General features: G+C 46.2%; 1 protein-coding gene across 2 annotated transcripts; it reads right to left on the minus strand.

Moving 5' to 3' along the window:
- Positions 1 to 4,650: 4,650 nt before the first annotated feature.
- RFLNA (refilin A) lies at positions 4,651 to 31,502 on the minus strand. 2 transcript variants are annotated; one of them, XM_051972647.1, is made up of 4 exons: positions 31,411 to 31,502; positions 29,935 to 30,350; positions 8,862 to 8,971; positions 4,651 to 5,243 (listed from the first exon to the last, which is right to left on the minus strand). In XM_051972647.1, exons 2-4 carry the CDS (start codon positions 30,151 to 30,153, stop codon positions 4,922 to 4,924), a joined length of 651 nt encoding a protein of 216 aa, XP_051828607.1. In that variant the 5' UTR covers positions 30,154 to 30,350; positions 31,411 to 31,502; the 3' UTR covers positions 4,651 to 4,921. The 2 variants fall into 2 exon arrangements, with proteins under 2 accessions (XP_051828607.1, XP_051828606.1); XM_051972646.1 differs by lacking the exon at positions 31,411 to 31,502 and adding an exon at positions 30,703 to 31,177.
- Positions 31,503 to 71,625: the final 40,123 nt, after the last annotated feature.

A 71,625-nucleotide genomic window follows, 5' to 3' on the forward strand; every position in this document is an offset into this window, starting at 1 on the left:
CCCGGGGCGGGGCTGTCGCTTCTACAGCTGAGGAAACCGAGGCAGGAGCGAGGGCGCTCTCGGGTCCCCGCGGGTCAGGGCCGCGCCTGAGGAGCGCGAGAGAGACTCGAGCGGGGCGTTGGGCTAGTCCGGGCAGGAGATGTCCGAGGTCTGGACCAGGAAGTGCTAGAGCGGAGAAGAGGCTGTTTAGGGAGCCGGGGCGGGGGAGGGAGCCTTTGTGTCCCCGCCGGGAGCAGGAGAAATGCTCAGGGCTTGACAAACGTCTCACGTGACCCTCCCCGCGACCCCCAGCGCACAGGCGGAACGCCGGGGTGGTCGGAGGGCCCCGAGCTGGGGCCCCTGCCTGGCTGTCCTGACACTGGCTGCAGGCGCTTGGAAAGCGACGGCCACGGCCGGTCCCTGGCGGGCTGGGGGGGGGGGGGGGGGGGCGGGTAACAGGGCGGTCTGAGGGGGGGATTGGGCGGGGAATGAAGTGGGTTCAGGTTTGAAAATGTCGGATCGAAAAATGTCTTCAGGACGGGAACGAGGCCGACCCCTTCACGTGCACAAAGTGGGGACCCGGACCCTAACCCTCGGCTCCGCCCCCGGTCAGAGATGTCGGGGTTCTTCCTTGGCTCGAGGTCAGAACTGATGACCTCTGGGGTCAGAGGTCAGCAGCACAGGTTACACCCAGAGGACACTGTTGGATCAGGATTATTTTCTATTTTATTTATTTGTTTATTTTAAACAAATGTTAGTCTCCACATTCTGTTTTCCTCTCACCCTGTGATCATATCCCGTGTGGTCAGCGTCAGCTCAGCCTTTGGTGGACACCAGGGACCACGTGAGGGAGGGGCTACAATCTTCAAACTTTGTTAAGAGCATATAGACAAGGTGTCCCTGTGTCCCCCTGCCCTTTTCCTCTGCACTCTCTCCCTCCTTTTCTCTCTCTTTTCTCTCTGTCTCACTGTCTCTGTTTCTGTCTCTTTTCTCTGTGTCTTCGTGTTTCTGGCTCTTTCTCACTGTTTCTCTCTGCCTCTGTCTCTTTTCTCTCACTGTTTCTGTCTCTGTCTCTTTTCTCTCTGTGTCTCTGTCTCTCAGTTTCTGTCTCTTTTTTCTCTGACTGTCGCTCACTGTCTCTCTGTCTCTGTCTCTTTTCTCTCACTGTCTCTGTCTCTTTGTCTCTTTCTCTCACTGTGTCTCTGTCTCTCTCTGTCTCTGTCTCTTTTCTCTCACTGTCTCTGTCTTTGTCTCTTTCTCTCACTCTGTCTCTGTCTCTCTCTCTCTCTGTCTCTTTTCTCTCTCTGTCTCTGTCTCTCTCTCTCTCTCTGTCTCTGTCTCTCTCCGTCTCTGTCTCTTTTCTCTCTGTCTCTGTCTCTTTTCTCTCACTGTCTCTGTCTCTTTGTCTCTTTCTCTCACTGTGTCTCTGTCTCTCTCTGTCTCTGTCTCTTTCTCTCACTGTCTCTGTCTCTGTCTCTTTTCTCTCTCTGTCTCTGTCTCTTTTCTCTCTCTGTCTCTGTCTCTTTTCTCTCACTGTCTCTGTCTCTTTGTCTCTTTCTCTCACTGTGTCTCTGTCTCTCTCTGTCTCTGTCTCTTTTCTCTCACTGTCTCTGTCTCTTTGTCTCTTTCTCTCACTGTGTCTCTGTCTCTCTCCGTCTCTGTCTCTTTTCTCTCACTGTCTCTGTCTCTTTGTCTCTTTCTCTCACTGTCTCTGTCTCTCTCTGTCTCTGTCTCTTTTCTCTCACTGTCTCTGTCTCTTTGTCTCTTCTCTCACTGTGTCTCTGTCTCTCTCTGTCTCTGTCTCTTTGTCTCTTTCTCTCACTGTGTCTCTGTCTCTCTCTGTCTCTGTCTCTTTTCTCTCACTGTCTCTGTCTCTTTGTCTCTCTCACTGTGTCTCTGTCTCTCTCTGTCTCTGACTCTTTTCTCTCACTGTCTCTGTCTCTTTGTCTCTTTCTCTCACTGTGTCTCTGTCTCTCTCTGTCTCTGTCTCTTTCTCTCACTGTCTCTGTCTCTTTGTCTCTTTCTCTCACTGTGTCTCTGTCTCTCTCTGTCTCTGTCTCTTTTCTCTCACTGTTTCTGTCTCTGTCTCTTTTCTCTCACTCTGTCTCTGTCTCTCTCTCTCTCTGTCTCTTTTCTCTCTCTGTCTCTGTCTCTTTTCTCTCACTGTCTCTGTCTCTTTGTCTCTTTCTCTCACTGTGTCTCTGTCTCTCTCTGTCTCTGTCTCTTTTCTCTCACTGTCTCTGTCTCTTGTCTCTTTCTCTCACTGTGTCTCTGTCTCTCTCTGTCTCTGTCTCTTTTCTCTCACTGTCTCTGTCTCTTTGTCTCTTCTCTCACTGTGTCTCTGTCTCTCTCTGTCTCTGTCTCTTTTCTCTCACTGTTTCTGTCTCTGTCTCTTTTCTCTCACTCTGTCTCTGTCTCTCTCTCTCTCTCTGTCTCTTTTCTCTCTCTGTCTCTGTCTCTTTTCTCTCACTGTCTCTGTCTCTTTGTCTCTTTCTCTCACTGTGTCTCTGTCTCTCTCTGTCTCTGACTCTTTTCTCTCACTGTCTCTGTCTCTTTGTCTCTTTCTCTCACTGTGTCTCTGTCTCTCTCTGTCTCTGTCTCTTTCTCTCACTGTCTCTGTCTCTTTGTCTCTTTCTCTCACTGTGTCTCTGTCTCTCTCTGTCTCTTTTCTCTCACTGTTTCTGTCTCTGTCTCTTTCTCTCTGTGTCTCTGTCTCCCTCTCTGTTTGTCTCTCTGTCTCTCTCCCCGCCACACACACAGATATTCACCAGGGGCAGGACTCCTCGCTCACATCCCTTCAGGAAAGGCGCTCGGAGCTTTCTCCGGGCCAGGAGTTCTAAGGGGAGACCATCCGGGGAGCTTGGGCCCTGCTGGCTGCTGCGATGTCTGCGCAGGCCCAGGTCTTCCCCCCCCCCCCACAATGAGTTCCCCCCAAGGCCCCTGAGGTCCCTCCCAGTTCTCAGCTTCTGCTTTACTCCTCCCAGGACGGGCTTCAGCTGGGCCTCCGGGCTCCAGAACGATCCTTAATTTCTGGAAAGGCAGCCTGGCTCAGTGAGGGGGATGCTGGCTTTTGGAACCAGTGATAAATCCTGGGTTCAAATTCTGCCTCATACACTAACTAGCTGCGTGACTTTAGGCAGGCCACGTGTCTGCCTCAGTTTCCTCATCTGTAAAACGAGGCGATTGGCCCATTCCACTCTGGTCGACAGTCCCACTTCTCACAGCAGCTACATTTTTCCCCTTTGGCAAACTCTTGTTCCCTGAAGCCCCAGTGGATGGCCTGGAACCCTTACTGAGAAAACAAGGAATTACACAGTTTTATTACCTCCTTTCAGCTCTTCCCTGCCGACCCTCGACATTGACCTCCTTGTATTTCCTCACGCTGGACGCTCCATCTCCCTATGACTCCGGGCATTGTCTCTGAGACCACGTGTGGGAACTCCCTCCCTCCCTGGGAGTCCCCGCTAAAATCCCACCTTTTGCAGGAAGACTGCCCTAAGCCCCTTTAATTCTCCACCCTTCCTGGCCGTTCCCTGCCCTTTCTCCCTTTCCAGGGTCTTCTCAATTGCTGCTGACCCTCCCTTCCCTTGGCTCCTCCTTCTACAGCCAGTCTGTTTAATTTTGTTTATTTTTTGTGACATTCGAGCCCCCTCTTTCCAAGGTTATTGCCGAGTCCTCAAGCGCTACCCCCAGGGGTCCTTGCCCGGCTCTAACCTCCCCGCCCTCTGAGCAGCGTGGACCACTGCTCCCCCTCCCCCCCAAAGGGCTTCCGTGACATCGGTCTCGCGGCTGTCTTGGCTCTCATCGCCCCTTCCCAGATGCCTTTGCTGATCCGTCTCATGCCAGGGAAAGGCCTTTCCCGAAGCTGCCCCCAGGACGCGCATCCCACAGGTCCCCCCGGGCCCAGTTATCTCTGGGCGGGCGGCCCCAAATCCGCGCCTGTCCTGGGCGCATCCAATGTTTGGTTTGGAAAGTGAGAGTCAGAGCTCGAAGGAGCTTAGAAGGCATTTACTCCAACCTCCTCACCTTACAAAGGAGCAGCTGAGCCCCCAAAGCCACTTGCTTAAGATCACAACATATTCGAGTCCAGGCCCCACAGCAGCTGCCTTTTCTATCAGACCGTGGTCCTCGGACAGTCCATCGCCGGGAGATTGAGTGTAAGTCCCTACATAGTCTGGTCACTTTTTTTTTTGCTTTTTGTTGTTTTCTCTCATGGTTTTTCCCTTTTGTTCTGATTTTCTCTCTCGACATGATCCGTGAAGAAATGTACATAAAAAGTTAACACACATGTATAACCAGGAGAAAATAAAATATTTTTTAAAGACTGTCCGTCACTAGGCCTGCCCACCAACCCCCACACTCGATGAGAATCTCACACGTCCCTCGGTCCACAGTAACATCCCACTGTGTTAGGATCCACTCTAGCTCAGGCCTCAGCTGTGGAGGAGAAAAACACTGGCCTAAAGCAGGGCGGGTGGAGCCTGCTAACCACGTGCTTACCTCTTTTCAGGGAGCACATCTTACCTACCTCAGGGAGGACGGAAACTCCTGCCCCCCTCCCCCCAAATAAGAAATAAATCAGCACACCGCCCTGTCTCCCGTGCTGTTGGACCCCATATCAAAAGAACATCCCTCATGCCCGTGTCTGCCAAACCAAGTGTCTGGACTCCATTTAAAATGCTAATAAAATAGATATATTTATTTTATCTTCCACGAGGAGATCAATACCGCCAAGCACAGCGGGCCGAGGGGAGGGGCGGCTTCTCCGAACGGTCCTGCTTGTCCTCTCCCTGCAAGCCTGCCCCTTCCGGAACTGCCCCCAGCCCCGGGCCCACAGCCGGCCTCCCCTCGGCATCCCTTCCAGGCTCCTGGCCATGCTTCTCTCCAGCCCCCTTTTCTCTACCCCCACTCCCACCCCCCAGGGTTCCGAGCGGGAGCCCAGTTAGAGCTCCTCGGGACAGGGGGGGTCATCGCACAGTTCCAGCTGGACGCTGGACGCGAACCAGCGCTTGGGGCAGCCCAGGCTGTAGTGCAGCGTGGTGCGGTAAGTGTTTCTGGGGTGCTTGGGGAAGATGATGGTGGTGCTCTGGAAGCGCAGGGCCCGCTGGCGGGGCTCGAAGGTCAGCTGCGTCTTGTAGCTGCGCCACGTGCAGCTGGGGCTGGCCACGATGGTCTCGCTGTACGAGGTGACCGTGGGGACGGGGACGTAGAAGATGTCGTCCCGGTAGTGCTTTTTGGAGTCGTATTTGATCTCGGAGTTGCAGCTGAGGAGGACAGAGTAGGAGGATGGAAAAAAGGGGAAAGCATGTGAGATCGGCAAAGAACAGCATCCTGGCCCAGAGGATTTAAGACCCTCTTCCCATTTCCAGCAGGCTCTAGTAATGGCCTATGAAGTGTCTAATGGGCCAAGACTGTTATCTGGGGCCTCCATTAGGAGCTTCCAAGCACCTGAGCTGTTGTGGGGAAAGGGGAGGCAGGGACACTGACAGGAGAGAGCCAGCATTAAATGTTTGCTAGGGAATCTCCTTTCTCTGAGAGGTAACGTCAGAGGCTATCCCAGTTCTGTTTTATTTTTTGGAAGAAAGAGAAAAAAGCTCCGGAGGGAGACCTCTAGCATGTAGGATACAAAAAGCCTCAGCATGCATTGGGTGGGATCTACTTTAGCAGAGGGAGTAATCACAAGGATGAAATCTTAGCTACATTAAAGCATAAAAGGAAAAAACCTTGTTCCCCTCCTAGGTAAGCACAACCTCCATGATTATTTTAGCTCATGGACTTTTATTCTTAGTCCCAAATTCTCTTTTTCTTTCCTTCCTTACCTGGTTTTATTCTATCCTTTTCTCTAAAATGCCCCCCCCAGCCACTGTTATGAAAGATAACTACCTTTTATTATTATTCTCTCTCTCTTTGTCTCTCTCTCTCTCGTGTGTGTGTCTCTCTCTGTCTCTCTCCTCTCTCTCTGTCTCTCTGTTTCTGTCTCTCTGTCTCTCTCCTCTGTCTCTGTGTCTGTGTCTGTTTCTGTCTCTCTCTGTTTCTCTTTCTTTCCCTCCTCTCCTTCCCTCTCTCCCTCCTTCTGTCCCTCCCACCTTCCTTCTCTCTCTCTCTCTCTCTCTCTCTCTTCTCTCTCTCTCTCTCTCTCTCTCTTCCCTTGTGGTCTACAGTAGAAGACACTGGTCTAAGTCCCCATTCTGCCAGACCCCTGCAGTACCCGACAATTACCCTGATACTCCTCAACACTCTCCCTTTGCTTCATTGCCTTCGCTTGATAGCTCCTCTTCATCCCCATGTTCTTTAAGTAAGAACATGTTATGAAGAACTCTGCTAATACTAGTTATTACTCAGAATTAGCAGCATGGGAGTGAGGGCGCTTTGTGGAAGTAGCGTTGTGATGTGAGCTCATGTTTAAGGAGTTTCTTCATTTATCGTTGTGTGATACAGTTGGAAAGAAGAGAGTATTAGTTCATTTCTAACTTCTGAGGAATGATAGTCTGCATTAGGAGAAAAGGTGTAGAGAGGTCAGTGAATAAATACTAAGAGGATGGCCACAAGGTGGCGCTGTAGTGGATAGAGCACTGATCCTGGAGTCAAGAGGACCTGAGTTCAAATTTGACAGTAACTGTGTGACCCTGGCCAAGTCACTTAATCCCAATTGCCTTGCCAAAAAAAAAAAAAAAAAGATAAATAATAAGAGGAAAGGGGTACTGGTCTATAACCACTTAACAATTTTACCTAGAGTGGATTTTGCCCTCTTTCTCCCTCCCCTTTATTTTTTATTTTTTGGTAAAAATTTATTTTATTTTCAATTCATGGAACAAAACAAGCATTTCCATAATATAGTACAATAAAAAGATGTTTGCACATGAAACAGCAAATCTACATTAAAAGTTGCTATTCCCTCTAAATATACAAAGTTATCATGTAAATTTCTTTTTTCCCCTTTTTTTCTTCTCCCCTACCCTAGAGATGGCTATTGTTAGACATAAATACACATATATGTACATGTATCTCTATACAATAGAGATATAGGTAAAATTACTACATACATATTTCTCTTCATCAGTACCTTGGGGCAAGACCATACTCAATGGTAACTCAGTAGATGCTTTCTTAGTATACATAATTAATAAATTACTCAATTAACTGAATTCACAAAGAAACAAGACTTGAATTTGGCACATTGGTATTAAAGAAATGTAGTGGGGTGGGTTCTGGGTTAGAATCCCAGCATCGCCATCATCTGGGGAACCAATGGCAACCAGCGTCTCTATTCTAAGAGTTTTTCTCCTTTTTCTGCAGAATGAGATGAACAATTCTAAATCTAGGATTCTGGAACCTCCAGAACCTGCGTCTGTCTTTCGATATTCAGTACTGACGCTCTAGTTCAAGGCCTCATCACCTTTTGCCTAGGCTAGCAGAATATTCTTCTATTTGGACTCCCTTTTGGCGTTTCTCCTCAAATCCATTCTTCTCAGAACTACCCAGTCACTTTCCTAAGAAATCGTTCTGATCACTTCACTCAGAGCCCATCCATGGCTCCCCATTGCCCGTTGGAAAAAACCAAAACAAAACAAAACAAAACAAAAAAAAAACCCACTAACTTCTTAGCTTGGTCTTCAATGTCTTTTACAACTTTGCTCCAGCCTACCCTTCTAGCAAGATTCCACAATATACCCCTTCACACCCAAACAGAAAACTCCACTTCCTTTGCCCATTCTGCCTTTCTGCATATGGCGCCCATGTCTGAAATGTCTTTTTCCACCCCTCCCCCCAGCATCTCTGCCTGTTGATATTCTTCCAGTCCTTCAAAGCCAGTTTTGCCAGGAAATCCATGCTCCTCCCATCCCTATACAATCCTCTCAATCTCTTATTGCATTACATTTCTCCTCTGCATTTTTAATATTAGTTTAATATTATATTTATATATATTTCATATTTAAGTATTTATAATATTTATATTATATTTATGTACTTATATAGTATAGTTACTATTTCTCTATATTATTTATATATAATATTTTATATTATAATTATAACATACATTTATATAACATATAGTTATATATTATAGTTATTATTTCTCTATATATTTCTCTATACATAATGTTTTATATTATAGCTATAATATGTACTTATATAATTATATATTGTAATTACTATTTATATATTTATATCATAGTTATAATATATACTTATATAATATATAGTTATATATTATAGTTACTATTTCTCAATATTATTTATACATCATATTTTATATTCTAGTTACTTCTGCACCTTCCCATCTCCCAGCTCCTAGGGCTAAGGATTTTTTTTAATGTAGCATAATATGGCATCTCTAGAATATCTTCCTTTCTCTCTTTTCTCCATCCTAATTCAGGCAAACTACCAATCTACATTTTCCTAACTCCAAGCTCAGGCCAAATTATTTTTTGCTCAGATTATGACAATTGTTTTCTAATTGGTTTTTCTGCCGTGAGTCACTCCCTTCTTCTATACATCTTTCACGTTGCTGTCATTTTCCTAAAGCACAGATCTGACCAAATCATGGCCTACCGCCTAATAATTTTCAGCAGCTCCCTAGTACCCATAGAACCAAATATAAGTTCGTTTGACGTTTAAATACCTTTACAAGCTGCTCCAGCCTATTCTTCTAAGCTCACTATATTTTACTCCCCTAATACCTATTACTTATTTTTAAATTGTATATGTACGTGTTGTCTTCACTGATAGAATATCATTTCCTTGAGGGAAGATCTATTTGCATACCCAGGACCCAGTACACAACTGGCATTTAATAGATGCTCAATGATTATTTCTGTCATATCCCATCCCCCCACAAGCCTCTCCCCCGGGCCCAAGGCGCAAGTCGCTGCCACACGTACCGAATTTCCTGCACAGGCTCAGGATTTACTTCAATGCTTTCCCCAAAAAACACCGGGTGCAATCTGGGTCTCATCTCCAGCACAGAAGGATCCTGGAGAAGGTGAGGAGCCTGCAGTGGGGAGAAGGGCAAACTCACAGTTAGTTACACAGGGGGCCCCAGCATCCTTCCAGAGGAGCCGGGAACTCGAGATGAGGCAGGAGCTCAGGAGTCAGAGGGAGGATGGGGGAGAGCCCAGGTGTAGATCTGAAAGATCCAATAGGAACAATTGACTTTTACAGAGCACCTACTGTATGCCAGGGGCTGTGCTAAGTGCTGGGTAAGAACTAACATTTTATATAGTACCTACTGTGTGCCAAGGGCTGTGCTAAATGCTGAGTAAGAGCTAACATTTTATATAGTGCCTACTGTGTGCCAGGGGCTGTGCTAAGTGCTGAGTAAGAACATTTTTATATAGTACCTACTGTGTGCCAGGGGCTGTGCTAAGTGCTGAGTAAGAACTAACATTTTTATATAGTGCCTACTGTGTGCACAAGGGCTGTGCTAAGTGCTGGGCAATAACAATAGGAACAACTGACTTTTACAGAGTACCTCCTGTATGCCAGGGGCTGTGCTAAGTGCTGGATAATCATAGTAACTAACTTTATATATTACCTACTATATGCCCGGTGCTATGCCAAAAGCTGAATAAAAATAATGACTTTCATACAGTACCTACTACGTACCAAGTACTTGCTAAGTGCTGGGCTATAACAATAACTCACATCTTTATACAGTGCCTACTACATGCCAGGCACTGGGCTGGGTAATAACAATTACCAAAATTTTTATATAGCATCCACTGTGTGCCAGGGGCTGTGCTAAGTGCTGGATAATAACAATAGATAACATTTTTAATGTTTATTTGTTTGTTTTTGCTAAGATCAAGTACCTCTATTTAATTTTTTACATTTTTTCTCCAAATTTATTTTATTTAAAAAAACAGAATAAGCAAAAAGAAAACCAGAAAAGAAATACAAAACAAAATGAAACAAAACAAAAGAGAATATCATCAGGTGCCCAGAAGAATATCAGGGAGGATTCAAAATATATAATAAATATCAATTTAAGAAAAAAAAAATATATATATATATATTAGTAGAAGAAATTATATTCCTGAGTGTCTAAATTTTCTTTACTTCCTTGTAAACCATTCTTTACTTTGTTTACTTTATTCTTTTCCCCTTTCATTCTCCCACCCCCAAACATGCTACAGTCAAGAAATGATATATTTATGTATACATATGTAGATATATACAGTCCGACATTCACACACACACACACACACACACACACACACACACACCCCTTTCTCATCCCTGCTGACCCTCTCATTAAATTCTGCTCCATCACTTACCTTGCTATTACTTAACCCCCCACCCACCCACCCAAGAATCCCTCCCTTGTCTTCTTCCCTCGCCCTTTGCTTCCTCATCTGCCCATCCGTGCCCCCTTAGTTCTTTATAGATTTCAGAGGATGCTGTGCCCTTCCTGGTATAGTTGTTGCCTATTGAACCCGTTCCCGATGTGAGTAGGTTTTCAGAACTACAAGCCTTTCTCTCCCCTCTAATATCTCTGTGTCTATTCTTCCTCTGCACCTCATTTGTATAACAGAATGACTTTTAACCTTTACTCTGCCAATCTTTCTTTCAAATTTACCCTATTGTTGATGTAAATCTTAAATATAAAGTATACATTTCCCAGGTTAAAAAAAGCCATAAACAATTTGTCCATATTTAAGCAGCTTGTCCGTGTTGAGTTCCTTAAAATTGCTGTTTGATATTGGTTCGTAGGTTAAATTTCTATTAAGTTCGAGTTTGGTGATAGCAAGTCCTGAACATCTGCAGGTTCGTTGAATGTCCCTTTCTTCTCCTTCAAAATTAGAGATAATTTTGCTGAATATGACATTTTTGCCACGAGCCTAGTTCTTTTTCTTGTCTGCAGATATTTTTCTAAGACCTGCAGTTTTTTTTTATTGTAGCTGCTGCTAAGTCTTGTACAATTCTAATTGTAGCTCCAGCGTATTTGAATTGTTTTTTTCTTGTTTCTTGCAAATTTTTCTCTTTGATCTGGGAATTTCAAAATTTGGCAATAACATTCCCTTGTGTTTTCCACAGAGGATCTCTCTGAGGTGATGATTGGTGGATTTTTTTCTATTTCTGCTTTCCCCTCCTGTTCTATCACTTCAGGACAATTTTCTAAGATTATTTCCTGCATTATTGTGCCAAGGTTCTCTTTCTGGTCACAACTTTCTGACAGTCCAACTGTTCTCATATTTTTTCTTCTTGATCTGTTCTCCAAATCTGTCATTTTTCTTATGAGATGTTTCACATTCTGTTCTATTTTTTTCAGTCTTTATAATGTTTTGTTATTTCTTGGTCTCTCGTAGCTTCACTGGCTTCCCCTGGTGTGATTCTAATTTTCAAAGAGTTTTTTTTTCATCTCTAAGACTCTGTACCTCCTTTTCTAATTGGTTATTTTTTTTCATAATCTTCTTGTTTTTCCTAAATGGTTTTAATTTTTTTCTTTAGTTTTTCTTCAATGTCTCTCATTTGATTTTTGAATTCTTTTTTGAGTTCTTCTATACATTCTCTCTGGCCAGGGAGCCATTTCATGTTATTCTTTGGGGTAGAAGCTTTGTTTATTAAAGTGTCCTATTCTGAAGATGAATCCCAGTCTTCCATGTTCCCATAATATGTTTCAATCATGGGGTTATTTCTTCAGTTCATATTTTTTAATAAGAGGTATTAGTGTAAGCACTTCTAATCCTGGGGTGGGGATGCCTCTGGCTTCCCTTCAGCTCTCCCCAACTGCCTCAGCAAATAAGTGAAAATTAGGGTTCAGTGACTTGCCCAGGGTCACACAGCTAAGAAGTGTTAAGTGTCTGAGGTCAAATTTGAACTCAAGTCCTCATGACTTCAGGGCTGGTGCTCCACTGCGCCCCCTAGGTGCTGCTCCACTATAAATTTTTATAAAGCACCTACTGTGTGCTAAGTGCTGGATGTCACCAGAAAAGCTCTTGTTGGCCTATGCCAGGGCTCCTGCCACAGGGAAGCCAGGCCCTGGTACTTCTGTGCTTGAAGTCCGTTAACCAGCTGGCCAGGGGGGCCCTTCAAGATCTCTTTCTTGGACCTGCCCACAAAGATGAACTAGCCTCTTCACCTGAAGCACAGAACAGACTGAGCTCCCAGATGTTTATCTCACTCCATATTAGAGTTCTAGACCCATCCAGTTCAATCACTTTTTTATAGATGAGGAAACTGAGGCCCAGAGTCAGAATTAGAACTCAGTCCCTGCAACTCCATTTTGTTGTTGTTGTTGTTGTTGTTGTTTTTTCCTGCCTTACGGTGCAGGAAGTCTCTGGGCTATAACTTTGGGCGAGTAAGCCATCTGGCAGACCCCAGAACTCTTCTCCTAGAATTTGTTTGCCCTTTTGGGAGGCCAGGTGATCAATCCAACCCAACACAAAATTATGAAGTCCCTACTATGTGCCATAGCTACAGAGCCAAGAGCAAAACCTGACGCCTTCCTCAAAGACCTTAAAGTCTGCTAGAGCAATACACCCTAGACAGCATTTAGTATATTTTTACTGTGTACTAGTCACTGGGCCAGACCCATACAGGATAACTTGAGGTGGGAGTCAGTAAGTTGTTCAACAGGCATTTATTAAGAGCTTACTTCTACCAAGCACTTGCTAAATTAAAACATGTAGGATAATTTGAGGTGGGAGTCAGTAAGTTGGTCAACAAACATTTGCTATATTTCACGAAGACCTACTGTGTGCTAGGCAAAGGGAGAGCAGGAAAGTAGGAATTGGAGCATTTAGAGCTGACAAGGGCGACCTAAAACACAAGGGTCACTAGAACATGCCAGCCACTATCAAAGTTTGAGGGAGTTGGGGTGGGGAGGTCTGAAAGATGGAGGTGAGGAGGAAATCAGCTCGGGTGGGAGAACCACCCTGGGTGATCCGGGAACCAGGTTGCCAAACTGAGCATCCTGCCCTACCCCCTGAGCCACACTGCCCCTCACGCTCTGGCACAACAGCCCCAAGAGCGCACGGAACACGGGCAGACATGAACCAAAGCTTCGGCAGCTCCGGAAAACACTGATTTCCAAGACTCTTGAGGCAGTGGGGAAGCAAGGAAAAAGAACTGGAGTTAGAAGATGCGAGTTTAATCTTCTCTACCAAGTAACACACCTCTCAGGAGGGCCCTGGGGTGCCGGAGGGACTGTGGGCCTTCCTGCTCTATAGAGGATTCATTTTCTCCCTAAGCTGGAGGCTGAGAATAGAGCTCAGTGGAGCGTCACAAGCCTCCCTTTCTCCAGTTCTTTCTGGGGACCCCCCCTTTTTGTCCCCCCGAAGGCTCACTCACTGATGGACAAGACCCGGCTTGGCGATTCCAGGGAGGAGGAAGAGGGCCGAGTTCTCTGTCCGCTTCCCCTTTGTCTCTGTGTCCCCGACTCCTGAGGCGCTTGCTTGACGTGTACAGGAAATGCCTAATAAAGGCTCGTCCATGGAGCAGAAGCAGGGTTCAAGCGTCTCTGTCATTCACCAGCTTCGGGACCCCGGCAGGGCGGGAAGGTCACACAGGGAGAGCCGGGTCCCGGTCAGCGAGGGTAAGTGAGCCATCGGGCTGGGGACGGCCTCTCTCCCTCCAGGAGTCTGCAGGACTTTTCCCAGTGCCGCTCCATCTCCCCAAATAGAGAGGAGGTTGCCGTGTGGGGGTGAACCTTCAATAGCTCCCTATTGCCCCGCTATCTTCGGCCTGGCTCCCACCAACCTTGCAGTCCTCAGCCACGGCCAGTCAGTCTGCCCAGGACAGAGCATCTCCTGCCCAGGAACCCTTGTGCTGGCCCGCGCCCCTGCAGGGGGCCTTTCCTCCCTGCCAGTTATTCGCTCCTGGCAGGGGTCTGGGGGCCGCCGAACCCCCAGGAGAAGGCTGGCTTCATGAGCACAACCGTCACTGCTGTCCAGGGCCCAGCGGACGCGTGGGGCCCGTTCGGGGAATTCAACGGGACTCACATCCAGGCACTTCCTTGGGCTCCACTTGCCATGGATCAGCGGCGTGACCCTGGGCCAGTCAGTCCCCTCCGGGCTACTGTCTTGCCATCCGAAAATGGGGTATTTGGCCAAAGCTCCTTCCTAGACCGAATGTGCCAAGAGTCGGTTCTGTTTGGCCAAAGCCCCCAAGGACCTTTAGTTGTGCTCCCCTCGAACGGGCACCAGGAAAACGGCAGCCCTCTCTCTGAGGCAGTCCGCAGGAGGGTGCCCCCCGAGCCCTGAGCCCCGCCACTGAAAGCGGGCAGGGGCTTGTCCCCCCATATCCCCAAATGTCAGAGCTAGGAAGTACCCAGAAGCACCGGGTCGCTCTCCCCAAATGAGAATTAATTCTAATCCCTATGAGAGGAAGCCCCTCCCATGCTTCCACCTTGGACAGCTCCCCTCCCCTCCTGGGGCCTAAATTTGTGCCAGTTCCACTTGTTCTGCCCCCGGGCCAAGGGAGCCATCCCACCCCCCAAGCCTTCTTTTGTCCAGGATGAACACGGGTGAGAGTGCCCATTCTGTGCCATGCAGGGCCACTAGGTGGCATGGCGGGCAGAGCGCAGAGCCCAGATTCTGGAAAACGATTCCTGAGTTCAAATCTGACCTCAGACATTTGCCAGCCGTGTGACCCTGGGAAAGTCACTTCACCCTGTTTGCCTCAGTTTCCTCATCTGTAAAATGAGCCGGAGAAGGAAATAGTAAACTATTCAAGTATCTTTGCCCAGAAAACAACATAAAATATTGAACAACTGTTGTTCAGAAGAACTGAGTTCAAGTCCTACCTTGTGCCCCACCCCCATCCATCCCCACAAGTCCTTTAAGAACCAGACAAATCAATCAAGACAAAAATATAATTCTCTGACATAAAAATTTTCATCCTATAATCTTTTTTTCTCTTGACTTTATAAAAAAATTGAAAAATTATCCTGTGACAAGTGACGCGGCTTGGTCCTTTAAGATAGTCTTAAATTCGATCCCTTCTAATGTCAAACTCTTAGTGCTCTGAGCCACCCCGTGTTGCAGAGAAGGTGCCAACCTGCACTAGTGGATGAAATTTCCTCACCCGGGAGTTTTTGATATAGCAAAATCCCAGAGGTCCTCGTGTCCCAGTCTTATTCTCTGCCAACCACTGTGCTGGCCATGGGCACAGAGACACAGATGAAACAAGCCTGCCCTCCGGGAACTTGCGTTCCATCAGGGGAGACAAAAATGAGGAAACCGGCAAAGTGCTTTGCAAACTTAAAGCGCCACATAAATGCTGGATGGCATTAATTACTGTGTTAAGTAATTTATTAAATTGCTTTTAGTTATGACATAGTATATACCACATAACAATGAAATCATTAAGTAAATTTAACAAGAAATTATGTGTCAAGTTATTAAATTATTGATAATGTTTCTTATATATGTAAAGTATATTTATTATTGGGGCAGCTAAGTGATACAGTAGATAAAGTGCTGGGGTCTGAAGTCAAATTCAAATCTGGTTTCAGACCTGATCTTAGTTATGTGACCCTGGACAAGTCACTTTACTATGTTTGCCTCAGTTTCCTCATCTGTAAAATAAACTGGAGAAGGAAATGGCAAATCACTCCAGTATCTCTGCCAGGAAAATCCCAAATGGGGTCACAAGATTTAGGTATGACTGAAATGACTGAACAGGATATCATATAATAATAGTAAAAATATTGCTATAAATTATTGTTAACTATAGTGATTCATACATCATCATAATTAATAGAACATATTTATTTAGAATTATTTTAAATTAATTTCAATTATTAACTGCTTATGTTTATAAGTATATATTATTTATTGCTTATCACCAATATTATATGTTATTCCTTTATAGTTATAAATTAATTACACTTGTTAAATAATTGTTTCTATTTATAATTAATTGTGTTATTTATCATCACCATTATATGTTATTTGTATGTAGTTATTATAAATAAATTATAATCAATAATTAACATATTATTATTATCATTGATATTGCATATCATTCATATGCAGTTATTCTAAATTAATTATAATTATTAATTCACTGTTTCTATTTATAATTAATTGTGTAGATTTACGATTATTTTTATATATTATTTTACATCATTGTATCTAATTATTTAAATTAATAACTATTAATTACCGCATTCGCTAGCTTATGTATTAGATTATTCCTATGGCACTTTAAGCTTTGGCAAAGCCCTGTCCACACATCATCTGTAATCTCAGGAGGAGATGCTGGAAGTTAATGGATGGAAGAAAACTCAGAGAAAGGTCAGGGTGGGCAGACAGCTCCGGAAGTCACCGAAAAACTACTCGTGCTAAGGGAAGACGGGCAGGCTGCGGACCTTTCCCCGGCCCCCGTTCTGGCAGGACAGATGGCAACCGAGCCTTCACGGGGGACGCCCGGGGAGACTCCAGCCCCAGGTTCTAAGCTCCCCGGTTATTTGAACATCAAAATGGCCCTACCAGCCCACGGGCTCCCTCCGGCTCAGACGTCGGGCAAGGAAAACGGCCGTCACAGCCAAGGGAGTGCACGGTTTGGCTCCAAAAATGCAACTTTCCAGCCACGGTGGAACGGCCACATCTCTGCTAAATCCGTGGGCTTAATCATGGGAGGGGGATGCGGGTGAGGGAGAGAGGGGGGTGGCCGGCGGCTTCAGAGACCCAGGCAAGGGCCAGCCCAGAGGCCTAGCTGTTCAGGATTCAGAATTGGCTCTAAAAGGCTCCTCGCGTTACCAATTAAGAAGCAGAGGCTCACGGTGGTTTTCTGATGTATCTAAGGTCATCCAGCCGGCCCGAAGAGTCCGGGCGATCTTAGCCTGTTCTGGACGCTTCGGGCCATCTAGGGCAGCCTTCACCCTCACTCACAAGCACGATTTTAAATGCCAAAAATAAAATGTACAGGATTACAAAGGAGACTAACGATATCCAAATCCAGGAATCAAAAATAAAATCAAAATCACAGAGTTCCTGCGGCAGCTAGGTGGAACAGTGATAAAGCCCTCGCTCTGGAGACAGGAGGACCTGAGTTCAACTCAGGCCTCAGGCATGACTAGCTGGGTGACCCTGGGCAAGTCACTTCACCCCGTATGCCTCAGTTTCCTCATCTGTCAAATGAGCTGGAGAAGGAAACGGCCAACCACCCCTCTGCCAAGAAAACATCAAATCCAGCCTTAGACACTAGCTGGGTGGCCTGGACAAGTCACTTAACCATGCTTGCCTCAGTTTCCTTATCTGTCAAATGAGCTGGAGAAGGAAATGACAAACCACCCCAGTATCTCTGCCACGAAACCCCCAAATGGAGTCACAGAGAATCAGATGTGACCGACCGATTACATAATAACGACCTCTGACCCCAATGTGACCATTTCTGCTGCTGCCCCACTCCTGGGGCTGTGGAAAGCCGAGAAGAGCACCTTGATCTCCTTGGAAATAATGTTACTGCTCCTAAATCAAAGAGAGAATAACTTACGAGCCAGGGTGACTCAGTGGGCGAAACAGTTATAGAGCCAGAGTCAGAAAGAGCCGAATTCAAATCCTGATTCAGACATTGACTCGGTGTCTATGATCCTGGGCAAGTCATTGCCTGCCTCAGTTTCCTCATCTATAAAATGGGGATAATAATCACACCTACTTGCAAAGAGCTTTTTAAGCCTTAAGGAGTTAACTAATGGCTCGTAGCTCAGTCGCTTTGATTTTGTCTGACCTTCCATGGCCTCGTTTGGGTTTTCTTGGCAAAGATACAGAAGTGGTTGGCCAGTTCCTTCTCCAGCTCATTTGACAGATGGAGAAACTGAGGCAAGCAGGGTTAACACAGCGAGGAAGCGTCTGAGGCTGGATTTCCATTCAGAAGATGAGTCTCTGACTCCAGGCCCAGCACTCTATCCAATCTGCCCCAATTGAAATTCTATTATTATTACATGATTATTATACTAGAATAATCATGTAATAATAACAACATAATTATTGCCATATAAAAATTACTTAATTAGTAATTAGTAAATTAAAATAATTTGATTAGCAATATATTAATTCTATAATGCATAGAATAAGATAAAATATTATTATTACATGGCAATAATTATAACATGCAATAATTATTATATAATATGATTACATGGCTCTGTCATTAATGAGTAATAATAATTCAGGTCAAATGCCCCGGAGCAAATCGGAGATGGTCGTTTCATCCCGAGGCTCAGGCCAAGAAGGAAACCAGACCCAGGCTTCGAGGCAGAAAGGACCCCGCAGTTAAAAGGCCCAAGTTTGAATCTCTCCCCTGCTACTTTTTCCTTGGGTGACTTTGAGGCCTCCCTGGACCTCCATTTCCTGACCTGGACTAGAGGTGCCTCCGTCCCTCCGGCTCTGATCCTCTCCCCATAACACAGGCCGGATTACTGGAAGGGCCAAAGCATCTTAGAGCTACAGCCAAAAACCCGCCTTGGGAGTTACCCAGCCCCTCACACAACAGAGAAAGAAACTGAGGTCCAGAGTGGTCCACTGTCTGGCCCAGGGATCCGATGAGAATCTGTCCCGAAGAAGGGGCGGCTCCCTCTGCTCCCAGCAGCCCCCGGCCAGCGCTCCTGAGCTGTCCCACACATTTATCCCATTTCTCTTCTCCTGAAGTCCGGCAGTCTGGACGAGGTGGGCCCCTTGGACCCAGCCCCCAGAACCAGGAGGCTCTGGAAACAAAAATGCCCTGGGCCCTGGGCCCTCGGCCTCCAGTCGCCCGAGCCGGGGAGGATTTGTGGGTGAGCCTGGAAGCCCGCGCCCGGGGTTTGTCCCCGGCCCGGGCGCTCCTCCATGGGCCTTTGGCTGCCAGGCCACACGAGCCCGTGGGGGCTTAGCACATCTTATTAAAGCAACTGGAACCAGCCGGACCCAGGCCCAAGTTGGGCCCGGGAGCCGTCGGCCCGGGGACTCAGAGCCGGAGGCCCCCGACCTGCGGGGATGCTCTTGGGCAAGCCCCTCAACCCCGACCTCCCCTTTCTAGCTTGTCCCACAAGGCAGCTGGAGCCGTGGTCTCTGCCGTCCCTCCCAGGTCTGAACTTACAAAACCCCTCTGGTTTAGCCACCTGAAGAGGGCCAGACAAAAGCCTGCCTAATAACTGTGGACCATTCGCAGGGCTGCACAGAGAATGCTGGGAGGGAGGTCATGAGGCGTGGAGAGAAGATCCTGAGGTCCGGGAGGTCCTCAAGCCTCCGAGGCAGACTCCCTGGGCTTTTCTGGTCTCATTTGCTGGGAGGGAAAATCCTCAACACACTAAAATTTATTAAATAAACCCTCATGTTTATATATATGTGGGTCTGCTTTGCATTCAAATTCCCTAGCACAGAAACTCCCTCCAAGGAGGCATCTGTCAACTCCCTGGGCCATGAGGGAGGGAGGGGTCTTGACCTAGGGCACCTTGGGAAGGTCTGAAGTAGGATTTGCACCCAGATCTTGTGATCTCCCAGCTCGGCTCTCTCTCCATTTCACCACAAAGCCTAATGGAACCATCACCATCACCACCAACAGTTATAATACTAATAGCCAGAGCTTGCTTTCTCCAAGGCCGGCTCTCCCTCCATTTTTACTATAATACCTGATGGAATCGACAACAACAACAACAATACCCAGATCTGGCAGTTTCCAAGACTGGCTCTCCCTTCATTTTACTATCATGCCTAAAGGAATCAACAACAATAATAATACCCAGATTTGGGGGTCTCCAAGGCCGGCCCTTCCTCCACTTTACTATGATGTTCAATAAAACCAATAACAACAATAATAGACGATGTGATAAGACTTGCAAATGTGCCTGATAAGACATTATCTCCATTGCCTCTCACAACAATCTTTTAAACTACGCGCTATCATTCGTTCCATATTACAGATGAGGAAACTGAGGCTGAAAAAAATTGAGTGATTTGCCCAAAGTTACGTAGCCAGGAAGTATTTGAAGGGGGGGGGGCGCCTGAACCAGGCCTTCTTCTTATCTAAGTCCCACATTCCCGTGCCATGCTGTAAAGTCGACAAGCTTATTAAGCCTCCATCACTTAGCCAACAGTAATTAGTAAGCACCGACTATGTACCAGGCCTGCGCTAAGCTCTGAGGGTACAAAGAAAGGCAAAAGTCCAGCGCCTGCTCCAGCAAAGCTTCCAGTCTCAGGGAAGGGGGGAGGGGGAAGGACAACACGCAGAAAACCGCGTCCAAATGAGACATGGACGGAACACGGTCTCCAGGAGGGGAAGGCACTCTTCACGGTGGAGGGAGCCGGTACCACGGCACCGTAAGGAAGGGCGGTTCTGAAGGGCTTAAAGAACTCTGACCCCATCCAAGACCCGGCGAGAGGCCGGAGGCCCCAGATAGGGACCTTGTCCCGAGAGAGGCGGGACGGACGGACTCGGGGGGATGGACGGACTCGGGGGGACGGACGGACTCGGGGGGACGGACGGACTCGGGACGCCGGAGAAGACATTCTGACCAACGTGTGCACTGGTTTGGCTTAAACGTGTGTACTTCTTCCTTTTTAGAATGGGGAGGAGAAGGGAGGACAAACCATGATGTTACACAGCGAGAGAAACCGGGATCCTTGAATCATTTCATTGCAGAGGACGGAGAGGAAGGAAGCAGAGACCAGCAGAGGAGCCTTGAAGGTGATGGGGTGAGGGTACTGGAAACCTTGAAGGAAATAGCCTGAATGCAGGAACAGCTGGCAGGTTCATACACAACTGCTGTCTGTTCTACTGATTATTTAACTCTTTGTGACCCCATTTGTGACCCGTCTTGGCGGACGTATTGGAGCGGTTTGCCATTTTCTTCTCCAGCTCATTTTACAGATGGAAAAACTGAGGCAAACAGGGTGGGGTGACTTGCCCAGGGTCACACAGTTAATAAGTGTCTGAGGTTACATTTAAACTCATGTCTCCATGACTCTGGCCCAGGCCCTCTATCCACTGTACCACCTAGCTGCCCTCTGCCATATATGTGAAAAGACTCATTTTTTTTCCTTTTTTTTAACTGAGAAAAACAATAAAAATAAAAGGTCAGTGCAACTTTGGTTGAAATACACTGGGAAGAAGGGATTTGCCAAGCACATGAGCAGGGTACATCAGGCCAGAAAGATGGTTTGGCGATTAGGGGGGAAGGACTTATAGAATTTCTTTTTCTTTTTCTCTTTTTTTCTTTCTTTTCCTTCCTTCCTTCCTTCCTTCCTTCCTTCCTTCCTTCCTTCCTTCCTTCCTTCCTTCCTTCCTTCCTTCCTTCTTCCTTCCTTCCTTCCTTCCTTCCTTCCTTCCTTCCTTCCTTCCTTCCTTCCTTCCTTCCTTCCTTCCTTCCTTCCTTCCTTCCTTCCTTCCTTCCTTCCTTCCTTCCTTTCTTCTCTCTCTGGCAATTAGGGTTAAGTGACTTGCCCAGGGTCACACAGCCAGGAAGTGTTAAGTGTCTGAGGTCAGATTTGAACTCGATCCCCCTGACTTCAGGGCTGGTGCTCTATCCACTGTGCTACCTTGCTGCCCTTGAACTTAGAGAATTTCCATCCAAACAATTGGCAAGTTCATTAGGAAGCCCTTTCCCTGGTCACAAAAATGAGCCTGACAGTCATGGTAAGTCCCTACTCAGAGATAATGAGGCTACATTTAGATGGACGGATGGATAGAAAGACAGACAAATGAATAGACAGAGAACAGATGACAGGTGTGTGGATGGATAGATGGAAAAACAGATGAGAAATAAATGAGTGAATGTGTGCATTGAGAGGAAGACGAATGAAGGGATCAATAGAGACAGATAACTGAGTGAATGAATGAATTGATAGAGAGGGATAGATTGACGAATAAACGAGCGAATGAATGAATAGAAAGTGTATGGGTATAGATAGACGAGTGGCTGTTCAGACAGATAGATTTCATGGTTGTAATCAATTCCCACTGACCTTCTCCCTTCCTGGCCCCCTTGGAGCTCACTGAGGGCTGTTTCAAACATTAACCACAAATAACCACATGCACAACTATTTTTTCCCAAAGCACCCAGGTTCTAGAGTTAGAGGGGCCCTGGAGGCCATCTATTCTGCCGCCACCCATTTTATAGAGGAGGAAACTGAGGCACAGAGTGAAAGGCACACACTGGCGTGCTGATGAGCTCAAATCCAGCCTTTTGACTCTGGACTTCAGGGCAGTAGAGAAAGATTTGGATTTGGCCTGTAGGACCTGGGTTTAGACCCTTCCTCTGACCTTTGTAGGCCACGTGGGGGACAGTGGATAAGTCCCTTCAATTTCCGGCCCAGCTTCCTTAAAGAGTTGACTGGGGCGCTGGGAAGTGAAGTGACTTGTTCAGAGACACAAAGCAGCAGCATGTGTCCGAGGTGGAATCAGGTTGACCTGATTGGGAAGCCCACCCTCGAAGATGGCAGTATCCAAAGAGGAAAACCAATTTAGCTCCTGATGCAGCAGATAGAGCACTGGACCTGGGATCAGCTGGACTTGAGTTCAAATCCGGCTTCAGATAATTCCTAGCCGTGTGCCCCTGGGCGAGTCAATTAATCCTGTTTGCCTCAGTTTTCTCATCCGTAAAATGAGCAGGAAAAGGAAATGGCCAAGCACTCCAATATCCAAGAAAGCCCCAAGGTGCAAAACCTGAAGGCCAGGTAATATTCATATCCCTTTGACCGCCCTCTCCACAGCTGACTGGGAGGAGTTAAAAGAATCACCCAGGAGCTTTCAGAACGGACATTTACTTAGGTGGCCGCTAGGTGGCGCCATAGTGGCTAGAGCACTAGAGTCGGAGAACCTGAGTTCAAATTTGACCTCAGACACTTAACAGGAGCTGTGTGACTCTGGTGCCAGTTATTTTATCCCGATTTCCTTATCCAAAAAAAAAAAAAAATACTCTTACCCTCCTCATCTTGGGACAGTTTATCTATAGAGGGTTGTAGGGGGAGGCAGGAAAGGAGAGCCTACCAGAGGAGTGCAAGCAGCGGTTCTGTCTCTGAAAGCCTTTTGCTCTGGGAAATGTCAGGATGCCCGGAGCCGACCTTCCAGTAAGAGATCTGGATCAGGTGAGAAGAGGGAGGGGAAAGCCCGTGCTAAGCTAACCTGCTTTGTAGCATGACCCTGGTCACAAAACCTCCAAGCTGGGAAAACACTAGCAGGATAACCCCACCAGGACCAGAGGAGATGATGGTGATGTTCCTATAACACCTGGAGCCCAGCAAAGTGTTTACCCTTGGATCTTCCCACAATCCTGTGAGAGCGGCGCTCTAAGATTCCTGTTGAAATGAATTAAATCGGGACAGCTAGATGACACAGCGGAAAGAGCACTAGCCCTGAAGCCAGGAAGACCTGAGTTCAAGTCCAGCTCAGAAACTTAACCTACTGTGTGACCTTGGATAAGTCACTTAACCCTAACTGCCTTGCAAAAAACAAAATTCAAAAAAATTAAAGAAATGAATTCAACTGCACGGGAAACAATATGCCAGGGACGGGCTCAACAGAGCAAGGGGACTGGTAAGTTTTAGGGTGTTTCTTTCCAATAGGCTAATAATATTACTTCTAAACATCGACCTTGGCAAAACGATGTGAGACAGGCCTGGAATTGGCAGGGATTTCGTTAAGAAACCACCGGGCCACTGGGCCTCCCTGGTCTCCAGCTAGGGCAGTAGACAGCATACAGACAGCATCCCAGGAGCAGGAAGCCAGGTGAAATACTGGGGCCCTGTTCTACTCCAAACCACCAGGAAGAAACATATAAGAGGTTCAGTCTCCTCCTGGCCCCTCCCCCACTAGTTCCCAGGAGCCCATAAAGACCGTACTGTCTGCTGCCAGTGGCAGAGGCCTGATAACTACCCAGACTTCATTTGCCTGATAAATTATGCATAAACAGACTTATCAGAACATCATTGATCTGGGGCTGAAAGAGCCCTCAGAGGCGAGCGAATCCACTTCCCAAAGTCCCACAGAACCGTCTTTCATATCAGGGCTTCTTTCAGCGGACACATTTTTACCCAACCCCGGAGAGATGGGTATAGAAAAGAGGGGTACAGATCAAACTTTTACTGATGATCAATCATAATTTTATGACCCCCTACATTCAGTTTTGAGATCCCAGTTTAAGAAGCCGCGTCTCTACACACTTCTATCTATCCTTTCGGAGTCCATGTGCCAGAACAGAGAGCTCGAGAAAACCCAAATCCCCACCTCTGATGTCTACCTCTTGTGGGACCTTGGACAGATCCCCTCAACTCTCCATGGGCCAACCACCTTCTTTTTTTTTTTTTTTTTTTTTGGTTAAGGCAATTGGGGTGAAGTGACTTGCCCAAATTCACACAGCTAAGAAGTATCAGGCCACATTTGAACTCAGGTCCTCCCGACTGGAGGGCCGTGCTCTGTCCACTTTGCCATCTGCCTGCTGCCCCCCTCTCCCGCAGGCAGCTCTAAGATAGATCAGCACCAAGGAAAGAAGTTGCCTGGATGGGAGTTCCCTGATGTAATGAGATCAGAGATTTAGTGCCCTTCCATCCCACCAACAAAGGGGAAAAAACCAGTTTTCGAGGCTTTTTCTTCCTTGTGTGCCTTATCATCTGACTGGCATTGATGAATTTGCTTACTATTTGTTATCTTTATAATAATAATAATAATAAATGGCTAGCTTTTGTACGGGACTTTAGGTTTAGACAGGACAGGAGGTTTAGAAATATAATCTCACTTGATCCTAACAATTCTGAGAGGAAGATGCTATTGTTATCCCCATTTTCAAAACGAAGAAACTGAGTCGAGGTTAGGTGATTTTTCAGGTATGCGCAGCCGGGAAGTGTGTGATTTGAACTTGGCCAGCACTCTATCCACTGCGCCAATCAGCTTCTATATGTACCTCTAGGGGATTATGATCAAAAATTAACCCCCCATTTTCCAGGGCTCATTTATCGTCACCCCAACTGCCATCCTGGACCATAGGGATTGGACTGGGCCTAGGGAACCGTGGAAATCGTCCTGTATCGGTGAAAGTTGGCATCTTCTCTCAAAATGGAGAGATTTCGCGAGCTGCCTGTCCATTCTCTTTACCCGTCACCCCACACTGCCCCCCAATGGCAGACAGGCCACGTCTGAGCCCTGAGCCTTCCCTGTGGCCTCCCACCACCTCCCTGGAACGCTCGCTCTCCTCATGTCTACCATCCACATCCCCAGCTTCCCTTCCTTCCTCCAATCCCATCTTCTGGGAGAAATCTTTCCTGACCCTCCCCCCCCCATTCTGGTGTGTGTGTATACACACAGCTGCATCCAGCATACATTGCGTGCATATATGTATCACACATGTATACACACACACAGTTAGACACATGCACACACACAATCTCTGCTACTCAGGACTGTGGGATCCAACTCTGGTTCCTAAGAGGACAGGGTTCAGAAGGGGAAAAACTTGCCAAATCCAGGGTCCCAGAGTTTCTGCTCCCCAGCAGGAAAGGCCGTCCTTAAAGGAAATGGGCCGGAGTGGATTCCCCCTCACTGGATTCAAGCTCTGCCGAGACTCCATCCAATCATCTTTCCAAGAAGGGACAGCCAAAATCTATACTGGGGGGTCCAATGTCCAGGGCCTATCCCGCTGCCTTTGTTCAATCATTGACACCCCCGAGGAGGGCAGTCCTCCTGTCAATAGCACGATGCTCTTCCTACTGCTGGGAACGGGGGTGGACAGTGGGGACCCTCACTCAGCTACCGGGCAGCAGGGCGAGGGGAAGGGGAGAAGCAGAGAAGGACATGGGAGAAGAGAGCCCCAGTGCATCGGAATGGACGGTGCAGAACTAGGCCTGACATGGAACTGAGGCTGATTGTACCTAACGTGAGAGTGCTCACACACAGAGTTTTCCCTTTCCCTATCCCACAATCCCCTACGCTGAGATCTGGAAGGGCCCTTTGAGTCCCAACAAGTCCTACCTATGAGTCCCCACCAGACAATCAGACAAGGGCCCAAGAAGAAATGGCCTGCTGCTCCTGAGGCAGCCTCTGGGCAAGCTCTCCTCGGGACACACAGATGAAAAAATTAACTCCTTCAACGGCTACCCGCAGATACTTTCTGCATCCGTCTGGAAAAGCAAGGTGTCCGGCGGGGCCCGGTGAAATGACCCAAGCTTTAGCCCTAATTCTGCTGTAAGTGGCTGTGGAACGTCGGACAAGTCACACGCCCATTCTGGGCCCCCTTGGGAAATAAGGGGTAGGAAAGACCAGAGAGGGTGACATCTGTGGGGGCTGAAAGGCCCCCAGGAGTCTCCTGGCTCAGCTTGTCACAGATGGAAAACCCGAGCTCTCGAGAACATACCTCCAGCCTGGAAGGGACCCGAGCGGCCATCCTGGACAAGCTCTTCCTTGGGTCCAGGCCTTGGGACGTAGGCTCGGAGCCCGAGGCCTCTGATGGCAGAGCCAGCCCTTTCTCCTCGGATGGGGAGCCCCCTCTGACTTGCCTCCCTCTGCTCCCATCCTAGCAAAGAGCTTGGTTTCCTACCCAGAGCCCCGGTCCCAGCCCTGGCAACTTCTCCTCCCTGGGCCGACGGAGCGTCCAAGATTTCCGACGCCATTTGACCGAACCTTCAATTTACTTCACAAAAATGCCTCCTGTTTTGGGGTTTTGTTCACCCTTTGAAAAAAAATAAGGCAGCTACAGACCCACACACAGTAATACAGTTACATTAAAAGCCGGGAAAGAAGGCCCGTTCCCGGCTCGCTGCTCCCCAATGCCCAGAGGGACTCCGGAAGGCATGTTTGGTTTGGGAGGGGAGCCGAACATTCCAAGCCGCTCCAAAGCAAGTGCAAGAAAAAACCCCAGTGTCAATGGGGTTTCATTTATTTATGGGCCTGGCCCCACCATGCCTTTCATATTTTCTTGGATGCTGACGCTGTAGCCCAGACGTTTGACTGGATGGCCCAGAATCAATGGAGCATTGTCTTGGAGGCTCAGGCGTGCTTGTTAGAGGGAGGCTGGACCTTTTTATAGGGCCGAGCTACCCCGACACATGGAGGCTCGAGCGCTCGATGAGCACCAGGGGGACGTGGAGGCGCTTGGGAGCGGCCCCCTGGACCCGGCCCAAAGGATAGACCCGAAAGGAGGGAGTGGCCCCCGCGTGGGCTGGGGCGCACCTGGTCGCCACAATCGGGCCTACCTCCCAGGCCATCTTTCAGGTCAGGGAGGTAGCTGGGAGTCCGGAAAACCTGGGTTCAAATTCTGCCTTCCGACCCTTACTGGCTGTGTGATGAAGGGCTTCTCTCAGCCTCGGTTTCCTCGGCTGTAAAAGCCGTCCTGTAACATTTACAAACCTCACCAGTTGCCAGGATTAAGCAGGCGGACGTATGTAAACTTCGGAAAGCTCAGCACGAATCTCTAGTTCTAAATTTTAGTCGAAGGTCAGCTGCTTGAGGGTGGGAATGGTATCATTTTGGTCTTGATTTACCCGGACTTGATTTAAATAGACTTGACCATCGCTCACCTCCGCCCCAGCTGCTCCTGCCCCTTGCCGCATTTATTATTTTGAACGATCCCTGATCCTGTTTGGAGTTTACCTGTCCTGTTGGCTCCCTCTTCCTGACTAGCTCCGGTAGAAAGCAAGCTCCCTGCACCCATGGATTCCTCTCCTCCCATTCCCAGGATAAAGCCTAGCACCTAGTAGGTGTTTAATAAATGCTCAATGAATTGGACTGTAAGTGCTTACTATGTGCAGAGTGTGGTGCTGGCAAAGACCAGAAATTTACTCGAAACACAGCCCGCCATCTGAGTTTCCTTGGTCCACGGGGCCTGGGGAACGTACCCGTCGGGCACAATTACAGAGAATTCTAAATGTCTCCGGAGGAGACCTACAGTCCCTTAACGGCCTTGTCTTACAAATAGGGAAACTGAGGCCCATTAGATCGTGGGTTCTTACTGGTCTTCTAGTCCAGGTTCTTCCTTTGAAGAACCAAGAGCGAGACTCAGACAGGTAAATGCGGGAGAGGCCCACCTCCAGTCACCTCCGTCTCTCAATCCACACCCAGCATTTTTCTTTTTGTTTTTTTCTTGTTTTGTTTTGCCCCCTGCCCTCTGCGAGGCACGGGGACATACAGAGGCCGAGAAAAGGCCTGGGAATGTTGGAAATGCCAGACCTGGGGGAGTTGGGGCCTCCCTTCATTCCAGGAGGGGCTCCTAGCTGGCAGAGCACTCCAAGAGGCAGCTGGGGCCGTGGGGCCAACCTTAACCTAACACAAGCCACAAGACAAAATGGGTCTATTTGTTCTGCCTTCCCCCGGCTGAGAGAAGCGGAGACAGTGGAACGTGAAGGGGCCGAAGACCCCAAGAAATCAGCCACGCTTGTCCAGCATCTTAGAGGTGCAGGGTGGGAAGTGGCCCTAGATCCCCTCTCTCACTCCCCCATACGGGCCTCAGACACTCTCATACTCTCCAAATGTCTTTGAGACCCAGACACTGCTTCTCCAGCAGGAAATCTGGCATATTAGGCGTGAAGGAGATCACTTTCAATGAAAACAGCTTCGGGCACCCACCCCCACCAAAAAGGGGGTGAGGGAAGACATATAATCGAGGTACAAATTCATTACGAGACTTTAGGAGAGGCTCCCCTGAGCCTTCTGCTCACCAGGCTTTGCTCTGGGTGCACGACTGCTTATTGCTGAAGGAAGGGATTTCACCTGGGCTAAAAGGTAATTAATGCACAGCAGAAAGTACCTGTAAAGGGTCAGGTGAGCATTCCCCAGCTGCCTGAGAGATGTGCATGGGGGAGGGGGAGGAGAGAGAAGGGGAGAAAGAGAGAAAAGGAAAAGGAGGGGACAGAAGAGGGGAAAAGGGAGGGGAGTTGGGTAGGGGAGTGAAAGAGAGGGGAAAGGCTCTAGAGAGGGGAGGGGTAGGAGGAAATAAAAAGGCGAGGAAAGGAGCTGAAGGAAAGGAGAATCGAAGAGATGGGGAAGAGTGCAGGGAAGCCGAGTGACAGAGACAAACCAGTCAAATCAAGACCACAATGTTAAGGATACTGTAAGAAAGACAGAAGACCAAGAGGAATCAGCAAAAGTTCTATCTACCAAAACAACCTGGAATCAAATGTCCTGGCTCCGTTTCCTTTGCTTGGGCTTCTCAACTCTCAGGTTTTGTCTCCTCAGCTCACTCCCTTGTCCAGGTTTAGCTCTGGACATATTTTCTGCCCCAGTTCACCTCCCACCCTGACCTGGGTTTCTGGAGGAGGCAGAACTCCCCCGTGGCAATGTTAAGTGGTGCCCAGTGTTGAAGAGCAGCTTTCTGATCTGAACCAATAAAAGCTCTGTCTGTCCTTCACACCTCCAATCACTTTAGGACCCCCCTTTAAGCTCACAGAGGGGGTTTGTAGACATTTTCCATACTGGCTCAGATGATGTTGATGGCGTAGCGTAGATATGAAGTGAGGTTTGGCACAAATACCCAAGTCCAGACTCACCCACAAGTCCTGGTTGGACTCTGTCTCACCCTACTAGATCAGAGGCTCAGTTAATAAGCTGGCTAATCCATTTCAGCTCCTTTCCCCAAAAAAAGCATCCCTTAACCTGGACTTCCTTCAGCTGTCTTCAGTCACAAAAGGCAATGTAGACATCACATGGCAGAGCCAGGGCATCCTGGGACCAGACTGTACCATCAGGTGCCCAGCAGAGCCACCTCCCGTTTACCTTACTCCCAGAAAGGCCCAAGCAAGGGGGACTTTGGCAAACACTCCCAATGGATTAACTGGGGCTCAACAGTAGAATTTGCTTTGAACCAGCTGCAAGAAGGAGTGGACCCCCTGGAAACCTCTTCCCCCCTAAACCTGAGCTGATGGATCTCCTGGTATCATTTGCACCAGCTCCCTTGAGACTATGAAGCCCACAGCTATTTCCACGTGTGGCTTGGGGGAAGCACTCAGAGCAGTCACACACCAAATCGCCGAACAAATGGGGGGGGGCAGGTGCTCTGGCTGCCCTGGGCACCAGGGAGAGTGGTGATGGAGAGGGAGGGGGTGGTCTTACCACTGTGGCCTCCTGGGGGTCCCCGTGGAGCCCGGTTCCTGAGGACTCAGCCGAGGCGCCGCTACCCGCAGCTCTGCTGTCCATGATCCCCGGGGTCAGGGAGTAGAAGGGCGGGCTGGGGCTGGGGGGCAGCCCGGAGTCGGGACTGTCCAACAAGCCCTCCCTACTCTTCTCTTTGAGGCTGTCCTCCATGCCCTGGAAGTGCAGGTGGCCCACCATGGCTGGGGGCAGGGGCACGTTGGAGGCGGCGGGGGGCGCGGGCCCAAGGCGGGGGGAGCGGGGCCCCCTCTTCGCTGCGTCCTGCTCCACTTCTTCCTCGGGCTGCGGGAGCCAGAGCCCGGGCCTGACAAGGAGGAGGGGAGGCGCCGGCCGGCCTGCCTGCCGGGGACTGGGGCTGCGCCCGGGGACTTGGGAGCCTGTGGGGAGAGCGGAGAGGGGGGCGCGTCAGGGACGAGGGGGCGCTGGAGAGGGGAGAGGGGTCGTAAGGGAGGGAGGCCGGGACAGGTTCAGGCCGGGGCGGGCTAAAGCCCGAGGACGCAGCGAGGCGCGGACCGGCCCAGTCGGGGCAGGGGCACTGCGCCCGGACGGACGCACGGCCCGCCGCCCGTGCCAGCAGCGCCGCGCTCCAGCCAAGTGCGGCCGCCGCCGCGCTGTCTGCGTCTGCGAGGGGCCCCTCCCGCCCGGCTCCCAGGCCGCAGACCGGTGGGATTTGTGACCGCCCTCCCCCGGGCCCCATCCGCCCCACCCGGAGTGCAGAAAGCCCATTACGTGCGAGCCGGGACGGAGCTAGGGAGGCGAGGCGAGCGGGGCGGGACGCGGCGGGGCACGGCGGGGCGGGAGGCCAGCGAGGCTCGGGGCTCCGGCCCGCGGAACTGAGTGCCCAGGATCGGCCGGCGGGGAGCGCTCAGAGGCGGGGCGCTGCTCCCTGTCCCGGCCCGGGCTCCCGCTCCTCCTGCTCTTGCCTGTATCTCTGCCTGGGCAGCTGATGCCTCTGCCTCTGCCCCTACGCCTGTTTCTGCCTCTGCCCCAGCCTCTGCCCCTGCTTCTGCCTCTGCACTTACCCCTGCCCTTGCCTCTCCCCCTGCCTCTGTCTTGCCTCCGTTCCTACGCCTGCTTCTGCCTTTGCTCCAGCCCTTACCTCTGTCCCTGCCTCTGCTCCTGCCCTTGCCTCTGCCTCTGCCTCTGCTCCTGCCCTTGCCTCTGCCTCTGCCTCTGCTCCTGCCCTTGCCTCTGCCTCTGCCTCTGTCTTGCCTCTGCCCCTACCTCTGCTTCTGCCCCTGCCCGTTTCTCTGCCCCTGCCCCTGCCCCTGCCCCTGCCTCTGCCTCTGCCTCTGCTTCAGCCTCGGCTGGCCGCGCTCCAGCTGTGAATGCCTCGGAGAGCTCCAAGGCTGGCCCAGCCCGGCCCGGCCCCGCTCGGCTGGCTTGGCTCGGCCCCTCCCCGCCTCCAGCCTCCCTCCCCAACCAGTGGAGCCTCACTCTGCCTCCGCCTCCGCCTCCGCCTCCGCCGCTGCCCCAGCGAGACAGAGACCAAGCTGGCTGGCTGCCGCCGGGCCCCCTGTCTGCACCTTCCCTCCGGCCTTCTTCCCCTTTTCTAGCGCCCTCCTCCTCTTCCTTTCTCCTCCTCCTCCCTCCCTCCCCACGCGCGCACTCACTCGCACATTCACACACGTCCCAGGCAGGATTGCAAAGCTCCCATCCCACAAGCCTAGAACCCGGGGATACAGGAAAGCTCTCTTTCTAGCCAAGTCAAGGAGCGGGGTGTAGCATCCGGGCCTCCCCGCCACTGCCCCCAAAAGAGTTAAAGAACGCCCCACAGCCCGCACAAACTCCGAGCCCACCTAACACTGAGGAGCTTCTCTCCTGTGGGAGAAAGAGACTTAGCGGATGCAAAGCAACAAGCATTTATTAGGCACCTGCTGCATGCCGGGATACCCAGACAAAAATACCCTGGTGCCGGCTCTGGAAGACCTTAAGCTTACCCAAGGGAGAGATTGTTCATATGGAACGATATAACTTCCATAACAATAAAATTATGGTAACGAAGACCCGGATTCTAAGTCCTCCTCAGACTTGGGTATTGAAGAAATCCAACAGAGCGACTCAACAAGCAATTATTAAAAACCCATTATATATCCCAGGAGCTGAGCTAGGCAATAGAAATATAAAAACAAAAGACCAAAGGTCATCTCTGAGAAACAGTAGTTCTGGATTTGGTGACAAAAGATCTGAGTTCTAATGCTGGCTCTGTCTCCTACTATCCTGCCTAGATGACGTTGGGCAAGTGGCTTTTTTCCTTTTTTTTCTTTTCTTTTCTTTTCTTTTCTTTTTTTCTTTTCTTTTTTGAGGCAATCAGGGTTAAATGATTTGCCCAGGGTCACACAGCTAGTAAATGTCTGGGGCCAGATTTTTTTTTGAACTCAGATCCTCCTGACTTCAGGGCCAGTGCTCTCTCCCCTGGGCCATCTAGCTGCCCCCTGGGCAAATCACTTAATTCTTCTGGTTCTCAACTTCCACTCTGTACAAATGAGAGAATTGAATTCAACTTTTAAGGTTTTCTTCTGCCTCTAAGTCTTGGAAAACAACTTCCTATCTGTGTAACTATGAACATATCACTTTGCCTCAGTTTTTACAGATGAGGCATCTGTAAAATGGGGAGAAAGAACGTGGTCCTGCTATCTACCTTAGGATCAAAGATTGGAACCCAGAAAGAATCTTAGGGGAAACATTTATTTTATTTTTATACCATTTTAAACATTTATAAAGGGAACAAGCATCAATAAAGTGTTCACTATGTGCAGGGGCCTTACAAATATTTTCTCATTTTATTTTCACAACAAACTCAAGAGAAAGCCACCCCCCCCCTTATTACAGTTGAGAAGCCTTGCACAATTAGCAGGTGTCTTGAGGTGATATTTGAAGTCAGGTCTCAGTGACTCCAGACCTAACATGCTATCCACTGTGCTACCTAGCTGCCAGCTACAGCTAGGGAAACTGAGTCACAGAGAAATGACTTACCCACACAAACAAAAATGTTGCAGCATCTAAGTCTGAACCCAGAGCCCCTGCCTCCAAATCAATCGTGCTTGACCCCTTGCCCCATTCTGGAACTCCTAAGGGTGCTTCCTGCAAGGCAAACCTTGAATATTTTGCAGCATGAAGCGTGTTACTTCTCAGTCATGCATCTAATTGTCTCTGTGCTCCGTGTCATCTTCCTGGCGGTGAATGCCTGCTTATGTCTGCAGGCTCAGAGAAGGGGAGTCCCCTCTCCTTCCCAGGAGACATCAGGGCAGTCAGACCAAAGATCTGGCCCTCTTGGAAACTCTGTGAACTCCCCGAGCCTGCAGCCTGTCTCACGGAGGGGGGGGGGGAGGCTTTCAGATCTCCTGCCCCCTCCCACCTAGAAACACCTCATGGATCCAGGCTGAAGTCATGAAAGCAGGAAACGGAGGGATGTTAATGGCTAAAAAAAAAAAAAAGAGCAGGAAGAGAGCAACGAGTGGATTAAATATTGGGGGTGAGTAGGGAGGAGGCGAGGGGGAGCAATTCACTTTGAAGAAAGGAGGCTGAAAAATGAGGTGACTCCCAATCGGGGACGGCTCCTCTGGGTTACAGAATGGCCTCATTTTCTACCTCCCGGAGGCCAGGTCTGAGACGGAGAATGAAAGGCAGGGACCGTGAGCCTTCACTCCTGTATGGTTCCGGGCGCCACAGCATAGAAAGACTATTCACAAGCTCCTTTCTTGACGGCTGCCGGCTGGGCGGCTGGGCTAGCTCCTTCTCCTCCGGGTGCCCGACACGACCTCTCTGATTCCCAGCTGGAGAGTGGAGCTGACCTGAACTGGGGGAGGGCGTCTCTTCTCTGGATGTTTCCCATACAGGTGAGATCACGATCCGGTCTAGAAAGGCCACCGACAAGCCAGAAAGCCCCGATACGTCCGAGGATGTCACGCTCAGGAGGGATGAGGAAATAGCCAAGAAACTGGAGGCGAGAAGGAAAAACTCCAGGGAGATAACAAGTCTTCGCGTACTTGAAGGGTCCTCGTGGAAAAGGGATTGGTTTTGGTGTGTTTGGCCCTAGTGGGCAGAACCAGGAAAATCGCAGGAGGCAAACTTAGGTTGAATGTAAAGGAAAGTTCCCTAAAAATTAGAGAGAGTCTAAAGGAAATGGGGCGGCCCAGGGAGGTAGCAGAGTAATCCCTTATTAGGGATGTTGTAAAGGAAAGGCGGTCCATGGGGCATTAGACCTAGAATCAGGGAGCTCTGAATTCAAATCCTGATTCTGCTACTTACTAACTCTTTAACCCTGGGCAATCCACTTAACTAACCCCTGGGAGCCTCAATTTTCTCATCTGTAACTGGAGAATGATAATAGCACCTACCACCAGGGTCCTGGCAAGAATCAGGTGATACATTGTAAAGCACTTAGCACAGTGTCTGGCATGTGGTAAGCTCTATGTAACAATAATTATTATTATTGTCAGAGTTGGACCAGCTGGCCTCTGGTTCCATACTATATACATTAATATATATCAAGAGAGACTATACACACACACACACACACACACACACACACACACACACACACTTTGTAGAGAGAAAAACTATATTGTGTATATATGTGTGTGTGTATATATATATATATATATACACATATATATATACAATCTAGTTCTATAGAAAATATATGTGTGTGTGTTATAATACACACATACATACATATACTATATGTAGTCTAGGTTCCATAGACTATATATACTATATACATTGATATATATCAAAAGAGGCTATATATTTACCTACATACACACACACACTGTAGAGAAAGGCTATATGTATGTGTATATATGTATATACAGTCTAGTTGTATAGTAGTCTATACTATATGTATATGTAGTCTAGGTTCAAAAGCTCAGAAGGGACTTCTATTCTATTTTTGTTAATAACTTTATATTGACAGAACCCATGCCAGGGTAATTTTTTACAGCATTATCCTTTGCACTCGCTTCTGTTCCGATTTTTCCCCTCCCTCCCTCCAACCTCCCCTAGATGGCAAGCAGTCCTTTACATGTTGAATAGGTTACAGTATATCCTAGATACAATATATGTTTGCAGAACCGAACAGTTCTCTTGTTGCACAGGGAGAATTGGATTCAGAAGGTAAAAATAACCCGGGAAGAAAAACAAAAATGCAAGCAGTTTATATTCATTTCCCAGTGTTCTTTCTTTGGGTGTAGCTGCTTCTGTCCATCCTTGATCAATTGAAACTGAATTAGCTCTCTTTATCGAAGAGATCCACTTCCTTCAGAATACATTCTCCTACAGTATCGTTTTTGAGGTATATAATGATCTCCTGGTTCTGCTCATTTCACTCAGCATCAGTTCATGTCAGTCTCGCCAGTCCTCTCTGGATTCATCCTGCTGGTCATTTCTTACAGAACAATAATATTCCATAACATTCATATACCACAATTTACCCAGCCACTCTCCAATTGATGGGCATCCATTCATTTTCCAGCTTCTAGCCACTACAAACAGGGCTGCCACACACATTTTGGCACATACAGGTCCCTTTCCCTTCTCTAGTATCTCTTTGGGATATAAGCCCAGTAGAAACACTGCTGGATCAAAGGGTATGCACAGTTTGATAACTTTTTGAGCCTAGTTCCAAATTGCTCTCCAGAATGGCTGGATGTGTTCACAACTCCACCAACAATGTATCAGTGGGACCTCTATTCTAAACCTGATATTCTTTCTTGTATTCAGGTAAATATAGTAAAAATGAAATGGTGGCTGGAACTCAATTCATTAGCATGTCAAGGCAGCCAAAGATTGGATCTTTATCACCCAAAATGAAATAGAGATTTGGGTGAGTATCTGAATCAGTTTGAGAGAAACCCTAAAGAACACGTCTTTTCCAGGAAAGGACAAGCCGGGGTCATGAGCTAGATCCCTGGAGCTGCCTTTTGGATAGTCGGGAATCACCAGGAAGAGACTTTCCAATTATCCCCCCAGCGTCATCACTCCTCTGATGCTGGAATTGAGTCCCAGAGAAATGAAGGCACTTCGCCAAGGTCACACAGAAATCATTAATGGTTTGGTTCAAGAAGAGGAAATGATTCTTCCAGGAGGAGCTTATATTACAAAATCGAGAGCCAAATGTCTCCAAAATCAGGGAATACAAATGCCCTCTAGGACTCTCGGGAAAAATGGTCGCTGTCTTCAAGTATCTAAAGGGCACTCAGGTAGAAGAGGGAATTAGACTCAGTCTGATCTGGAAGAGGGAGAGAATGATCGAGAGCAACTGAATGGGGGTTGGATCTGGGACAGGTGATTCGAGTTAAATCCTGAAGTGAACGAGGGATTTCAAGAGATGCAGATGAGAAGAGAGAGAACGTTCCAGGCTCAAGAAACTGCTCCCGCAAAGACCTGGGGTGTTGGTTTGGTAGAACTGCCAGGAAAGCAGGACTCTCTGCCCAGGACGCAGGAGGAGGAAGAATGTGGTCCGTCAGTCAGCCAACATTTATTAAGCTCCTACTATGTACAAGGCGTCATGGTATACTATGGGGATGCAAAGAAAGGCAAAAATAATCCCTGCCCTCCAGGAGCTCCCAGTCTAACAGGGAAGTCCACAAGCAAAAAGAGACGGCAGGATGAGAAGGAGCTTTAGTTCAGTTTAGTTCAGAGAGAAGGCACACTAGCATTACAAGAAATCAGAGAAGGCTTCCTAGAAATGGTGGGATTTAATCTGGGACTCAAAGAAAGCAGAGAAACCAGAGGGTGGAGATGGGGAGGTGGGGATGGAGAAAGTATTCCAGACAGAGACAGCTAGTGAAAATACTTGTAGAAAGGTAGATAAAAGGGTTGTAATAATAAAGGTTTTAAATCTTAAAGGAGGGCCACTATGGGGTGCCCCAATGCACAGAGCACCAGGCCTACAGTCAGGAAGACCTGAATTCAAATCCAGATTCAGATGTTTACTAGTTGGATGAATATCTGGATCAGTTTGAGGGAAATCCCAAAGAGCACATCTTTAGTTTTTCCAGAAAGTCTGATCATGAGAGGACAAACTGGCATCATTAGCTAGACCCCTGAAACTGCCTCTTGGATAGTCGGGAATCACCAGGACAAGACCTTCCCACTCTGGCCCAATCACTTTACCCTGTTTGCCTCAGTTTCCCCAGCTGTAAAATGACCTGGAGAAGAAAATAGCTGACCACTTCAGCATCTCTGCCAATGCAAATGGCAGAAAACCCCAAAGGGGGTGACAGAGAGTTGGAACCAATTACAAAAAGCCTGAACAAATATCAAAAGACTTTGTCTTTGATCCTAAAACCAAGAGGAAGCCATCGAAGCTTCTTCTGACACTGGCCAGACCGTGTTGTCAGATTAGTGACTTGATAGATGGACGTGGCAGAGCCAGGATTCAAACTCTCCTAAAATGAGATTTGGAGCTGGAAGGGTCCTCTAAGACCATCAGGTCTAACTTCTTTTATATCACACAAGAAACTGGTTCCTAGAGAGTTAATTACTTGCCCAAGATCACACAGCACTACGTGGTATGGCCAGGATTCGAACTTTGTGCTTTCCACCACCCGACTCTGTCATCCTTTGATTTGCTTCCTGGGACCACTGCAGACTAACTTCCCTCAGAGCCAGGACAGAAAACTCAGCCTGTCTCCATTAACCCAGGTGCTCGGCTGTCCTAGCGACAACCCTTGACGTGAATTAATGACTTTCCTTATCGCAGCAGCGTGATGCGCCTTCGGGTGGCTCTGTCTGTCTGGGGTGGGGGCCCCTCCTCTCCTCGAGCATCAAAAAGCTCTGTCTGGGGTGGGGGTTACTCTCCTCTCGAGCTGAGAGACGGGAGAGCTGGCCCTCGGTGCCCCCACATATCCACGAGGGAACACCGGGCTCCCAAGATTCATTCACACGATCTGTGTGTGCCCGGGAGCAAGGGAAAATGTCACCGGGTAACAATGTCAGATGGGCCGTGAGCTGCCCACACAAAGGACCCTGGAGATACGTCGGGGAGGGGACCCCTCGCTGACCGGGATTTGAAAAACAGGCGCTGTGAGAGCTCTCATTGCTCACAGAGGGTGCCAGCTTCCCTGCAAATGTCAAGGGCAGCAGGAAAAGGCCAAATTACCATAAATTACCCGGTGCTAGCTCAAGCAACCTAGATAAATGGTTTGGGGAGTTTTCAGTCAATGATGATGAGTCAGCTACGTTTGAACTCCAGAGACCAAAATCTCTGAAGCATACTGGGAGATTATAAACAGGCTGTTTTTATCCCTCCTTAACCTTTCCCTACCAGCCTCAGTTTTTTCATCTGTGAAATGGTGATAGTATTAAGTTTCAGATCTATCTCATAAAGTAGTTGTGAGAATCAAATGAGGGAAAGGAGATAAGGTGCTTTTTTAAGCCAGAAGTTGTCTTGGAAATATAAGGTATTATTAAAAATTGTTAATTAAAATTGTTAAAAATTTAAAAATAATAAAAAATACAGAAGAGTATGAGGAAACTGTCAAAGTAGTCTTTAGGCAGAGATTATAGTAGGATTTCCTTTTTTTGTATGAGTTACACTAGGTCCCTCTCAACTTTTAAATCCAACGAGATGAATGACTCATAGTCCTATCAATCAATCGATTAACCGATGAGCATTTAGTAAGTTCTTAATTGCTGTGCTTGGGGCTGAGGACACAAAATTAAAAGCAAAATAGTCCCTACCTTCAAGAAGCTTATATTCTACAAGCTTGGGCAGAGTCGTAGACATCGTATATGTGCGTATATGTGTGCACATGCAGGTAAAACACATAGGGGAAAAAACCCAAGCATTTATTAAGCATCTACTATGTATCAGGCATTGTGCTAACTCTGTGAAGGGGGTGCTATTATTTCCCCCTTTTTATTTATGAGGAAACTGAGGCATATAACAATTAAGGTGCCCAGTATCTAATAATAAGGATCTGAAGCTGTATTTGAACTCAGTTATTCTTGATTCTAGATCAAGCAATCTGTACCATCTAATATATAAAATGAGATTGAAGATTAGAAAGGAGGGTATATGATAAAGACCACCATCCTCTGTAGAAGATAGAAGTGATGGAATCAAGGGTAGATGTAGAGGGATTGTATTTGACTAGGAAAAGAACCACATCTTTTTTTAGAGACTTTGATAAAGGGAGACATGGTGTTCTCTCTCTCTCTCTCTCTCTCTCTCTCTCTCTCTCTCTCTCTGTCTCTCTCTCTCTCTCTCTCTCTGTCTCTCTCTGTCTCTCTGTCTCTGTCTTTCTCTCTGTTTATCAAGGAATTGTGAGATGAGAAATAGCCTGGATTTTCTTGATAGACTATGAGGTAAAATCTTCAGTTAAGAGGATGGGGGCTGGTGGTGCTAGCAGATGTTTGAGAAGAGAAAAGAAGGTTTAGAACAGACCCTGTGCTGAGTGGTAGAACAATTCATTCCATCTTTCCCCATACCATGTTCCTCTCAAACAAGTCTTCACCCTCCCTCTGACTTCCAATCCCTTTTTTCCCCCATCTCTTAGCTCAAGTGAGGGTCCATTTGAGTTTGAATAACATTTTTCTGGATGTCTTTCTGGATAGTGTTTTATTTTTTCCAAAGATAGTTTTCAACATTAACTTTGCAAAACTTTGTGTTTTAAATTTTTCTCCCTCTCTTCCCCCTGCCCCTCCCCAAGACAGCAAACAATCTGACACAGGCCACTTTTTTAGTCCATTGAGACAACTTTGACTTTCTCCTGCTCTGCTCAGAAACAAGAAAGTAAAAATAGAGGAAGTAGATGGTGGGAGTATTCTAGGCTCTAGGTTTAGCAAAGTGTGAGAAGCAAGAGGACAAGAGGCCTGGGAGTTCAAGACTAGGAGAGAGCACAGAGTTCAATTTGAGGGTTGGGATGGGAAAGAAAGGAAAATGAAGCTAAAACAAGGGTAATGATCTAGGGAAGTGCTAAGAGATGGGGGGGAAAAGGGATTGGAAGTCCAAGGGAGGGTGAAGACTCAGTCTGAGAGGAATGTGGTATGGGGAAAGATAGGATAATCAGGAATTATTATGGCAGAGAGGAAGGATGCAGTAACTGGTGGAGAAAGAAATTCTATGAGTTAGCAGCTGAACTTTTTTTGGGAAAAAGAAGGACAATGTCTCTTGGGATTGGTAAATAACAGCCAGCAGGGTCCAGATACATTTGGATACAGTATTCCTCAAAGGAAGGGCACTTGCTGAGTAATAATAAGAGGGAGATGGTCTGGAAGTGGCGATGAGAAGTACAGAATATTTAGTTTCTCCCCACGCTAGGACTAAGTTTTCAGGACATGAGAGAAGAGATGATTAGGATGGGAAAGAATGGTTAGGAAGGTCATGTGATTGAATCCAGGCTTGGGATGGAAGGATAATAAGAGGAGAAGATCTAAAGTGAAGTGGAATTTGCTAATTATGGAATAGGAATTCCAGAAGCACCGGTAGAAAGGGCAGTCTGATAGGGAACAGGACACTGGAGAAATAGAATTGAACGGAATAAGAATAAAAGATTGAAAACAGGAACTAGGGAGGCGAATGCTTTGTTGAGAGGTGCTGGGATTAAGAGTGTATAATTGACATCTTTTTTGGAGAATGAAGAAGGAAGCTGTAAAAGGGAGTGTTTCTGCTGCTTATGGCTCAGAAAGTGAAATGACTCATCCATGGTCATGCAACCAGTAAGGAAAAGCATCTAAATCTTTTATATCCAAATTCAGCATTCTTTCTAGCTAAGGTGTGCAGTGAACAGAGCTCTGGACTTCCAGTCAAGAAAATCTGACTTCAAATCCATCCTCAGACACTTAATAGCAATGTGACCCTGGATATGTCACTTCACTTAAATGGAGATAATAATAGAGCCTACTTCCCAGAGTTGTGAGGTTCAAATAAGATAATTTACTTTGTAAACCTTAAAGTACCACATAAGTATTAGCTATTGTTATTACTATTATTATTATATCATGCCATGATGCTTTCTCCTTCCTCTTGTTATGATAAAAGAATAGTTGACTAGGATGCTTCTTAAAAAAAAAAAAAAGTTGTATTGGGCCTGGAATCAGACACTTATTAGCTTTATAACCCCGGGCAAGTCATTTTATCTCTATCAGTTCTCTCAACTTCCAAATGGAGACAATGATGGCACCTACCTCTCATGATTGTTCTAAAGACAAATCATAATATGATATATAATATATACAGTAATTATAACTATTATTATTGGTTCATCTCATCATGCTTTCTTCTTTTCCTTGTTATGATAAAAGGATAGTTGATTTATATATTTCTTTTTTTTTTAAAATCTGTATTTATGTCTTTGGGTCTGGAGTCAGGAAGATAAGTTCAGAGCTGCCTGTATGGCAAGTCACCTACCCTCTGTCTGCCTCAGTTTCCTCATCTGTAAAATGGAGATAATAATATCATCTATCTCCCAGGGTTGTTATGAGGATCAAATGATATATTAATTGTGAAGTGCCTAGCATAGTATCTGGTACATGATAAATGCTATATAAATGTCAGCGAGGTTCTGTTCTGGATATATTGTTCCCTCCTCCAAATAATCTCCTCCTTATGACAAGAAATAATTAGACGAACCCAAGTGGTACAGTCACAGAGCATGCGCCATTCTGCTCTGTCATCCTTCATCTTATTCCCTAAAGGAAGGAGAACTTGGTTTATGTTCTTCTAACAAAAAGTTTAATCTCTGACAGGTGGCAGGGGAAGATGCAGTGAGCAGTGTCACCTTTCAGGGAAGAGATTGATTCTCAGGCCCAGTGGCTTACATAATGGGCAAGTGGCACCTGTGTCCAGCAGGTAAAAAGCCATTACAAATTCATTTCATTCAACTTCCTCATTTGATAAAGGAGGAGATCAAAACTCAGAGGAAAAGTGCCTTGCCTCAGGTCACACAGGATTTAAATCCAGGTTTCCTGTGGCAAATCTGTGCTCTCCTTCCTGAGGTAGGCCGGTCCCTCCCCTGAGGATTGTAATAGGGAGAGGTGACCCTGAGTCTTCCAAAGCTTGCTGGCTGCGTACAGGATGGACAGACTTCCAGTATCGCCTCAGCGGCACCTTCATCATCCAGGGACCAGCCTAGCCGAGTATGCTTTGGCCGCTACATAATGAATATCTGGGGCCCCGGAAACTCACACAGTTGTTAACCATAAAGTGGAAGGATTGTGATGGAGGTGAATGTCAGGGCCTAGGCAAAGAAAATGACAAATCTCTGATTCACTGAAGAAAGCTACTGGGGGAGGAAGAATAGAGGAAATGGCCTGAATCTCTGAAAAATCAGCCGTGGGGCTTAGGATCAGGGGACCATGCCAGGAAGGATGGCTGTGCAACCCTGTTTCTGCTGAATATAAAGATGAAGGAAGGACCGGTATAAAGACAGAAAACTTTTTTAAAAACTGAATCTCCCTTGTGGCTGGTGCCTTCCCAGGTTACTCAATCAGTGCACCAATGCTAAAGATGTGCTTATAGGGCAAAGCAGTTGCCGGGACTCTGTGGTGTAAAAAACAGTTACCAGTGGGACAGCTAAGCCACTTCTTTACAGGAGAGGAACCTGTATCAAAAGAACCCCCGATTTAGAGAAAACCTGGGGAGGCAGCGGACCTGGGGCTCCACTCTCAACCTGCCATCTAAGAAATCTACTAATATGACTTTGGGAGGGGCCAGAATCTCTTGGAACCTCAGTTGGACCAGGAGGAGCTGAACCAGATAACTGTAAGGGGGGATTTGTAACAACCAATTTATGAGCATTTCTGAACCCCTGTTAAGAGCTAGAGATTTTAAAAAAATCAACAAGTTCTTGCCTTCAAAAAACATATTCTTTTGAGAGAGAAAATATGTACACATACACATCAGTAGATACCATAAGATAAGTAGTATTATGCGTGTGTGTGTGTGTGTCTATATGTGTATGTGTATGAATATGTGTATATAGACAAACATACTTTATGTTTGTATGTGTGTCTGTCTGTATATATACTTTTTTTTGGGGGGGGGGAGGGGACCAGCACTGTTAATTGGCAAATGAAGGAAAAAATTTGTCTGGGAGTTGGCACTTGAGCCAAACTGTCACCAGAACATCTATAGGCCCTTGACTGTGAGTTCCTTAAGGTCTTTGTATTTGTATTCCCACTACCCAGCTTAGGGCCTGGCACATAGTAGGTTCATAGTCAATGTTTGCTCACTGACTGACTTGAAATATAGTGATCCTAAATTGGGACGTGTAGGACTAGAAAACTTTCAATAGAACTGGGTCACCTCCAACAGCTCTGGCTCCTTGCTAAAGGACACGAGTGACCCAGCTGCTGGGAAAAGGTCCCTTGTTCCCCTGGAATAGGGGGAGGGGATTGTATGGGAGGAGAAAAGCAACAGAGGAAGAACTGGTTAGGTGAAGCCAGATGAAGGAGAAAGAACTTTCTCTCTTTTGGAGGACACTTACATCCCAGCTCTCTTTGGACTTTCCGAGGGGAGAAAGAGCAATTTCTCTCTCTTTTCTTCATCCCAGCAGCAATGATGGCTACAAGTACATGGTCATGGCGCCATATGCCTGCCTCAATAATCCCAAGACTGGATCTCTGTGCCTCTTCTGCTTTGTCTTTCTTTCCTGGAGCACTAGACAGAGGCCCCGAGAGATAAAAGCTTCCATCTTTGGTGGCTACATCCTGAATTTGAGACTTCCCTGGATTTTTTTTTTTTAATAATAGCAGCTTTTATTTATTTCATGCTTTAAGGTTCGCAAAACATTTACTATAGGTACACGTGCTTCCACAATATTATTTATTCCTCAAAACATTGTTTTAAAATAAGATACTTTTCTATAAATATTTTGTACCCATTTTACAGGGTAAAATGTGGCTTAGAAAAGATAAGGAAGTCAACCACGGTCACAGAGATAGTAAGTGTCACTTCCCTGGATTCTTGAACAGATGTTGGCTGTCCATCAGAAGGGCTTCTGGGAACTATTCTACTCTTCAGAGGAGAAGATGGCAACGAGGATCCTGCTGGATAGAAGAACTGGATTGGGTGTTTTGCTTGGATGACACAAATCCAAAGGGAACATGATATATATGTTTAGCACTATGTCCGAAGGGCTATAAAATCATGCATACCCTTTGACCTAACAATACCACTACTGGGCATGAATCCCAAAAAAGATTTTTTTAAAAAGGAAAAGGATGTATGCATTCAAACATATTTACAGCAGCCTTCTTCTTAAAGCGGAGAACCGGAGGGGATGCCCAGCAATCGAGAACGGCTGAATAAATTGTGGCATGGGATCGTGCTGGAATATTATTGTTCCGTGGGAAAAGATGGGCAGAATGCTCTTAGAAAAACCTGGAAAGTCCTTCATGAATTCGAGCAAAGTAAAATATACTGCGGACAAAGCAATACCGTGGGATGATCAGCTGTGAATGACTTGGCCATTCTCAGCAATACAACGATTCACAACTACTCTGAAGGACTTATGATGAAAAATGGCATCCACGCCCAGAGAAAGAACTCATTGTGTTCAAATACAGATTGAAGCATATTTTTAAAATTCTTTTTTTCTTGAGGGTTTTTTGGGGGGACCCGTTTTGTTGTTCGGGGGAGATTTGTTTTCTTTTACAACATGACTTTTATGGAAATATTTTGCATAACTTCACATGTGCCTTAATGGGGAGTGGGGTGGGGAAGAAGGAAGAGAATCTGACACTAAGGTTTAAAAACAAGTGTAAAAATTGTTTTATGTGTAACGGGGAAAATAAAAATATTAAATATTATAAATATATGTTCAGCCGTTGGACAAAGGGGTTTTTACCTTGTAGGAGAATATAGTAGGATGATAGATTATTTATTTATGCTTTAGGTATTTGTCCATGTGCATTTATGGACCTTTTGGATTTTAAGCACTTCTTTTATGGTGAAGGAAATAAATAGCTATTCCTCACCTCCTGATATGTACTTTTAACATTGAATATCTTTTTTCTTTTTCTTTTCTTTTCTTTTTTCTTTTTTTGCTGAGGCAATTGGGATTAAGTGACTTGCCCAGGGTCACACAGCCAGGAAGTGTTAAGTGTCTGAAGCCAGATTTGAACTCACATCCTCCTGACTTCAGGGCTGGTGCTCTATCCACTGCACCAACTAGCCACCCCAATTGAATATCTTTTTAAGAAGGAAGCCTGTTTACCCTTTTCGAATAGACAGCAGACATGAGCTTTGACGCTTAAATTTTGTTCCCAGATTTCTCCAGATGTCCAGGCTCAGGGAATCAGAGCTGGAAAAGTCTAATCCCTTTTATTTCTGACCAGCTTGTGATGAATCTGAACTTCACGTGAGTCTGAGAAGGGACTCCTTTTCTGGGAGGAATTTATGAAAGTGATATTATGGACCACTTATACATATCTATGTGTATACACACATCCTATACATACACATACATGTGTGTACATGTAAACATACACACAATCCTATACATACACATGTGTAAACATACATGTGTATACATGTAAACATATACATGCACACACACATATATTACTGTGAAATATGTGCTGGTTTTAGAGAGTTCTGAGTTCAAATCCCAGTCCCACCATTTACTAACACTGTGACCTTGGACAAGTCCTCCCTGGGCTTCACTTTACTCACCTTCAAGTTTACCTTAGGGGCTGTGAAAGATGATACGTAAAGAAAGAAGGTATGACTTACCAGGGCATATTTGTTCAGGCTAATTAAAAATGTACAAGTCAGTGTTAAGCACACGTGGGTTTGGGGACTCCTTGCAATAAATTTCCCCAGGGAGTCGCAGGTCCTGCTACAGGACTCAATGGGGGGGGGGTGTCAAACAGCACAAGCAGTGGCGAACTGAGAGCTGAGGGGACAGAAATCGAGTTCTGAGATGAGCTGAAGGAAGCTGAACTTCAGGCTGAACCTCCTTCCCACAGGCCTTGGGGATCAGTCCCGGAGTAAGTCAATGTTTGTTGAGTGACTGAAGCTCTGATGTCAGCTCTGCGCACCTGGGCTCCCAAGTTAACAATGTCCCCTGACTCTCCCTATTTGTTGTCGAGCTCCCGTGCGCCTCCCTGCCCTGGGGACCCTTTTTTTCCTTGTAATGATGCCCTGAGATCTTCACCTGCGAAAGTTTTCCCCGACGCACCCCACGTAATCCGCAGAGCAGAACACAAGCACTTGACTTGGACATGACTTAAATCATGATTCACCTGTTTTTAGCTTGTGTTCCTGCCGAAGCACCCCCTCTCCCTACAGTCGTTGGCAGGGCGGGCCCTCATACCTGCTGACTGTTCTGGAGGCCGTGGGCCCAGCAGGCGACACCTGGGCATCTTGCTTAGAATTTTAGTCGGTTCCTGGTAACCTATCAGAGGGGATAGGAGAGGATGGGGTGCCTGTCTTCAAATATTTGAATGGCTGGCATTCAGGGCTCATACATTTGGAGGAAAGTGCCTCAAAAGCTTCTAGATCCCTTCATTTTACAGATGAGGGATACCGAGGCGCAGGAAGGTCAAATGAATTACCCCCAGTTCATAAAGTAATAAAAGGCAAAGCTGGGATTTCAACCTCAGTCCCCGAGACGCCAAAGCTCCCCACGGTCCCAAATCCCCCAATCCCTCTGCCGTCCCACGTTGCTGCCCACCTGCTTGGTCTCAGGTGAATTAGGAACAACGAGCAGGGGTTGCTTCTGGATCCATGGTGGGAAAATCTGCCTGTCCCAGAATGCCATAGGCTGTCTCCTCCTGCCTGGAGATCTCCAAGTAGATGCTGGGACAGACTGGGAGGTCTCCGAAGGCCCTTCTAGCCCTGAGATTCTAGGATTCTCCCGTGGTCCGGCCTAGCCAAAGACAAGCGGCTCTGGCTTTGTCCCCGTCTCTCCATCTCTGATATTCTACAGTTTCTTGTTCTTGAAACAGAATAATGTGATAACCAGATTGCCTTGGTCTGCTTGGCCCCACGGGGTGGGACCGGGCAGAACTGGTGAGAGGGAGAAAGGGGCCAATTCTGATAAGGAAAAATCTACTCACAGCAGGGCTGCCTCTAACTTCCTGTCCCTGGAAGGGCTGAAGTGGCCACTATGTCCACTAGGGAGGTCTGGGGGGGTATGGGCCAGCTGAGAGGCCTCCCGAGGTCTCTTCTGCTCTGAGAGTCTCTGATTGAATAAAAGTTCAAGGTTCAGGTTCAACCATCCAACTCATCCCATTCCTGTGTATCACAATGGATAGGAAGGAAGGATATAAGCAACTATTAAGTTATGTACCTATAGGACCAGTCAGGTGTGCCAGACTTAGAGTTTGGATTAAAATCTGGCCTCAGACGCTAGATGTGTCACCCTGGGCAAGTCATTTAACTGTTTTATCTCAGTTTCCTCATCTATAAAATGAGCTGGAGAAGGAAATGGCAAACTACCCTATTGTCATTGCCAAGAAAACCCCAAATGGGGTCACAAAGAGTCAAGGGAAACTGAAAATTACTACTGTTGTACTTTTGTTGTCCTGACCCAGTTTCCCTAATTGTCCTATTCAGTTGCCTCAGATTATAACCATTTCTTCTTAATGTTTAATGGGATAAAGGTCTTTATCCATTTTAGACATCATTAGACTATCAGGAGCCTCTCTGGTACCTCCCTCCATTGTGTCATCCTAGGTGCCTCCCCCCATTAGGTCAGCCCCATCCAGGTACCTCCCCTATGATGCCATTGTTCTTGTTACCCTATAAAAGAATCTTGTATCTGAAATTCAGGGCTGGATTCTTGGAGGGCTTGGATCTCATTCAGCCCTGGGACCAAACATGGATCCATTGGTCCCAGTAAATCTCTCCATTTAATAAACTATTAAATTGCTCTCTAATCTCTGTCTTGGTCAGTTTCTGGGACATTACACTACAATAAAAATGAACCAGACACAGCGCTGAGTGTTCTACAAACACCATCCCTTCAGAAAAACCTGGAAAAATTTACATGAACTGATGCAGAACCAGAAGAACACTGTACATACCGTGTTTCCCCGATAATAAGACCTATCCCGAAAATAAGCCCTCCCCTTACTGTGTAAGGTTCCTCTAAAATAAGCCCTCCCCCGAAAATAAGCCCTATTGAGATTGCTACTGTAGTGAAGGTGATCCCCTGCGCTACACGCTACATTACGGTACCCTCTGTATGCACCGTCCCTCCCCAAACCCCCCGGGTGAAATGCATGCCGAGCTCTGAGCTGCATCCAATCAGAGCTGCAGCAGTGAGCGCGTCATCCTGTTCTTCCCCAGTGATTTGCTTGCTGGCACCATTGAGAGCAGTGCTGCGGAGGAGAGCTGAGGCAGGACAACATAAAAACCCGGTATGTAAGCGGGAGTGGGGGGGCATGATGGAGGATAAAAGGGGCATGATGGAGGATAAAAGAAGAACTCAGGGGGCATGATGGAGGATAAAAGAAGAACTCAGGGGGCATGATGGAGGATAAAAGAAGAACTCAGCCAGCACTCACCGCGCTAAAGAAATGAAGAACTTCCTTGCAGAGAGAAGAACAGATTAAGTAATGATTCCTGCAGGAATGACTGCCTATCTCCAGACTCTTGATATTGCAATAAACAAGCTATTCAGGGACCATTTGCACATGGAAGTCAATGACTACATTGAAAATCAGCATGGAAACTTTGTGAAGCCCTGTCTGCAAGAAGTCGTGACTCGGGTGAAGAAGTCGTGGGATAAAATTACTGACAACTGTGTCACCGAGGCACTATGAGCAGGTTACCTGGACAAGACATGGTCATTTAAAGAGAGCTATACTGCTGGACATGACAGATCGGGTCCACTTCTTCTGAAGGAAATAGAGGCGCAAGACATCCAGGATGGAATTCAGGGTATGGACACTTATGACGTTGTTGAAGAAGATGACATGATCATTATTGAATAAAGGTACCTTTTTTTTGTTCACATTTACCTGTTTATCAAAATTGCTGTCAATGTTCATTAAAATAAGCCCTCCCCTGAAAATAAGCCCTCTGGGGTTTTTCTGTCCAAAAAAATAATAAGACAGTGTCTTATTATCGGGGAAACACAGTAGTGACAGCAACATTGCGTGATGATCAACTTGGCTCTTCTTAGGAATACAATGATCATCCACATCCAGAGAAAGAGATATAGAGACTAAATGTAAATGGAAGCATTCTATTTTCACTCTTTTGTTGTTTTTTTCTTTTCTCTTTTGTTCAATGATTCTTTCACAACACCACTAGTGGGGAAATTAGTTTAATATGAAATATGTTTAATATGATTGTACATGTGTAACCTATATCCGATTGCTTGCTATTTTGGGGAGGCAGGAGGAAAAAATTGGAAATCAAAATCTTATTTAAAAAAAGAAAAAAACAAACAAACATCATCCCATTTGATTCTCACAACAACCTGGGTGCTATGATAGTGCTATTAGAATTCGGCTTTTATAGGCAAACAGAAGTTAAGCAATTGCTGAGGGCTACACAGCGAGGAAGAGTCTGAGGCTCTCAGCCCAGCCTCTGCCCTCCTGGGCTTGGTCCTACAGGTAGAGTTCTGGACTGGCGTTCAAATCCAGGACCAGACGCTTTCTAGCTCTGTGATATTGGCAAGTCTCTCAGCCTTTCTCTTCCTTCATTGATTTGGAACTCAAGGTTTTTAAAAATGGATGTCAAAAGGAAGATAATCATAGTACCTCCCTCCCAAGGTTGTTGTGAGATGTGTGTAAAGTCATTCGCAGACTTTTAAATGCTAGATATTATTATTATCATCATTATCCTCCGTGGATCCCTCAGTTGGCTTCAGGTTAAGAATTTCTGAATTAAAGAATTATGAATATTTAGCCTAGAGAAGAAAAAGCTTCCAGGAGACATGAGAGCTGCTATCAAATATTGGAAGGTTTCTCACTTAGAATCGAGATTGGACCATTCTGCTCAGCTCTAGGCACAATGAGTGGGGGGAGGGGAGTTTACAGAGACAGAATTCAGCTGGACATAAGGAAAACCTTCCTAACAACGGTGGTCGGCTTCCGCTTGATGGAGGTCTTCAGGCAAAGAAAGCAGAGAGAAGATTCCTATTCAGTCTGGGTTGGACCAGATCACTCCTGAGGTCCTTTCCAGCTTTAAGACATGGTGGTTTTGGAAAACCACCTTAACCAAAGCAGGGACTGTGAATTTTTTTCTCTTCCCTTTACTATTGAGAGATATTCTGGGCTCTGCCATCATTAAGTTCCATCATTAGATGTATCTCAGAAACAGGTTTAAGGGGCTAGATAGCTTTCTTGTCCCATCGGCCCTAGGGCGACGAGGGAGGTCCTCCAAAGCACCAGTGGGGATGGTGGATGAGGAGGAAACTGCATGTCTTGCCAAGTCACTAGCTGAGCGGGAGGTGCTGACATGGGTGGAACCTACATTGCTTGGATGCGGGGGCCGAGAGGACATTAGACTGACCCTGACCTGACTTGGTATGGGGGACAGAGAGGAGTTAGGGAAATGAGAAAAGTGGAGCATTGTTGCTATCTGGACAATCTTCCTAAGGTCAGAGTTCATCAGGAAGGGAAAAATTGGAGGCAGGATGCTTTATTTTTTTGCACCATGCTATACAGAAAGCCTTTTATTTTGGACCAAGGCAAGGGATCTCAGGAAGCACGTCTTTGAAGGATTTTCTACCAGAATAGAAGGTGCAGAAGAAGCCCCTGGGAACTGTCTATAGAAAACTATAGGTCCAATACCATGAAAGCAGGTAACATTGGAGGAATGATTCCAGGTAGTCCCCAGAAGATGACATGGGGAGACCTCTAGTTGTCTGGGAGAAGGGTTTATCAAGGACCAGCATCATAAACTCTAATGTGAGCTTTTTAAATTTTCTCTGACTGGTAAAGAAACTCCCCCCCACCCCTTCTTTTAGCCTAACAAACCACTTGCTTTCAAAGATAGCAAATATTACCATCCCTATCTTTTCAACAAGGAGAATGAGACTTGGAACAAGTCTCAGGGTCACATAGCTAGTGAATGATAGAAATAGAAGTCCAATGTTACTTGCCGTGATGCCGTAGAGAAAGATTTCTGTAAACAATAATTGGGTTCTAAAGCCTGTATAATGCTTTACGTGTATTATTTCATTTAATCTTCATGCTATCCATGTGAAGTAGATGCTATTATTATCCTCATTTTATATATTTAGAATAAGAGACAGAAAAAAAGGTTAAATGTCACACAGCTGATAAGCAGCAAATTCAGATTTTGCTAATTTAAAGTCACAGGGGATTGTTGTTGTTGTTCACTCATGTCTGACTCTTTATGAGTCTATGTAGGTTGTTGGGTTGTTGTTGTTGTTTTTTTGGCAAAGATATTGGAGTAATTTCCTATTTCTTTCTCCAGCTCATTTTACAGTTGAGGAAACTGAGGTAAACAGGGTTAAGTGACTTGCCAAAGACATACAGCAAGGAAGTATCTGAGATCAGATTTGAATTCAGAAAGATGAGTCTTCTGACTTCCTAACTGGCACTACTAGCCACTGTGCCACTAATCTTCCTGGCAGAATGCCAATGTTTTTGCTAGGATCACAGATCCTGTAAGAGTCCTTAAAGTCAATTCCCTTAATTTTTAAAGATTATGAAACTGAGGTCCTACTTTCCCAAAGTCATGAAAGTAGTAAGTCATCGGGCTGAGATTTGATCCCAAATCTTCGATTCCAAATACTGAGCTCTTTACATTGAATCACAGCCTGCATCAATGCATTAGTTATGCATTTGGTTGTACATTAGGCAAAAGATAAAGAGATGAGGTAAGCACAGGTGATGAGTCAGGTGATCATTATTGTCAGGATATTAACTCCTCTGGAGTTCCTGATCCAGGCCACAATCACTTACTATCCCAAACCGTGCTCCCTACCTCCCCACAGAGACACGATGGACCTTTTGGACACAGCCAATTTGGGAAGGTTTGACTATGCAGATTCTTCAAGAGTTTTGTTTTCCCTTTTTAAAAAATAGTGGGGGTGAGTTGAAGAGAAAAAATAGATTTTTTTTTTTTACAAAAAAAGCAAAAAATAATTTTTTAAATTAAAAAAGGAAAAAGAAAAAAACTTCTGTTGGAGTTCCTTCTTCACCTTTCTTCTCCCTTCTCTTCCTTCTTCTATGGCCATGTGCCAGGTAGCTTTCATAATCTTTAGTCTTTGCTGTGGTCACTAGGCCTTATCACCAATAGCAACTAGAGATGAATTCATACTTACAGGGAACTGGACTCAGGCTTGAGGCCCCAGAGAGACGTGAAGCATCATACCTGCCTCAAATGACTTAGGAAGCAGTGAAGGAGACAGGAGCAACACACCAGTACGAGTTTTAGAAGCAATACAAGGCGGGATGTGCTCTGGGTCAAATCAAGGATACACATCAGGTGGCAGGGTAGATGTGAAGTCAGGGGTTCTAAGTTCAAATTCTCCTCCTTCAGTCACTTATTTGCTGTGTGATCCTGGGCAAGTCATTTAACCTTCTCTGAGCCCAATAATAATAGCACCAACCTCACAAGGTCATTCAGAAGATCAAAAGAGATAAAGGGGACAGAATGCTTTGCAAACTTAAAAATACATCATGCAATTCTGATTTCAGGATCTCAAAGAAGACAAAACCTCATCTACCTTCAAGGAACTTCTGGGAACAAGATACATTCTGTTTCTCTATTTCCACAATAAAATGGGAGGTCCTTGGGCTTCTGTCTCCTTCCTGTATTTGGGTCACTAATCGGTCTCACTTCATCCAACCTCTATCTAATCGTCATCCTCCACATAATTGTTGCAGTAACCAATAACCTCCCATGCTCAAAAACTTTCAGTGGCTCCCTATTGCCTCCAGGATAAAATACAAATTTTATTGTACATTTTATATTGTGATATCTGGCTCTTCCTCTCGCCCTCCCTATTCAGAATTATTTTATCTTAATCCCTTTCACACACTCTATGTTCCCAGTGTCTCATTGGTTGCTGCTTGAATTCAGCATTCTCCTCAAAGGTCTTTGAACAAGATGTCCTCTTGTGGTGAATGACCCCCTTCCTTATTTTAGAAGCCCTAGCTCTTGGAGTCCTCCTATTACAGAGAAGTCTTGCTGACCCTTCTTTCTGGAAGAGTCTCCTCCGAGCCCAAATTTTCTTGTGTTTATACCATTTTCTTGGGTATAGAATATTTCTCCCAGTAGAATATAAGCTCTCTGAAGGTGGGGCTCTCTTAGTGCCTTTAGATCCCCAGCATCTAGAATCCACTTAACAGAAGGAGTCAAATTGGAAGGGTGGTACTCCCCCCCACACACACACACATTCGAGAATGAAGGTTGGGAGCATTCGAGAGGCCATCTAGGCCTGGGCCAGCCAGACTCCCCCTGTGTCCATGAGGTCCAGGACAAAGCTAAAAGACCACAGGATCTCAGTTCTCAGAGAGCTGGCCAAACAAACAACCTATTTCTAGTCATCTCTCAAGGAAGACGCAAGCACAGGCAAATATTCTCCTTGTGTGGTTTTCTTTTCAATGGGAAGAGAAAGGACAAGTGAGAAACTAATGAATGGAATCCTTGGGCTCCTGGCCCCTTGCCCGGGCTCTGCCTCTCTGCCTGGGAGTACAGACTTTGGCTATCAGACCCAAATGAAAAGGAGAGGTCCCTGGCTCCCTAGATGGACTTGGGGCCCGCCCGGGATGAGGGGGAGCCCAGTGTTCCTCCTCCAGTGAATCCTGGCTGCTCAGCTCAACCCAGCCAGAAAGTACTGAGTGAGGAGGAAAGATGGACTTCTTCCTCCTTCCTTTTTCTCTTCCTTCTTCTTCCTCCCTTCTCTTCTTCTACCTCCTTCTCCTCCATAATACCTATTGGGAATTTGAACCCAGAGCTTGCGACTTCTTACTCAAGTGGGACTGGATAACATGGCCCGAGGTCCCAGATTTGGGGAATACACGTGTTGGGAGCAGCGCTTTCTGCTGTAACACCTCCTTCATGGCTTGAGATGGTGTCTGGCTTAGAAAGCATCCGAGGGATAAATCATTCACCTGCTTCTGTCATTCCTTCCTAGCACACTGTTTCACAGGTGGGGAAAATGACTCCTTTTGGTAATTGAATAAGTAGCGGGATGTAAGCCGGAATGTTGCTGTCTTCCTGATAGCAGACAGGATGATGGAAATGATGGATGCCCTGGATCCCTGCCTGCACCTTTTAATTCCTTCTGCCGGGTCTCCATGTTTCATTCCATGTAGCTGGAAGATCAGGAACATTTGCTATGAATAGATCCATCAGAAACTCGGTTCTTTCTCTTTTATGGGTCAATTGTTAAACTACTGTCACGGATACACATGCACACGGACACACAGAACATACGTGCCCCGGCTTGTGGGGTGATAACCGGGGGGGGGGGTCTGTGTCTGGGTCAGAGAATAGCCCCGTCCTTACTCATTCGGCCATGGCTGAACCTTATTTCACCCCAGCCAGCTACGGCTCATCGGGGACTGCCTTATCCACCGCCTATTGGTGGGTCTGGAGCCCGACCGTGATGCAGTCAGAGAAAAGGGGCTACACCCAGGGCGGGCGGGAGGGGAGCCGAGGGTGGGCAGAGAAGAGCCTGCATTTGAACAGTTGACCCTGGGGCAAGGGAAATCTGGAAGAAAAATTTCCCCAAAAGCAAAGAGGGGAGGGGCAGGTGCTGACAGCTGGAATAATAAAGATGCTGTCTGAGGCAAGTTGGACACAGTCGACTTTATAACCAGCCCTGAGCAGCTTTATTTAAGTAGGGAAGCAGGTCCTTGATAGGTTAGAAAGTCAGCTACTGTTTCAATCATGCACTGTCATAATAATAATAATAATAATAATAATAATAATAATAATAATATTTATATAGCACGTACCATGTACCAGACACTGTGCTAAAAACTTTCTAATTATTACCTCATTTGATCCTCACAACAAGCCCAACAGCTATGTGCTATTAATTATCACCCTGTCTTACAGATAAGGAAACTGAGGCAAACAGAAATTAAATGACCTACCCAGGGACAAACAGCAAGGGTAAAAGGATGGATTTGAACTCAGCTTTTCCAGACCCAGAGCTCTATCAACTGCGACACTTCCTTGCCCCACTCCCTTTCGAATGGAAGTTCTTTGAGGGCAGAGACTGTTTTTACTTCTTTCTTTGTTTCTCCAGCACTTAGCATGATGCTTAACATATGGTGTTCAGTCGTGACCCCATTACGGAGTTTTCTTGGCAAGGATACTGGAGAGGTTTGCCATCGAAAATAGGAGTGAAGTGGCTTGCCCAGGGTCACACAGCTAGTAAGACCTGATATACAGTAAGAGCTTAATAAATGCATATCCATTGATTGTCCTTCTTGCCTCAACTACTCTCTCAGTCTCAGCGTCTGAGTGTATCTAGCTGCTATCTCAGTCTCTGATGTTAGAAGCTTATATATTCTGGCCATTGGGGATGTCTGGAAGAAGATTTCCAAGGAGCAAATGAAGGGGAGCAGGTGCTCCTGACAGAAGTCAGTGGCTTATTTTGTCCCAAACTGAGGCAGACCCTGAAGAGTGAGTCCCTAATGCCCTGATTTCTGCCTGAAATGAAAGAGCCCGAATCCGAGCTTCTTTATAAAAAATGGCATTTGCACTTAGGAATTGCCCTGGAATCTTGGTTAATTAAGGTAACTCCTTCCTGAAGCTCCTAAGTAAGGCAGCCAAACAAAGATGGAGGGAGCTTCTCGAGAACTTGGGTTTGACTGGATTCCCATAGAACTTCTAGGTCATCTCTTGGCACTTGAGTGTTGATTGACGGGAGTGGAAAATAACAGCTTTACCATCAGAAGAGATTTGGTAGATCATCGAAATCAGGGATTCCTAAGCTTTTTTGTGTCTTAGTGAAGCCTACAGATGCTTCTCAGAATAATGGTTGTGGAAGAAAATACGCAGATGTGCTGAGGAAACTGATTATAGTAAAATCCAGTTATCAAAATATTTTTCCCATCCAAGCTCATCGATCTCCTGAAATCCTCCCATGGGCCCATAGACAAGGAACCATGGTCAGGTTCACTTCTTTTGTCTTAGAGATGTGAGAATCTAACGAAACGACCTGTCTGGTAGTATTTGAGATGGGATTCGAACTCGGATCTTCCTGGTTTTATCCGCTGAACCACCTAGTTGCCTTTGTTACAAAGGAGGGTTCGGAACAGAGGGAGTAAAGCGGGAATACTTCAAAGTGACAGTGATGTCAAAAACAGAGCAGCAATGAAACTCTTTTTTTTCTCCTCAAGAAAATCTGAGGCCCCAGGCCTGCAGGAAGAGAGCCTCAGAGAAGCAGCTTCCCTCGTTTCCAAGCGCCTTGGAGGAAAGCCGGTGGTTTTTTCCCTCTAACACGGACCCAGTCTAAGATTTCTCCACTTAAAACATTTTCTTTATGCATTCCTTTGCAGAATCGACATCCAACAAGCTTCCCCCTTCCCTGCGGGTTGTCAGTTCCTGTTTGGGGAAGACTTCTTACAAAAATAACTCCTGACGTTTTGGTAGGGTTCTAGGGCTCGTACAGAGCTTCAGGCACAGCAGCTCGGCCCAAGATGACAACAATCCTGGGAGGCAATTACTGTCCCATTTTACAGACACAAGAAACTGAGAGAAGATTTGCCCAAAGTCGCCCAGCTAGGGAGATTTGAACCCGTCTCCCTGGCTCTATGTTAGGAGTAGTGGTGGTGGATGGGAGATGGGAAAAGAAGTAGGTGGTTCAGAGGATGATACATCTAGGAGGAATCTTGTTATTATTCTAGTTCAGTTATTTCAGTCACATCTGATTGTTTTTTTCCTTGCAGAGTCTTTTGTGACTCTTTATGACCCCATTTGGGATTTTCTTGGCAAATGCACTGGAGTGGTTTGACATTTCTTTCTCTAACCCATTTTACAGATGAGGAAACTGAGGCAAATTGAGTTAAGTGACTTGCCCAGAATCCACAGCTAGTAAGTGTCTGAGGCTGCATTTGAACTCAACTCTTTCTGACTCCTGATCAGATCAGGGGCTCTGTTCCTGCTTGACCTACAGCAAGTGCTTAATAAATGCTCTTTGGGGTTTGCGTGCAGAAATTAGGGATATCTAACTTAGAGAAGATTGGGGTGAGGGTGTATAGGGGGAATGTGAGCATTTTTCAAGTATGTAAAAGGCTTTCAGGGAGAAGCTGATTGGGCTTGACCTGCTTTTTCCCAGAGAACATGGCTACTAAGGCAGAAGGGGGGGGGGAACATCATTATATTGAGGGGTTGGGCCAAATGGCCTCTAAAATCCCAGGACCTCAAAAATGACAATCCAGATGTAGGAGTGGGGTTTTGATTGAATAGATCAATGACATCTCTCCACCTCACTCTAAGTAAGAAGAAGCTCTGGTGCCTTAATGAGGGGAACAAGTCTCAACGAGTAACGAATTAAAGATGAAATTAAGTTGGAAATCCCTTGGATAAGCAGAGCAAGATTTCATAGCCTGAGTGCTCAGAATGGCCACAGACACTTGTTCCTCCCTGGGCTCCTCTGGAAAGTAGCTGAGCTCTGGGTTCCAGTGAGAGGCAAAGAGGCCGAGGGTCCTAGCTACCGCCCGGAAAGGAGAAGGACATTCCAGCCTCGGTCTTGTTCCCTCCAGCCTCCTCCCTATTGGCCAAAGGAGGACGGGGGAGGCTCTGTGGATCTGGCCCCTCTCATCTTCCCCTGAGCATGGGGGGCTGGCCAGGAGCAGCTGGAGGCAGAGTCTCCCTGGGAAGCTGGGGTGGGTGGGTGCAGTTCCACAGCTCCTGAAAGTCCAGCAGAAAGGATATATCCCATTCAGGGGAAGCACGGGGCCTTCCAGCAAGCCAGAGGGTGACGTGCCACTTTGCCATATATTCCGAACTCACTTTCCCCGGGGATTCAGTAGGTGCTTTTGGAAAAGTGAGTCACAGACTTTGGAAAGGAGGCTCTGATTCTTACTGTACTATCTTAGTTCATGTTCTTTTCTAAAAACTAATTGAGTTTGATGGAATAAATGATTCTGAACACAGAATCATGCCAGAAGCACACCGGAGTTGGGGTTTGAGCCAGTAGCATTGGAATACAACCCATGATCCCTCAAGATTGAGTAGGGGTACCCGGAGACCCAGCCATTTCTCCATCTGGTCCCCACTTGTTCTCTCCCCCTTCAAAAGGAGTGAAGACTAAGCGAGACCCCTGGGGCACACCCTCTCTGCAAGTTGCTGACTCCTGGGTCTGCCCTCCGATGTGATTCCCTTCTGCCTCTGCGCCTGCTGGGTAACCCACCTGCCAGCTCCCCTTCCGTCGCAGTGATCCCACCAGGTGGGCTTTCAGAAACAGGCTGGAGATTTTGACCAGGGCCACCTGAAGCCGGGAACGGCTTTTGTCTTCCCCGGGAAAGCTTCTCCCCCCTGGCTGAAGTCCGTCACTATGCACTCGTAGAGCTCCCAGCCAGAGCCTGGGGAGGTCACCCAGGTGACCTCATGCATTTCAGTCTCAGGGGATTTGCTTCTGGATACAAGGAGCTGTCAGCTGTTCCCACCTCACTGTTCATCTCAGCGTGTTCATCTTGTCGTAGAAAATAAGACCCTGGGACAGGGCTCCCGAGTGGCCAACGGCATGGGTGGTCCTCCTGGTGCCCGGTGGGAGGTGGGCACGGGACAAGTGATCAGGACTGGTGGGTCAGAGCCCGACAAAATCCATCTGTCAGTCAGCCAGCGCTTCGTAAATGCTTATTATGTGTCAGACACTGACACTGAGGATGCAAGGCAAGGCATAAACGGCCCCGTCCTCCGGGAGCTCACAGTTTAATGTGGGGGGACAATAAACCAGCAGCTGTGCTTGTACACACAGGGTACACACAGTGTACGTGGAAGGTGAGCCAGGGGAAGGGGCACTGTGGGAGGGTGGGCAAGGGCTGCTCGCTGCAGGACTCCAGCAGGAGTGACACAGGATTGAACTGAATTGAGTTGAATTTATTTGAATCCAATTCAATTCAATTCAGGTCAGGTCAATCCAGTTCAGTTCAGTTCAGTTCAATCTAGTTCAGTTCAATTTAATTTGGTTCAATTCAATTCAATCTAGTTCAGTTCAATTTAATTTAATCAAGTTCACTTCAATTTGATTCAATTCAATCTGGCTCAGTTCAGTTCGATTCGATTCAAATCAGTGCCATCCAACAATTGTTTATTACAGGTCCAAGGAGAAGTCTAGAGCAGGGGGAGGAGCCAGGCCCGCACCGGACACCTCCTGGCTCTGGGACTGGACCAGGGATTTCCCAGGGATCTCGCCAACGCTCTAGAATTACAAAGGTGCCGACCCGGCTTTGTGGGGGGGAGCTCCTCACACCACTCTAGACATAGGCCCAGCCCCCGACTCCCATGTGTGTAACAGGGCATCAGGTGCTCGGGGAGAAGGAGGAACAGAGCCCCAGGAGCTGGGGGTGGGGTAGGGCATGGAGCACAGCCAAGCCGGGATTGATCCACTTCAGTGCTCCAGCTTCCCCTTCCCTAGGAGGTCAACTGGGAGATATTGGTTCCTGGTACAGAAGTTCCCAGTGTGTTGTGGGAGGGGATAACAACCCACAAACTAGGCAATGCTTTCCCAGGGAATGCAGCCTCAGCATGAACCTATTAAGTTCATCAGCTCCTTCTCCATCTCGGAAATAAGCTGACCATCCATCAAGGTGATGGGACCAACGGAACCCAACATGGATGTGGATAGGGCTAGCATCATATGATCTAGTGCTTGCAGTGGTCTGAAGGGTCCTAGAACCACAGATTTAGAGCTGGAAGGGACCTTAAAGGTCAGAGTATATCCATCTTCTTTTACAGATAAGGAAACTGAGGCACAATACGCTTTACTGGCTTGTGGAGGATAACCAGTTGGTAAGTTCCCGGGGCCAGATTTTAACTCAGGAAGCTGAATCTTCCTGACTCCAGATCCAGAACTTGGTACGCTGTGTTGTCCTGGACTGCAGTTATAAATATATGCCCATTTTACAGAAGAAGAAACTGAGTCTCAGAGAGGTCAAGTGCTTGTCCACAGTTACAAAGCCAGCACCTGAAGTGATTGTCAAAGGATTTCAGATTGCCACAATACCATATTACTTCCAGATGAAGAAACTGAGACCTAAAAAAGGCTATTACTTGACCAGGGTCCACTAGCTAGTGAATGTCTAAGGCAGGATTTGAATCCAGGTGTTCTTGATTTCAAGTTCAGTGTTCTATCCACTGTACCTGGCTGTCTCTCCTGGTATCTGGGTTAAAGATGGCACTTCTATGATTAAACCAAAGGCACTCGAGCTATGACTAGGTCAAGCTCCCCAGGCCCCTTTTGAAAAGAAGCAAATGTCTTGTTCTTAAATCCCCTTAGGATGAGTTGGCGATGCTCAGGCTGATGGTAGTAGGGAGGCAGGCAGATATTACAACTATCTTCAGGTATCTGAAGCTGCCAAATGAATGGAAGAGGGATTCGATTTGGTCCGCTTCACTCCAGAGGGACTTTATCAAAGAGCTTACATTTCCCACTAGGCCCTAAATCTGGCCCCTGTTGAGTGATCTAAAAAGGACCAACTCAAGTCAAAGGGTCCTTGGGGAGCATCCAATCAAGCCTTGCCTTTTATAGATGAGAAAATGGAAGTCCAGAGAAATGAATTAGATACAATGGTAAAAATTTGCAACTGGGAAAATTCAGGTTTAATAGCAGGAAAACCTTCCTAATTACCAGAGCTGTGCAGCAACAAGATTTTATGATGATCAACTGTGACAGACATGGTTCTTTTCAACAATGGGATGATTCAGCCCAATTCCAATAGACTAGGGATGGAGAGAGCCATCTGCACCCAGAGAGAAAACAATGGAGACTGAATATGGACCACAACATAGCATTTTTGTTGTTGTTGTTTGCTTGCTTGTTTCTTTTTTTCTTTCTCACTTTTTTCTTTTTGACCTGATTTTTCTCGTGCAGCATGATAAATGTGGAAATACGTTTAGAAGAATTGCACATGTTTAATATATTTTGGATTACTTGCTGTCTTGGGGAAGGGGGACGGAAAAGGGAGGGAAATTTTTGGAACATAAGGTTTTGCAAGAGTGAATGTTGAAAATTATCTTTGCATGTATTTTGAAAATAAAAAAGCTCTTACTATTAACTTTCAGAGCTGTTCCAAGTGGAGGGGGCTGACTCAGGAGGCAGTGGGATCAGAGAAGATCTCACTTTCACAAGCTTAAGCAGACTGTGCAAGGAGAGAGAGGTAGTATTCCTGATTGGCAGAAACAAAGAAGAACGTGATCCTTTTGAACTTGGTTCTTAGAAGAGACATATGGATTCCAGGGAGAGAAAGAAAGACTTGAATGGGAAAGTGGCCCCATCAAATCTCAGTTCTTGCTTGAAATTCTAGAGGCTGCTACAGTGGACGTCATGCTGGGGAGACCGTCCTTTCTTTCCTGGTTTGAACCGAGATCTATTTGTTGTCAAGAGTTCCTTCACCCTTGTGGACTCTCTTTAATATTCCAATCAGAATAAATTCTCTAATTTCTGTTGACTTAGCTAAATGGTTTTACTCATCATTCTCAATTTGTGATGGTCTCTTGTGTAGCCAACATTTGATGGGAAGGAACTAGGAATCCTAGATCCTACTTAACTCCTTCCCAGTGTAAGTTAGTGGGATGTGAGTGACCAAGGAAGTGGTTTTCTTTCTGAACGTAAACTCATACACCGTAAAACATAAATTCGTACACCACAGATATCCGAAGGAGACAGGTAGAGATGGTTGTATCCCAGTACCCCATTAGAGACCGGAGGGAAGAGTTCCCTTGGTGAATCTCCTGGGGGTTACCTGCAGCCCTCACCTCCAGTGCCTGGAATTGCCCCAGTCCTTTGTCCCCCCTCAGATCATATCCATCCATGCAGTCCACAAGCTGGGCCTATGCCGTTTGAAAACCATCTGGACAGATATATAGCAAACAAGCAAAGGCTGGGGGACCACAGGATTTCAGATACTTGTCGCTCGCTCTAAATCAAAACTTCTTAAACTGTGGCTTGGGACTCCACATGGGGTCACATAACTGAATGTGGGGATAGTAAAATTATGATTTATTATCAGTAAATCTTTGATTTATGTACCCATACATCTGGGAGCGTGTAAAAATTTCTTGGGTGCAAAGGGTCACCAGTGCTAAAAGTTTAAGAGGCCCTGGTGTAGACCCGGCTTCTTAATCTCTGGTTTGTGTCCCCATATGGGGTCTCGTAAGTGAATACATGGGGCACAAAATTATGATTTATTAGAAGTAAATGTTTGATTTGCATACCTATTTTATATACTTACATATCTGGGGTCACGTAAAACCTTCTCAGGCACAAAGGGGTCTCAATTGGAAAAACTTTAAGAAGCTCCACTCCAGGCAACTCCCAGATTCTGTGACTCTGTTATCCCCCTTTTGGAGACCAGAACAGCTAAAAGGGGAGAGCTGTGTGTGACTGAGTTACCGTTCTTAGCTTCCTCTAGGTCGCTCAAACCACCCCTGAGACCATTATTCATCCTGTATCCAGTGGGCTTAAAATCAACATTTTATGGCCAAATATGCATTTCTCTATCCTTTACAGGAAAGAAACCTTGAAGTCAGACTGTGCACAATAATGCGACTCCTTCAAGAGAGCCAGAACCTGACTGAAAATCATTTATCTTTAAAAAGGCATCATTAAAAAGAAAGATTGTGTGTGACTGTGTGTGTAAGATTATGTGTGTGTGTGTGTGTGTGCAAATGCACATGCGTGTGTGTGTGTGTCTGACTGTTGTTATGGAATTTGGTCAGTTCAGATCAGGGTCAAGTTTGGATAATAAGTAATTGAAATATAGATCCAAGTCAGTCAAATGCACAAACTATCAGATGTAAAAGATCCTGTCTCTGAGGCTCTCCCTATTAACAACATCACACAGGGCAGGAATTCTAAGGGATCCAGTCATGGTCTCTGGTTCTGCCTTGAAGCTGGTCTTGGGAAAAAACAGCCAATAATTTCTGAGTTAAAGGATCAGGGTACCAGTCCTGGCTCTGCCACTGATTTATTTGTGCATCTAGTAGAATATAAGTTCCTTGAAGGCAGGGGCTATCTCGTTTTTGCATCTGGGTTCCCAGCCCCTACTATTTGGCACCTGGTAGGTACTTAGTAAATGCTTGTTAACTGACCTGATTTGGGGCAAGCAACTTTCCCCCTCTCTCTAGGTCTCAGTTTCCTCATCTGAAAAATGAAAGGGCTAGACAAATAACTGATTTTTACTTCTAGATCTAAGATTCCATTGAGGAGGATGGCTATCCCTTTGGAGAGTATATAGCACAATACAAAGGCTAATGACACAATATGAAGGCTAATGACTTTCCTTCTAGAGTTAGGGGTTGTTGTTACAGAATGAGTCAGACTCTTTGTGACCCATTTTGGGGGGTTTCTGGCAGAGACGCTGGAGTGATTGCCATTTCCTTTGATGGCTCATTTTACAAATGAGGAAACTGAGGCAAACGGTTAAGTGATTTGCCCAAAGTCACACAGCTAGTAAGTATCTGAGGCAGGATTTGATCTCAGGAAGATGAGTCTTCCTGATTCCAAGCTCAGTGTTTTGACTACTGCCCCACTTAGTTGTCCTGTGAGTTCGAAGAACTGGATTCAAATCCTACATTTGCAATCAAGCAAGCAGATGGATTTGCTTTATGGTCACTCTGCTTGGATATAGGAGGGCAATGAAATTTTTTAGTAATTTTTAAGTAATTTTGCCTGTCTGAACAGTTGAATTAGATTGACTTCTGTGCTAATCCCATCGATTACTTCATAATCAGACATTATTTTATTCATGAAGTGGATGAATAGACGAATGAATGAATAAATGAAAAAAGTTGTTAAATACATGCCTGTGTCAAGCCTTGTGCTAATTACTGGAGCTACGAGTACAAAAACAAAGTAGCCCCTGCCTTCAAAAAGACTACATTCTAACGGGGGAGACAATGTGTGCATATGTAGGTAGATACAAAGCAGGATACAAGATAACCTTAAAGGACGGTAGTGAGCCATTAATGGACAGAGAGCAAGGAAGAGAGAGAAGGAGGGAGGAAGAAAGGAAGGATATTCATCCATATATCTATTTATTCATTCATTCATCTATTTATTTATTCAATTAGCTGAGGCTATTGGGGTCCAGGGACTTGCCAGGATCACACAGCCAGGAAGTGTTAAGTATCAGATTTGAACTCAGGTCCTCCTAATTTCAGGCTAGTGCTTTATCCACTGCACCACCTAGCTGCCCCCCCCCAAATAAGCATTTATTAAACGCCTACTGCATGCCAGGCACTGTGCTAAGTACATTACAAATATTCCCTCATTTGGTCCTCCCAGCTCTGGAAGGGGAGTGCTAGCATTTAGCAAGACCCAAACTGGAGTCATTCAGAGGGTGGTGCTTGAGCTGAATCTTGAAAGAAACTAAGGAGTTTCCAAGAGATGGAAGGGAGGAGGGAAAGCATTTCATGCCAGAAGTTCAGCCAGAGGAAAGACACATGGATGGGAGGTGGAATTCCTCTGGTAAGGAGGAGCGCAAAGGCCAGTTTGGCTGGGCCCGGAGGGTGGGGATGCGAGGGATGTGGGGCTGGGAAGGGGTCAGGTTGAAGGGGATATGAATGCCAAACTCAAGTGTTTCTATTTGAAGTAATAGGGAACCTCGAGAATTTGCCGAGTGGGGAGATGACAGGGTCAGACCTCTCCTTTTTATTTAGGATAATCACTTGGGTAGTTGGGGTAGGGAGGACCTGGACAAAGATAATTGTTCTGTGAATAGGGAGAAGGTTGTTTACAGGAGAGGTGTTGTAGGCAGGACAAGAATTAGCAACAGGTTGGCCATTTAGAATGAAGGAGACTCAAAGGTGGCACTAGGGTGTGTGTGAGAGAGAGAGACAGAGACAGAGACAGAGAAAGAGACAGAGAGAGACAGAGAGAGAGAAAGAGAGATAGAGATGGAGATAGAGAAAGGAGAGGCAGAGAGCAAGGAAGAGAGAGACAGAAAGAGACAGAGAGAGAGAGAGAAGGAGGGAGGAAAAAAGGAAAGGATGAAGGAAGGTAGGAGAGAGAGACAGAGAGAGAGAGACAGAGGCAGAGACAGAGAGAACTGGTAGACAAGAAGGCCATTTCCACAATAAACTGCATCAAATCTCAGTTTCCCTCTCTTTGAAATACAGGGTTGGGTCAGATGGACCCAAAAGGCCTTTCTAAATCTGGAGCTGAGGCAAACACAAATAGGCCTTTAAGCATTTTACATTTATTTTCCCAATTGATTTTTGAAACAACCCGTGAACAGGAATTAACATTGTCATCACCTTTTGGCGTGATGTCTTTTCCATGAGGTCTCTCCTGAATCCTCCCAGCTACTAATGTTTGGGCCCTCAGGTCAATTATTTTGTATTTACTCTGCATTCATGTTGTCTTTCATGCATTCATGTATTATGCATTCATATTTTCTTTGCTGAGGATAGGATTGAGTTTTTCTGTGTCTCCTCAGCCTCTAACACTGTCCCAGGCACACAATAATCATTTCATCCATGCTTGCTGATTATTGATTAAGTTAAGGAACCCCAAGCTCAGTTAGGTGGATGACTTGTGTGGATATTGATGTTCAGTACTTTTTCAGTCACGTCCAGCTCTTTGCAGCCCCACTTGAGCTTTTCTTGGTAGAGATACTGGAGTGGATTGTCATTTCTTTTTCTAACTCATTTTACAGATGAAGAAACTGAGTCAAACAGAATTAAGTGACTTAACCAGGCTCACTGGACTAGTAAGTGTCCGGTATGATTTGAACTCAGGCAGATGAGTCTTTTTGACTCCAGTCCCTGCATTCCCCTCATCGTACCACCCGGTCGCCCTGAATAACTTGCCTAGACTCACTCAACTAGTAAACGTCAGAGGTGGGATTTGAACCCAGATTCCTCCTGTCCCCAGGCTCAGTGTTATTTCCACTCCCATTTCCACTGACTCCCAGCAATCTACTCGAGTTTTTGCTTCTGTTTTTCTAGCCTACTTAATCTTGCGGCATGGTGGGAGAGGGAGAAAGGGGCAGGAATAGCGCAGTGGGAAGGGAGTTTCTGCTCCTAGTGCAGGGAAAAGAAAAACAGGGAGGTATTCTTGAGAAATACCACAATCTTTTGTTGAGCAAATAATTTCCCAGAGCCTCTCAAAGTATGAGGAAACCTGATAGTTGCAAGACTTGTCCAAACTAAAGAAAATACCACCTGTTTCAGATTTATTTTCTGGAAGTTTGCTGGGCTTTATGCCCCGTCAAGCTCTCGGCAGACAGCGACTGCTTTCCCTGGGCCCCCGGATTGCCACTGATGCAGCTGGAGGGGCTGATGGGCCCCTCCCTGACCCCCGTCCAGAGCTAGTCTTAGTCTCTAATGTTACTGAATGAGGAACCGAGGCCCCTGGAGAGGAGGGGATTTGGTAAACTTAGGGGTAGACTGAGGAACAAGACTCAAGCGAATGGCTCGCCGATGGTCAGAGGCTATTACGTTTCAGGGATGGGATTTGAATCTAGCTCTTGCCCATTCCCAGGGAGACTATGCACTATGTCCTGTAGTAGCTGAGGTTCAGAGAGCTGAAGTGATTTTGGCCAGCGAGCGCTCAACTCGTAAAGGATTTAAGTGAGTATTGGAAACGAGGTCTTTCTGGCTCGTCTAATGTCTAATTGCTACGCCATGTTGTCTCTTTCAGGTATATGTGTGCGTATATACATACACATGCATACATGTATGCAACACATGGGTTGCCTGACTATAGAAAGCACATACATGTGTGACTTCATATATGCATGTATGACCATATATATCCGGTGCATCCATGTACATATGGATGGATACATGTGCATTCATACATGTGTGTGCATACATATATATGCCTATTATTTAGAATTAAGGTACAAACACCTTTGTGAGCGGTATTTTAAAAATATTAAAATTAAATTTTTTTTTTAAAAATAAAAGTGTCTGATATTCCGATCTCTCTATTTCTTGGCTCTATCATAAGATATTTCCCAACTTGGAAGTTCTTTTATGAAATTCACAAGGATATTTGTTTATTTATTTTTTCTCCATAGGTAAAGGATTAAAAATGACTTTACTCATACACATATGGTCACAAGTTTGCCTTCAGAAGCTCCACAAAGGATATTTACAAGCCACCAAGACCTACCTGGGATGCCCAGAGAGTCCGAAGTTGGGAAAAGAGGGATGAGGTGTTATTTAAAAAGGTGTTATTGTACCTGGGTTTGGATTCCAGTCTGTGTGACCTTGGATAATCACTTTACTTTTGGGAGGACTCAGTTTTCTCATCTGTAAAAAGAAAAGGTCAGACTAGGTCAGGAGACCCTGATTTTTTTCCCCCAAGACAATTGGGGTTAAGTGACTTGCCCAGGGTCACACAGCTAGGACGTGTTAAACATTTGAGATCAGATTTGAACTCAGGTCCTCCTGATTCCAGGGCTGGGGCACTATCCACTGTGCATCTAGTTGCCCCAAATTAATAAATTAAAAATAATATTTTAACAACTCAATTTCACTGGTTTTTGGCTTCCTTTGTAATCCACTGCAGTTAATTTTATGCATTTAAAGACTGTCCTGATAAGGGATCCAGAGACTTCACCAATCTACCAAGATGGGGATGGGGCATGATACCAAAAATAAAAATAATAGCTAATACTTACATATGTGCTTCGAGAATACAGGATTCATGGGGAAAGACCCTGATGGGAAAAACTGAAGGTAAAGGGAGAAGGGAATGACAGAGTAGGAGAGAGATGGATAGTGTCACGGAAGCAATGGCCATGAGCTTGACCAGATTTGGACATAGTGGAGAAGAACTGAGGTCCATGGGGTTATGAAGTCATACATAATTCAAAAACAACAAGAGAAGGTGTTTCATAATTATATCTCATTTGTTCCTCACAACAACCCAAGGAAGCTGGTATTATATCCTCCCTGCCCCATTTTACAGATGAGAAAACAGGTTAAAAAAAGGAGTCTAAGTGTCTTGACTAGGATCACACAGCTAGTAACTATCTGAGACAAGATTTGAACTCAGGCCTTCCTGATTCCAGGGCCAGTGCTCTATCCATTGCATTAGGTTAAGAATCTCTAAGTTAGGTGATCTCTAAGGTCTGATCTGACTCTAAACTCTCTGAACTCCTATTTAGCCACATTTGTCTAAAATACAGTAGCACCTCACTCTTTGTATCTCAGTGCAAGTGGTAGTTTCTACACAAATTTTTCTCACAGAGTGACATCACAAAATAGTCTGTTTCTCTGTCTCTCTTTCTTAATGTGTCTGTTTCTCCTTTTACCTTAATCCTTCAAATAGTTCAGCATAACTATCCACACGGGCAAAACCAAGTGGATGAAAACACATCCTATTTTCCAGCTAAATGGATAGTCCATAGAATTAGCCCCTTATTTCATGTCTTTGAGATGCAAACAGACTATGAGTTGGATACAGAACTGAACAGGTAGACAAAAACGGGCTGAATTGCCATTGAGAATCTGTACAACATTTTGAATGACCCCAAAGTTATCTCCTATACAAAATCTCACTTTAAAAAATAACACTAATGTTCTGCTGGAGAAACAACGATGGGAAAAGAATGTTAGGCAGGATCCACGCAGCAAACCCACTTCTGAATCTGTATGACTGTGGATAAGTCACTTAACAGCCTCAGAGACTTCAGCAGCTCTATAAATGGGTTGTGATCTGCCAAGGCAGAGGAAATTTATATAAATAAAATCCCAGCTCCTGATATATTATTTCTCCAGGGATACAGATCATGAAAAACCATCTCCATGGATAACATTGAATGCAAGAATCAGTGTGAAAATAATCATTCAGCAAACATTTATGAAGTAACTACTGAATGCTAAGTACTATGTTAGATACTAGGAATACAATAATGGGTGGTACAGTAGATACTGCACAGGGCTTGGAGCCAGGAATACTTGAGTTCAAAGTCCGACTCAGACATTTACTAGCTATGTAGCACTGGGAAAGTCATTTAATCTCTGCTTCCCTCAGTTTCCTTATCTGTAAAATGCCGATAAGAGCAGCTGCCCTCCCCCCAAGGTTGCAGTTTATAAACCCGAAGAGAAATGACATTAAATAATGATTTATTATTGTTAAAAATAAAATAGTCCCTGCCATCAAGGAGTTTACAATATAGCCAAGAAAAAATGATACAGATGGATAGTATATAATGTGTATATATATATATATATATATATATATATATATATATATATATATATATATATATATATATATATTATATATATATATATTATATATATATATATTATATATATATATATATATTATATAAAATGTATAAATACAGATTTATTCAATATAAGTTGAGAAAGAAGATAGCAGAAACAGGGGATGAATGGGAAGGAGATCAAGACAATTTTCATGTTGGAGGTAGAATTTGAGCTAAATCTTAGAGGAAATTTGGGGTTTTTAAGAGGGAGAGATAAGAATGGACTGAATTCTAGGCAGGTGGCACAGCACATGCAAAAGTATGGAAATGAGAGATTAAATGTTATGTTTTAGGAGCTGTAAAATGTTGAGGTTGGTTGGGCCATGGTATGTTCTAGGAGACTAGAAGTACCCTTCTAATACTTATAAAGAGCTTTAAATGCTAAAATAGTGTTATTTATATTTGATGCTGGAGGTAGTAAGGGGCCAATAATAGCTAACATATATATTGTACTTATGTATTGGGCTCCATGCTAAACACTTTACAAATATTATCTCATTTGACCCTCATAACAACTTTGAAGAGTACATCATATAATTTTCCCCATTTTACAGATGAGGAAACTAAGAGTGATATAAGTGATTTATTTCTAGTAAGTGTCTGAAGCTGAATTTGAATTCAAATCTATCCACCGGGCCCATTGCATAAGGGAGTAAGGTGGTTAAATGTGGGCTCTGACATCTGTGTGGAGATTGGAACAGAGAGATGAGGCGGGGAGAGATCAATTGCAAGACTATTTCAACAGTCTAAGAGAAAGGAGAGGAGAGATTGGACTGGGGGGGGGGGATGATTGAGTGGAGAGAAGGGCTCCCGTGGAGATGTTGTGGAGGGAAGGATGGCAAGTTTGGGGAGCAAATTGGATGTGTGGGGTGAAAAAAGGGGAGGAGTTGAGGCTATGACCTGGAAGGGGGTAGAGGAAAAAGGAACATTTAAGACCCATATAAGTGGAAAGAGAAGGGAGCAACAGAAAGAGAAGAGTTGGGCGGTCAAAGCATTGCATTGGTGCCTGTGTACTATCGAGGGATGGGCTGCCCGTGATGGATGGACCCTTTGGGAGGATTCATGGTGGGGGGGGGCACGGGCAGTGGCACAGGACATCTGGGTGCAAGTTAGTTATTTGAAGGGAGGGAGAGCCCAGATAGGTGTGAGACCATGAATTCATTGGCATTTGGAAAAATTGGAAAAATTGGTTCAGTACCAATTCATTTCAACTCACAAAGCCCCTGTTCAGCCCTCCCCCCCTTCTCTGGGACCCTTGTTAGCAAAAAATGAAAGCACCTCAGCCTTCAGGGAGTTTGTGATCCACATGAATTCTGGAATCCCACATTCATGGGATTTGTGAATGATTTTTCATGACCCTGTCTGGGGTTTTCTTGAGGTAGTATACCATTTCCTTCTCTAACTCGTTTTACAAATGAGGAAACTGAGGCAAATGGGATTAAGTCACTTGCCCAGGATCACCCAGATGGGAAGTTTCCGAGGTCAGATTTGAAGGCATGACTTTGCACCTGGAGCTCTATCCACTGAGCCACCCACCTGCCCCCCTCCACATATATTTTATATAAAAGATAATACTGTTTTTCAGACACCTCATAAATTTGGTCCTGAGCTAAACTGGGGGGGGAGGAGACCCTAACTGCATTCAGCTAATTTACTCTCTCATTTGACCCCTTCCACAACTCTAGAAGATAGGTGCCCTTGTTCCTCCTTTACAGGTGAGAAAACCAGGACCCACAGCCCTTTGGACATACACTAGCCACCTGATCCGGGCATATAAATAGCCGAGGGAGGGGCAGCTGCGGGGAGAGGCAGCTGTGGGGGCAGCTGTGGGGGAGGGGCCGGAGGGCAGAAGCAGTCCTGCGCCGGGGCCGGGGGACCCTAAGTTACGGTGTTTTCCTTTTCAGGCTGAAATGAATGCAGCTTCAGACAGATGCTGCTCCACATCTGTTTGTGGCGGGAGGGAGCTCCCGGGCAGCGGCTTTGAAAAGGCATTACAATGGGGAGGGGGGGTGCGGCGGCCTCACAAAGGGGCCAGTGTCTCGGAGGAATCTTTACATAAGCCCAGCAAAAGCCAAGCGGCGGGAGCTCGCCCAGCTGCAGCTGCCGGCAAAGGCGGGCGGCGCGCGGCCCCCGGCCCGGAGAGAACCTGACGGGCTCTGGAGGAGGGGGCGGGGGGAGAGAAGGAGAGGGAGGGACGGGGGGAGGAGAGAAACGGGGGAGGGAGAGGGGAGAGAGAGAGACAAAGATAGAGACACAGAGAGAGACAGAGACACAGAGAGGGAGGGAAGGAAGAAAGAAGGGAGAGGGAGGGAGGGAAAGAGAGACAGAGACAGAGACAGAGGGAGACAGAGA

Source organism: Antechinus flavipes, chromosome 1 (genome assembly GCF_016432865.1).
Source record: "Antechinus flavipes isolate AdamAnt ecotype Samford, QLD, Australia chromosome 1, AdamAnt_v2, whole genome shotgun sequence".
NCBI classification, from domain to species: Eukaryota; Metazoa; Chordata; class Mammalia; order Dasyuromorphia; family Dasyuridae; genus Antechinus; species Antechinus flavipes.

What these genes read in the sequence shown, in the direction of transcription:
- RFLNA (XM_051972647.1), bottom strand. Translation starts at nt 30,153, where the DNA reads ATGGTGGGCCACCTGCACTTCCAGGGCATGGAGGACAGCCTCAAAGAG. An exon ending in ACCCCCAGGAGGCCACAGTG is followed by an intron (nt 8,972 to 29,934) that starts GTAAGACCACCC and finishes TCCCCACTGCAG; the next exon opens with GCTCCTCACCTTCTCCAGGA. An exon ending in GAGCCTGTGCAGGAAATTCG is followed by an intron (nt 5,244 to 8,861) that starts GTACGTGTGGCA and finishes TGTCCTCCTCAG; the next exon opens with CTGCAACTCCGAGATCAAAT.